Raw genomic sequence first — 55,094 nt, 5'->3', positions numbered from 1 at the left:
GAAGTGAGCAAACCTCATAGATTCTCAAAACAAAATAAACGGTTAGTATTCTATTAATGTTTAATTTTATTAACTCTTATTGTTTAAAAACGTTTTGCTACATTTAAAATCACTTTATTAATCAGCTTAATCAACTGATACTTGACAAAAAAAGTAGTAGGGCCAAAAAAATTTAACTATGTTTTACTTATAATAAAATTAAAGTTTAGGAAGGATCAATAATATCAGAGCTGTTACATACTTAGCTCTCAAAGAATTATTAAGTCTAGTTTTAAATCATGAAAAACCTAGACCAACTGAGGCTAGTCTTAATATATTTACAAAAACTCAGCTTGACTGAGGCTAGTTATAAATTTGTTGAAAATCTTGGGTTTATTTTGATATCCTTTAAAAATCTTCAACTGTTGCATTACTTGAAATTCTTTAATTTGTAATTAATTATTAATTTTTAAAAAATTCAAGATCTATAAATTTCTAATTTTCGTTGTAATTTAAATTAGTTTTTTGCTTATATATACCATTCTTTAAGGCTAGCTTGTGTTATAAGTCTAGTCTTTAGTCACTCAGGCTTATTTTCTGACTCAAAAATTGGTTAACATGTAATAGTGTCAAACTTATCGCTTAATAAAAAAATATTAAGTTAACTAAACTAAAAATCTAAATTTACGACCCAATAAAAAGTACCAAGACTACTGATTGTTAGTTGGGGTAGTGACAATGTATTAAATTAATCTAGTTAGTATTTTAGACCTGGGTGATACAAGTAAAATATTGTTGTAAAAATTAGATCATCGATATTAAAAGTTTATTGAAATTGATAGGGTAAACTGGTAAAACGTGTAAAATTAATTGGGTGTTATTGAATTATTAGTAAAAAAACGATTAAAAGTGTTTATATATTCTTAAACACTAGCGGCGCTCAAGAATGCAAGTTAGGGTGCACAGAATTATAATTTTGTGATTTAGGGTTCACGGATTCGAAGTAGCGTGCCAACCACTGTCCTAGACTATGCTTTGATACGTGTTGTGTATAGTAACCAACTGTTCACTCATTGAAATTGTTGAACATTCTACACCTCCAAATGAGTTTTCAGTTGTCATTATTGAAGGTAAATTATGTAAAAAACTCACTTGTGGGTGGATATTTTTAATGTGAGTTAAAGCTCTAAGTTTTTTGTAATGATGATTTTATGACTTTGTATTCTCAAAAAGTATTTTTTTTTCTATATTCTCAGTTGTTAACCTTCTACTACCCTGACTTTTAACATATTCTGTTTGATACAGAAATATGTTAAACAAAAATGAAGTTTTAATTAAATATTTATGACAACTTGAGCTTTTATCACAAAAAATAAAATTCAGGCTTTGGCTATAATGACCTTTGCTATTTCTTTATTATGATAAGACTTAAATATTTTTTTCATGTACTTGAAAAAATTCTAAGTAACAGGATAAAAATTTCAAAGTAACTTGAAAAGGTTCTACTTTTTGAGTGCAAATAAAACTTTAAAAGTAAAAAAAAACTTAGTTATATATAGGTATGCTAATATATACTATATTGATTTATTCCACAGTTATACTAAACAACTAACTTTACAATCAATTAATAAACTAACTATGCTAAGTTTCAAATTCTTTTAAAAATGTAACTAAACAAGCCAAGCTGTTTATAAAAAAACCTTTCACGAAAGTAGGCTTTTAATGGCATAACATTTTTGTTGTTGCTACTATCCATGTAATGATTTGTACTCAGTATCTATAAATGATTTTGAAGAAGTTTAAGCCGTTTTTTTAATAATCAACATAAAAGTTTTTAAAGTTCAATGTAAATGTTGTGTATTTGAAAACTTATTTGTTTTTCAAAAAAACTACGCAAAAGTATGTAACGTATTAATTGACTTAATGTCCTAGTGGCAGGACAATAATTAGATCACAAGGTTTCTAGTACGATGCTCAGTAGTAGAGATTATGTTAAGATATCAAATTTAAGATACAATACATGTTACTAAAAAAGTGTGTATACTATACTGCAAATTATTAATGAAAAAAACATAGAATAATCAATAGTTTACTCAGAGACAAAAATTAAGTTTGTAACTTTTTTTTTACAAAATGCTTTAAACTGCTTCTACTGATTTAGTTTCTCTATTGGCGGGCTAAAATTATTCCGCCGACTGTATTTTGCCAACCCCTGATGGAGTTCAATTGATAACATAGTTAAGTCGTTTTTAATGTTTATAAAGTTCAATAACATTTAACAAAACTTTGTTTATTTGTTTATAGGTATGCTTTTGGAATTTTCGACCACGATTCTTAACATTTCTAAACCGGTGTGATGGAGGTGAAGCTTATAATTGAAGTCACTTGAGGGAAAACCCCTAAACTGAAGCATGGGGTTTTGAAACAAAGTAACAGCTGTATTGCCTATCAATTTGAATCTAATGTTAAAAACTCTTTTGGTAAAATTGTTGAGTTAAAATAAACTTATGAAGTGCAACACTAGTTGAAGATATGAAATTTTGTAAATATGGGTTTATTTTATAATTTAAAGTGGCAAAATAAAGTCAAGCATTTTTCACTAACGTAACAAAAGTCGTTTTTGCGTGGTTGAAGTATTAATATTAAAAATATAATTGTTTTTTCAATGTCTAAGCCTACTTCTAACTGTTTTGAACAACTTATTGCTTTTAAGATTGTATAACGACAAATAAAAGGTCAAAATAACTCGTCCTAGGACCGATTAAACGAAAAAACGTTTCAGTTGTCAAGTGGTGCACACTTGGATGCAGTTAAACGTCTTGCCTAGGACAGAACTGCTGTTTGAAATTAATTATTTTTGTTACAATATTTTTAGAAAATAAATATTCGTATACTTAATACTCACACTTTCGAAGCAATTTATTATTTTTTGTTTTCTAATTAAAGAAATTACATACTAGTACTTTTACCTCATGGTTTATTTTGTTTTTATTTTATTTTAGCATATTTTTGTTAATATTTTAGGTTGTTTAAATTGTATTAGTATGTTTATCAACGAAAAAGGAATCTTTCTGATGCTACCATATTCTAACGTTTTTAACTGTATTAATTTTATTCCACCTTTGAAAACAAGTTAGATTAAATAAAAACCAAATGCTAGGTTTTTTTTTTTTTTTAAACAACAGCAATTTTTAAAGTATTTTACTTTATTAGCCAATAAAGTATGATACAAATTGTTACAGTTTAGTTTGTAGCTAAGAACTTTGTTTTATTTCATATCTTTGCCTATACTTTTCTTAATTGTTTACAATTATTTTTGTTTTATTTGGTATTCAATAATATTTACTACCAACATGTGTTGGTTTTTGGTATGTAAATTGATACTTCAGTAGATTTAAATTGTATATAAATTAAAAAATAATAGTTACTGTATTGAACAAATGGCTCGTTAAATGAAGCTTGGTTTTTTGTTTATAATTACTACAATGTAAAGCTTATATAACGAAATTCCCTGTAAAAATATACTGTTTTAATACCATGCATACAATTTTCAGATATAATAGATAAATTTTAATTTTCAATTGCAAAACCATCAAGGATGAGTGATCCAACAAGGAAGAGGAATGAGAACGAAGAGCGTTGCACCAACAACGCTTACAACCCATTGCCATTTCCAAATGCTTTCAAACGTCGCAATGCACCTAACAACAAGAACCGTCGGATGTTGTTTGACAAAAAGGAGGTTGTGATTGTTATTATGTACTAAAAAAAAATAAAACAACATTTTGGAATGTTTGTAATTAGATTATTTTGTAGTTAGAACTTGTTTAGTGTAAGTGGCTCAATGTTTAATGAAACTGTTTGTGTTGTGTAGTTTTACAAAAGATTAGCTAGTAACTATGATTTCAGTAAACAAGTAGGTAAAATTTAGATAGTTACTATAATACTATCTGCATAGTTTGTGTATTCAAAAATTACTAGATGAATTAGTTTTTAAGTTAAATAACCGTTTGTAAACTTAAATAATCTAAAAGTTAATAACTCTATTCAATTATATTTATTACAAACCTTTTGAAAACTTAATTGAACACAATTTATATGTAACGACATACTACTGCTGTTGTAAAATAAGTTAAAAAGCTTAAAATTGTTTTACATTCCCCATCAAAAACAAACTAAATAATTTTTGAATATGTGTCGAAAAAAAACTTTTTGAGCAGCGAATACTTTTTATAATGATAAGTAGTAAATAATACTGTTATCTGAAGCTTAATTTTTAATAAAAGAATAATCTATTAACAACAGTAATTTTCTACAGGATTATGAAATTTGCATTGATGAAAACGTTCAATCATCACCAAGTGCTCAGGGTCATGTTGATGAGTCAGTCGAAAGTTGTTCCCCCGACTTCTGTGCTGGCCTAAAAACACCAGGAAAACCTTTTCCTCTTTCAATGCTCGGTCTCCCTAAAGTTTCTGGTGAAAAATCGAAATTTTTCCCACCAATCAGCCCACGCAGGGAAAGTTTTAGGCTCTCTAAACTTACTAATTTGTTAAACATCGAAAGCAAAAAAGAACAAACTGAGGGCTCAAGTAACAAGAAACAGGCCGAGCAGCCGTCCAAGTTCAATAAAATATTTTCAGACAGTCCTGATAGTAATACTAGTCCTTTTGCTAAATGTCCAAAGCTTTGCACGCCGCTTGCAAAAAGAGAAATCTTTGCCAAACAGGATTCAGGCTATTTGACTTTAACTAAAAAGACAGCGGATAGGAATTTTAATTATGAAAGAAGACATGGAAAATTTCTTTTTAATTCACAAACCAATCATACAAGCAACGGCGTTCCAGTCAACGACGCTTTTGATAATTCTAATGATTATTTACCGTTTTCTCCAAAATGTTCGAATCTGAATTCAGAAAAAGAGTCAGATAGAGAAGTTGTGCCTACGAAAAATCCACTTAGAAAAACATCAAACAGGAAAGATTCAGACCCATATGACTACGATTCACCTGATCATTCATATGACAGTTCTTCTGATGGTTCGCGTGCTTTTTTATCGGGTTCTCCAATAAAGTTTAATCTTGACGTTGAACTCATTGATACAAGCCTGACTACAGAAAGTCCTGACAAAACTACAACAAACAAAAAGGAACCAGATTCTTGTGATTCGTCTGAATTTGCACAAAAGTCAACATCCTTTCACTTTTCTGAAGTTAGTAAAGAGGAAGCAGAAATACTTCTCCTTCCTTCAAACTACCACACCCAAACAACAACCGCAAACCTGCAAAGTTTGTCCGTGTCCGTTAAAAGCATAGCAGAATCTTTGTCACACGAAAAAGTTTGTCCTCAGGTGCCGAGAGCGAAAAATGTCAACAAGTTCAACAAGGGCAAGGTGGTGCAGGTATCTCGTTGCAAAGAAAAAAACAACAGGCTTCTTCAACACAACAAGTCGAAGAACACTCAGTTTTCTTACTTCAAATCGTTCAACCCTAAAGCGATCGGGAACGGGCACTTTGCTACCACCTTCCGGGCGGAGAGCCGAGAGCTTGGAAAGCACGCTATCAAGAGAATTGTCAGACAAGAATCCCAGTTGCGCATCAAAAAGGACGTGCACAACCACGAAGAGCTGGGAAGGCATCCGAACGTCGCAGAGTTCTACCGGGCTTTCACCGAAGACGGAGCGCTGTTCATTCAGATGGAGCTGGGCGTGGCCTCGTGCAAGAGCTTGGAAGTTTACTTTTCCGCCTGCAACGCAAACTGCAACTCGCAGTGGGTCTTGTTGTCCGACTGCTGCAAAGGGCTGCTGCACATGCACTCTTTAAAAATCGTGCATTTGGACGTGAAGCCGGACAACCTTATCCTCGGCAGCGACTGGAAGTTTAAGCTGTGTGATTTCGGTTGCTCAGCTAAAAACAGCGATGAATTTATTGAAAACGAACATGTACACGGTTCATATAAGGCTCCGGAATTAGGTTGGCCAGTAGCGGTCAACAAAGCCGACGTGTATTCTCTCGGGGAGTGTGTCAGGCACCTTTCCTGCGCAGAAGCCTTGTCTAAAGACGCGGATCTGATGAAGGTTTTGGATTTAATGAAAAAAATCTGTTACGAATATAGACCTAACGCGAGTGACGTCATAAAGAGTGACGTAGTTAGAAGAAAGAACGTTGAGCAGTTCAGGGTTGACATGCAAGCTACGTTGGAGCCAGAATTTATAAATAATAAAATAATTTATTAGTAGAGATTAGTTTTTGTACTAGTGCGATTCGAACAAATTAAAAGTTCACGACAATTATTTTTTATAACAATATTAGGGAGATATTTTAAGTTTGTAATCTTAATAACTAGAAGTTTAAGCTCTAATCATTGTTTCTATTGAAAACTTTAGAATTTTGGGTTCAAGGTATTTATTAGATAGACTCATGTTTTTAAAGCCTTTAAAGTTTTGAAACATGGTTCGGTTTTACTTTTTTTGATGGTTATTTAGACTAGTTTTTCATAAACTCCCAACTGCTGTTTTGAATAACTTAAATACATAGATATTTTTAAAGATTTCGACTCTATCTTAAAGAGTTTATAAACTGTTCTTTAGTATTGCAATAATAGAAACAACAGCTTTCCCTATTTTGTAATATTGTCTGGTTTAAATTTATATATTTTCTATTCTGGTACTCTTTTATGATCGATTTTGTAAGCAAACATGTTTAAAGATTGTTTTTAAAAACACTGCATTAGTCTCTTACAAATATTATGTAGTTATCGTAAACATTCCTTATCGTTACCTATATATATTTTTAAAAGGAACATGCATAGCACATTTTCTTTTATTAATAAAATTAACAACTTTTAGAAATTAATTTTCATATTAGATATCTTAGCACTTTAAATGCTAATTATAATATTTACTTATTTTCTTCTGGACCAGACGTTAAAAGGCATACAAATGGTGTGCGATTTGATAACCAAAATATTTTTTTCATGAGGACCAATTATTTTGAGCGTTTTTTTGTCGTTTAATAAATAGCATATATGAAAAAAAGCTTATCAAGATTAACAAAAAATGCTGTATTTAAAATGACTTGACCAAGTAGGGCAAAAAATATTAAATGTATTTATCTCAACCTATAGTAAATTACCGTGCGTATTCTTTATATTGTTAATAGTTCTTTTTAACCCTAACATATTCTTCACTTAAAAAATTAACATATTTTGTATTAATTAGATTGTTCTTGTTTCGATATTTTATAAATTTTAACAGGGTTAAATTTTTAATTTAAATAGGTTGGGCAACACACTTTTATTGATTTTAATTTTTATCACTTATTTTATATGCTGCTCGAAAATTTAAGCTAACATTTAAAATTTTCAACTATGCATAAAAAATGTGTAATAAATAGTATTACATTTAAAAGCATCTATACAATACAGATAATAATTCTGCCAAAAAACAGGACTAGCCAAGTACTAACCATGCTGGCAGTCTTAAACAAGTCGCCCATCAATTAAGACCAGTGGAGCAATGGTACGGCCTGCCAACTCGCCCCGAATTACGTATAGCTAATTTACACTCTTATTTAATCTCGCTGAGAGTAAGGCTAACGACGCCTAGTCCCTAATGAGAGAGCAAAACAGGGACTCGAACTCGGGACGCATCGACTAAACAGCGGCTAAGCAAACCACTTGGGTAGGCGAACGCCCGTTCGTAGATTTTTTTTACCACGTATGAAACCGCTCATGTGATTTTCTTAACAAGTATTTTGTTGATCTTACTGCGTTTTGAAAAAGAGTACTTTTGCCGGGTTTCGAACTCTCCACCAGTCGGTCATAAAGCATCGCCTCATATCATAAGGGTACAAAGAAACATAGTTAGTATGTAAAATAGCAGTATATAAATGATATATAATGTTTCTTTTGAATTCAACGCAAACTCATTTTTGTACGACTTTTCATCTTTAAAATTAATAAAATGTTTCGTTGGAACTTTTTATATAGTTTACTAAAATCTACTGACTGGATACTAAATAAAAAGTTTAAAGTCGGTCCTGGGCAAGACGTTATCCGTGATATCAAAGGTATCCGTGGTGTGCGACTCGATAAACGAAAGATTTTTTCTTGCACCAGGACCAAAAAATTTAAACGTACTTTTTTGTCGTTCAATAAACAGTAAAGAACACGTTTTGCGGTATTTTATAAATTTACGGTATTTGATAAATAAGTTACCAGTTGAAACTGTTTTACACAAGTTCTTTAAGCTATAAAACACGTCACGAAAATCTAGTATTAAATTTAAGTCTCCCGTAAATTGTAGATACATCATAGAAAAAATAATTAAATAACTAGAGCAGTTTTTTCTAGCATTTTAATCTTAGCATTATGTTTTACTGTACAATTGGTATGAATTACAAGCAGTTTTTTATTGAGAAGACCTCAAAGTTATCTTCAAATTTAACTAACTCAAGCAACAAGTTAATTAGCTAAACACTATTTGTTCTACCTCTTTGACTTAGTTTTTAAGTAAGATTCTTTACAATTAGTTTTTACAATTTTTGGTCAAATAAGCGTCCGTTAGATGTCTTACGCACACCGCACATTTTTTATTACAGTTAATATGCAAAAACAATCTTCTATAACCATAGAAAAGAAAATCTTTAAAGTGATTTTAAGAAGATTACCTTGAGTTAAGTGTTTTAAATTCATTTGAAATATTCATTTGTAAGTTATTTTTAATTACATTGCAAACAAACTTCAAATTACACTAAAATGAGTAAATACGTGCTAATAGCTTAAATGTCGCCACACAAAACACACTAGATTTAGCGAAAGTAAAAACAGTTAGCAAAACCAACACACATTGAGTTAAACAAACAATCAGTATTAAAATTCATAGGATAAAGAAAACAGTTCAGATTTTTCTTCAGCACACACTTTTAGTAAGCACTTTTGTGCTAAAATATTAAAAACGCAAACTTTTTTTATTTCACCAAACATCTGCAGCATCAAAAAAATTTAAATACTATTCACTATTTTTGGAAATAAAAATTGGCACCTGTTGAACGTTTTATTTTATATAAATACTTTTTAAACGTTTTGTTTAACGAAACCCTTATTTCAAAGAATAAATGAAAGTACACTTAATAACTGTGCTTTTATTTTGAAATTACACCGGCTTAAAATCATCAAAAAGAAACTATTTATTTTTAATAAGACTTAAATTTAATTCTTTGTTAAAAAAACAGCAATTATAATGGTTTATTCACGAAAAAATTAAGCAAGCATCTAGTTTTAATCACAACAAACGAAAATGCACATTAAAAATGTTTTATCATTTATTTATTTTAACTTTTTTTTACGTTTTGCAATTCAAATTTGTCCGAATTAAGTTCGAAAAAAAAAGTATACACACTTTAAAATCAATAAAACAGATGCTAACTTTTTTTTTTTTTTGAAATATAATGGTTTTAAATTCTTTGTACTTTTTTTATGTTATCACGTGTTTTGCTTTAACGTTCAATTGTAAAAACTAACAGTATCCAAAGTTTTGTTATGTTAAATCAACGCGGTAAAGTAACTAGCTTATTCAACTATGATACGTTGTACACTTTTATCTCATACACATTGAAATAAGTTGACATTAAATTTTTGATTTAGAATGACTTGATAGTGTTTCATTTATTTGAAGAAAGAAAAAACAAAGTTTTTAAATTGTATATTCGAGTAAACATTTTCTAAACAAAGATTAAGTTTAAATAATTATAACTTAACTCAATATATTGTTTAACAAAGGCTACTTTTAAAACTTGGATATATATTCCTATGTTTTTTTTGCTTTCCATGTATTTGCCTGTTTGTTTTTTAAACTTTGCTTATTTATTTAAGCTAAAACACTTTTTTAATTTCGTTTTAACGTTTCTGTAGTTAGAAATAAAACGGCAAATATACTTATAATTTTCTTAATCAACTAACTTCTTTCATTTTAAGCGATGCGTTAGTAGAAAAAATATGTTTTTCAACTAAAACTTAAGGTTTTTATCTACAAATTTATCTAACATTTTCTAGTAACTTGCTTTTATTTAAAATAATTAACAAGAAAATGTTATTCACGCTTTAAGAAACTTTTGATGAACTTTATAAGGTATTTATGCTCATCAACATCATACAATGGTTGTGTTTTAAATTGAAACTAGTTAAAACAACTTATTCGTTTTTAAAAACATTTCAAATTTTATAAAAAAAAACACCATTTTCATGTGAACATGTTTATTGAAAGAAATCAGAAATACAAGTTTAATATAAAGAAAAAGTACACAGAGACCAGATACTCAATAATTATTATAATAGTAATAAAACAATTAGTTAAGCTGCCTAAAACTTTAAAAATAATATTTCAATGTGAACGTATTTGTTGTAAGAAATCAGAAATAAAAATTTAATGTAAACAGATACAACACAGAGACCAGATACTCAATAAAATTTCAACTCAACAAAGTTCACAGCATAAAAACACAAAATGAACGGATTCTCAACGGAGGGAAATTACCTAAAACATAATTTGTTGAAAGAAAAACCACACAGGGAAAAAATTCACTAGACGTCGATATTTGCTTCACAATGGGCGCAGATAGTTCACAGTTGGGGGGAATCACCCACTTCGATGCTTTTCTTCAAGAACTCGGACAGGGGATCCCCCATCAGGTCGTCGTCGTCCAGTTCCTCGGTGTCGGGGGCGATGCGCGTCACTTTAGGGGATTTCCTGAAGACCAAAGGTCCCTTGGCCCGCCGCTTGCGGTCGCGCTCTGAGTTTTTGGCGAAAGTGGACGGTGTGGTCAGGATTCGCCTGGAAAAAATGCTTTTATTTATAATTAAATTATGATATATATATATATATATACATATTTATTTATTAAATGTATATATATATATTTTTCAACTATATGTTCTGATATTAAAACTTAACATTTTAGTTTTCAGCTTTTAATATTGTATTTTAATTCGAGCAATTTCATTTTAAAAGGTTGATTGTGTACGTGTGAAACTGAATCATTTTATATGCTAAGTATTTTAAAAAGAGCCTAATAATTTTAACGCCACATGTGTTTTTAATGCACCTTCTCTATAACTTTTGTAAATTCAACTCAAAACATAAAAAAATTATATTTTTAAAATTTACAACTACCAACCTGGCAACCCGCAGCGTCATCTTGTGGTCGCCCCTCAAAACCTTGATGGGGTTGCTGTGCAGCTGCACGGGCACCACGTGGTCGTCGTTGTCATGGGAATGGATGCGGCGGCGCACGATCGGGGTCATCTTGACCAGGTGGCCCAGGTAGATGTGGTAGTTGGTGTACGAAACCTCGGCCTCCAGCTTCAACCTGATATGTTAATTTAATTATATAAAATAAATAATGTTTAACTTCATACAAAAGAAAAATATATGTAGTTAAACTTTAAATATACCTTTGATTATTAGGTAATTTTATATTTTTAAAAGTTTCAACGTTCTGACTAATTTTATTTTAGTTTTAATTCGGTTTAATTTGATAAGGTACATTTTTCGATAAGTCTCACTCAAAAGTACTTAAATAAATAATAATTAAATTTGCTTTGATATAGTTTTTGAACTAATTAAAAGATTGAACAAATATAAATATTATTGATCAATACAGAAGCAATAAGAATTTTAAAAATTAAATCTATTCTAAAAACCAAACAAATAAAAAATATGTTTTACTGATGTGACGGCTTCAAAATAGCACTCACGTATTTCTGATTTAACAAAATAAAACCTACACCCACTTTTTTCTAATAACTAAACATACATTTTCTAAGGTATCTAATATTTAATTCATTCTCTGATTTGAATGTATTAATCAGAATATAAAAAAACATAAGAAGTCATAACAATCTAAGGCAATGAGTAAAATCCCGTAGTAAAAAATTTTAAATACACTGTCTATAATACATATTTGGTATGTGATTTTTTTTATAACTAATGATAATAAAAAGTAGCTATCAAAAGCAAGTACTGTTTCTAATAGTAAAAACTTTATAAACTGTGCATTTTTAAACATTTTTAATAAAGTGTTTTAACTTAATGTTAGCAATATAACAAAACTTTGAAAACTTTAAATATTATTAAACAGAATAGTAAAACATGTTTTTTGTTTAAGTTCATACTAATTAACTGGATATCTAAAAAAAAAATTATTCTATCTATGATTATGGTGAAAGTCTTGATTAAAAGTTTTAATAATTAAAAATAAATCTTAGTTGTAGAAATTAATGAGTCTAACAATCAATTTTAAAAGCTAAAATCTTTAACAAACAAATTTTATATCAAAAAGTCAAACGAACAATTTCATGGCGAGCAGAAGCCTGTCAATCATTTCTTTCAAGTAACCTCGGGTTTCCTTCAAGTTGTTCTCCTTGCAAAACTGCATGAAAGTGTAGTTGGACGGAATTCTGTATCAAAATTTATTTAATTCATGTTTGATTAATTCGTACTGAATTAAAATAACCCTGTAGTATTTTTAGTCAGTTAAAAAATATTTTAATAGCTTCATTACCTTGAAATAAATTCATATTTAGAAGTTTAAAGTTTATTTAAATCGACTTGCACGTTAATAAACTATAAAATTTAAATACGACCAATTACATACACTAGAAAAGCTTGAGGGAATTATTTTTTGGTTTTTAGAAGAATTAAAATTGAACACCACGTCAATAAAACTCAAAAAAAAGTTGGAAGGAAATCTGTGGATATTTTAAACTTATTACCTAAAGTGTCAATTAAGTTGAAATCTTTTAAATATTATCGATAACGTATAAAAGATGATTTTTGTTGAGCTTTGTTATAAAAATTAAATTGCATACTACTAAAAAAGAAATTATTAAATTCCAGGCAACGCAGAGTAAGATGTAACATGTTACCTACGAACATTTTTTCAAACATACAAACGTTTCAATGGTACTTACAAACAAATAATTATTTTTTTAATATAACAAACGTTCCAATAGAAGACAGGCAGGCCATGTAAGCGACGTGTATAGCAGCTATTTCCCGGTCTTTTCCGTCCAAATACTGGCAAACATCCAACAATTCTATCAATCCGTCGATCTTCTTACTGTGCAGCTCACTGGTTGAATATTTTAATTTTTTTTTGGGTTTTTACGACTAAATAGTTTCTAATAATATTGATTCTTATGATTGTTATAAAATTATTTTAATCTTAAATGAGCCTTTTCATTAAAGAAATATTGTAGATGGTATTTTATAAACTAATTTGCTTATTGAAACTCTTTGCATACCAAATAAAGTGTTTACACTGATTAAGTGAGGTTTCGTAGACGTTTCAAAGTAGCAAATTTTACTTCAAAATGTTATATAATACAAAGCTTTTAAAATTAATAATCTAACGTTTAATTTATACCAAATAAGAAAACTGGATTTAATTAGGAATCAGCTAGTTTCAAATTAATTTTTTTTAATCATCATGAATATGATATATAAAATTAAGAGTTTGTTATATGCGTATTTTAACAATTTTTTTATTCGGAATACTCATTTTAATAAACAAATTCTATGCAAGTTATGTTTATCCCCTCCCCCCAACTTATTTTTTTTAATTTAGTTTTATTTTTTACATACTCAGATAAGCTATTTGTTAAAATTTTAAGTAACTTTTGAGATATAAGCGATCAAAATTGGAGTGTTTAAAAGGTTTTTTTATGGGAGGCGCAAACTAAAAGGGCAAAAGTAGACTACTTCACTAAAAACATGTCTCCTGCATAAGTTTTTGAGCAATTGTTTTAAAACTTTCTCAGAGTAGTCTTTAATAAATTTCAATCGAATTCTAAAAAACAGACTTTTTATTTTTTGTAAAATAAAAGTTATAAAACAATAACTTTTTTTATTTTATTTTAGTCATAAATTTTATTTTCTATTTTTTCAAAAATTCGCTTCCTACAAATTGTTTGTAATACTCTAAAGTACATTTCCTAAAAATTTGAATTAATTGTTTTAAAAATAAAGGAAGAAATATATTTTTAACTGTTCAAAATTTAGGTTTAATTGTTTGCTAACAAAAGATCCTAGTGAAGTAACTTCACTGGAATATAAATAAAACAAATTATACAGTAATCTTCCTTTATTCTACCAACATATGTTTCTGTGTGTCAACGAATCAACACACTTCAATTACACCTCATTACAGTAATTATTTTTTTACAGAACCCAGTTGAAGTGCGTTGATTCGTTGACACACAGAAATATATGTTGGTAGAATAAAGGAAGATTACTGTATAATTTGTTTTGAAATATATTTTTAGTAATTTTTTTCAAAATTCAGAGTAAATTGGCATTGATTTTTTTTTCATATAGCTTTATCGGATTTTTTTTTACAAAACTTGCTACATATCGAAAATTAATTGAACTTTTTTTGTTCTACTAAAAGTATATTATAGTGTTTACTCTAAGCTTTGATATGAGAGTCAATGTTAATTTTTGTAAAAAAATGTTGGAAGCCCTCTATGCCCTTAAATACAAGCTTTTAACAATATAAAATTTATGTTATTTCTAAACCTTTAAAATTAGACCAATTTAAAATTAACTTAAAAACTGGATATAAATGTTCAATTTAGAATTATTAACCTTAATTTGACACCTAAATATCTAAATATACTTATATATAAGTCTTATAGTGTTTATGTATGGAGCAAAAATACAACTTACATTTTATTTGGTTTAAAAAATAACTCTTGTTCTAAGTTTATAGTTTTTCATTATTCTCAGTTATAAACAACCGAAAAAAAACCATATGAAATAGATGTTTTAAATAAAAAATAACGAAAAATTATGACTATTGATTAATACTACCTTTATATTTATTTTTTTCAATAGAAAGTTTTCAAAAAGCAGTTTTCGACCAATTTATTGCACACTTGTTGAACTTTTAATACACAAAATGAATTACCTGTTTCTAATGGCATTTACTTTGTGAGCAATCCTTGATATTGTTTGTTTCAAAGTAACTCTCATCTTCGTCATTTCATACTTTTTCTTTACCTAAACATTTTGTTTTCACACTATTTATAAGGTAAAGTTTGATAAGAAACTAGAAAATGTGTTAATATTACCAATAAAAAAAAAGACAACTGTACTGTAGTTACCAATTGAACAATTTATTTAAATCAAAAAAATTGATGATCAACATTTTATAAATTTCTTGATTTGTGAACTTATTTGTAAAACAACGGTTCACTTAATTAATAAATAAAAATAAAATAAATTTTAAACGTTTATCTTAAATATAATAAGGCCATAGGAGGGGTCCAACATTTTTTTACAAAAATTAACTTTGGCTTTCATATGAAAGCTTTAAGTTACAAACTACAAGCCAGTTTTTATAGAATTCAAAAATATTGTTTAACTTTTGAGATATTTAATTTTTTGTAAAAATTTTCCGATATACAAGTATGGACCGCAAATGTTTTGGGGTCAATTTTCTTAGAAATTTGAAAATTCACTATAAATCTATCTCCTCCTTCATTTTTCAAGCAATCTTCTTCAAATTTTCAGGAAAAGTTTCTTATAATAAAAGGAAAAAACGTTACTTTACAATTTTAGTAATTTAAAACAATATAAATTTTATCACAAAAATTAAAAAAAAGTGTTTTTTTTTAAATATATGTTTTAACAATTTTTTTTTTATTCCAAAGTAAAGTTTTTTTGTTATTGTATAAAGATTAGACTGTGAAAGTTTGAAGAAGATTGCTTGAAAAATGTAGGAGGAGATAGATTTTAAATGATATAGTCTTTTTTCACTGTTTTAGTTTTCCCTTCTTATAGGGAACCTATTATGCGTCCCGACTTTGACTGGTCATATCTCAAAAAATAATTCGAATTTTTTTAAACTTTAAAAAGCATCTTGAAGCTTAGAAAAAACTCCATAAAATAAGATCAACTTGTAAAAAACATGGTTTACCCCCCACCCCTATGGTCATAATATTTGTTATAACTACCTTGGTCACAATTCCCTGCAAACCTTTCACTTTGACGTCCATGGCCTCCGCCACTTTGGACAGGATGACCGGAATGTTCTTCTTTTGAAGCACTACTGTCGTGCAGCAAACTGAAACAAACAAGTGTTTAAAATATATTTTTTTTTAGGAACTCATTGACTTTTTTACAAGTTCTTTGTATAATAACTTAAGATAAAAGGATGTTTTAAACTAGAGAGCACAAAAAAAAACTAGTGCGCAGAAATATAAACTGTTACCAAATATAATAAATATAGCTAAGAAATTTTCGGTAACGTTTACAAGAGGTGAAGGCAATTTTCAAAATTAACTGTTCTTTGTATTGATGTTTATACAAGATGTAACAAATAAAAACTTATATTAAAATTTCTGTACACAATAAAAAAACCCACCGAGGTACTGCAGCTTGGTTTTTTCCTGCTTGCCGTGGAGTTCACCGAACACGAGCGGCTCGAATATTTTCATGATGCTGTCGTGCGCAGTGTCGTCTTCGGTGTAGTTTTGCAAGACCGCCTGCAAGTACGTTCGGTATTTCGTCAGCATCCCGTCCCTGTACAGCCTGTTAAGTTAATGAACATTGTGTTCAGTTGTAGAATTTAAAATATTTAGAGATTCTGGGTTAAGCTGTTGTATTGTTTGTACTTGCTTACTAAATAGACAAAGTCGAGTAAAATGTATAAACGTAGTTTTTTAGACATAATTTATTGATAACTATAAACTTTCAAAGTTTTTAACTTCTTTCATTGCTTTACTCATTGTAATTTTAGTAGTTTTAAAATTTGCTTCAACTAAAGTAACAAATAGGTTTAATTAACATTTACAAATAAAATGAATTAGTAAAACAACAAAATAAAAATCCTTAAACTCTAACGTTATACATAAAAACTTAAAAACATACTTTAAACAATTTTTTAGGGTAACATCTTTAACTTAAAAGAAATTTTTTTAATTTTAATTAAACTTTAGTCTGAGTTAAAAATGTACAATTTAAAGAATAAATTTTGTGAGCTAAATAAACTTCATTTCAAGTTTACATAAATATCAATTTTTGTAGAAAAAAAATTATTAGATCAAGAAAAATAATTTTCATATCAAAAGGATTTTAAGCTCAAAATATAATAAATTTAAGCTTACTAAACAAATAAAGTCAAATTTATAGTTTAAATAACAAAAGTAAAATGAAAATTTTGATCATTCAACCAAAAAAAAATTAAATGTTCTTACTTTTTTCTTTCACCCGCATAAAGTAACTGATTGCCCAATCTTATGAAATTGTTGCCTTCTTTATCAACTTTTCTGATACCTTCCGATTGGAAAGCTGCTACTAAATTGAAGTTTCCGATAACAATTCCGCAGTTAGAGCATACCTAGGCATTTAAAACTTATAATGGTTTTCAGTGGTACAATTGTTTACAATACTATTCTTATAGGATAAAAAATGTGCTAGTTTATGTAATTAGTAAAAAAGTGTTTTTATTTTATTTAAAAAAAAAATTTGGTATAACAAGTTTATGGAGAGATATTTAAAGAAATTAAATAAAAAAAACTATCATAATATACTGAAAAAATATAGATTCAATTTTTTTTTAATGTTGTTGTTAAACTTCAACTTTATATTTTTATTACATTTTATGATTTTTTAAATCATAACTGATTTGGTTAATGACAGGGTTTGTGCGCAAGTTTTTTTTTTATTTATCCTGATAGAGACCAATTTTGTCTATATTTTTTAAAGTAGGGAAAATCCCCTTTAAAAGTCATTTTGGGTATTGGGGGGTATTGATTAGTACTATTGTAGTCTCCAACTTCAACGGCTTTATCTCAAAAATTATTTCAAGCTTTGAAAATCTACTAAAAGCAACTTAAAGCTTAGTTACAACTCAAAAAAACAAGACTAAATTATGAAAAGGGCGGAACTACTAAATTCAAACTAAAATCCAATGGATTTTTTTTAAATCAAAGGCAAAGGAGCGTTCTCTAGAATAATAAAAAATCTAAGTTAGCTTAAAGGTATGGAAAACAATTGGATCTAAAGTTTAGACTTTTTTTTTAACTACAAAAAAAAGCTTTTTGAGCCAAAGTAACCCTCATCTAAATGTGTCTATAAATGATCAGAAAGTTAAAAATTTTACATAGATGTTTTGAACTTTTCTAAACTTTAAAACTAGTCAAAGTAAAACATTATATCAAAAATATAACAGCTGAATAATATAATCACTACTACTAATAACAAAATTACATAATTTATATTAGGGCTAGCATGTTTTTAAAAGAATTTTTATCACATATAAAAAAACTTACACTTGAACCGTCGTCTGTTTCAATAACTTCTAAACTTTCTTTACATTCTGGGCACTCATCATTAGACATTTTAATAAACAAAATTTTAGTGCATGTCAATTTATCTGTAGAAAAATTTAGGATAACTACTTTTATTTTTTAATTGTTACATAAATACCCAAAACAACTATACATTTTCTAATCTTAAGTTAACTTAAAACTTATTAATATTCTACTTGGTGGTAATCAGAAATAATAAGAAGAAAAGTACGAATGTTCCAAACATCAATGAACCTGGTGTGGTGAAGTATTTACTACTATCAATCTTTACATTGGCATTTTTAAGCCTCTTCTATAATTAACAAAAAAAATTAACAACTTTTCAACATTTAAAGCTATTGTTCAAGTCAAAAGTAATATCAACTTTAAACAATACCTTAAACTAAATTAAGAAATGTTAATACCGTGGTAGCAATAAAAAAGCTCAAATTCAGTGTCACAGTAAACTGTAAAGGGTTGATACTTGTTGAGGCAAAAAGCCAGCTTGAGTTGACAGAGCTACCAAATGTTTTTGGAAAATTTTATCCAGGTTTTCAAAATTTCCTGCAGGTTTTTTCAGTTTTTTTTTTCAAATTTTCTCAATGTCAAGGTTTTTTAGCCTAAATTGTCAAATACCAGGTTTTTCCAGGTTTCAAAGTTTTTTGGCAAACCTGAGTTACCACAAACTGCTTGAATTAATGAAAAAATTAGTAAAAGCAATATTATGAGCAAAATCTACCTAAAGTACTTGGTATACTTAATAACAGCACAATAATGTAAAAACTCAATAAAAACACAGTTTCAAATAATAATAAAATTTCAATTTTCAAGTTAAAAAAAACTAGACTGAGATTTGCAAACATTAACCGGAATTTTTTTTTAATAGTTTTACAAAGTTTTACTAAAATTCTAAAATAGGCTGAAAGTGTGGCAACCCGTTAGTGATATACTTGAAATATATTAAATTCATTGAATTACATAAAACATAAAATTTATACAAAACTAATAAAAAAAAAGACAGATTCATATCAAAAAATATGAGTCAGATTGTAAGAATTATAAAATATAAGATTACATTTCAATAAGAATTATACTAACTCCAACAAGCGTTTTTTATAATTAACTCAAAAAATATTTGATAAAATATATGTAGAGTCATGGGCCTTAAATTATATAAAAACATTAAGTAAACAATAGCTGGTCTTTAAATATATTTATACAATACTATTGCTTAAATTTATCTAAAATAAAAGCCCAAAATACATTTGATATAATTATAAGAATAAAATAAAAACTATAATAAATTGAACTGATGTTTTTTAAATTAACATCTAATTTTTCTAGCAACTATAAACTACATTCTAATTCCTCTTAATCAGATTTACTTAAAACACTTTGGCTTGAATGTTAATGTTCTCATGCAATACAAAAAAAGCATTTGTTATGATTTAATTAAAATGATCACACTTTTTGATTGTAAGTGTTTTAATAGAAGATTTTTTAGTGAAATTCTATTTAATTTATATCCTATTCCATGGCTAATTGTATTTTATAGTTATTTTGATTTTAACATGAACATTAATATTTTACATGTAAATATTGTCCAAATTCCAATTTTTTTTTTCTTTATCAAACTTCATGCTTTTTCTGCCTAATATTTTAAATTCAAGGTTAAATGGCCACTCATAGAAAGAGCAAACTTTAATGAACAATAAGGCGTAACCAATCAGTCATTCCTGTTTTAATTTTGTGCAGCACTGTGACTTTCTCAGAGGATTTGACTGAGAATACTCAATCATTGTCTGCCATTTAAAAGATTATACCAACAGGGTTGCCAAAGGTTTTTTGTAATTCTATCCAGGTTAAAAAAAATTAAGTTTTTTGGTTCATTTTAAGTGTAAAATTTAACTTAAGTTAAAAAAACTATTGTATTAGTTTAACAACATTGAAAAGATACTGTAGATTTTAATGAATTTTTTAATGAAAAAAAAATATTAAATGCAAATTTTCTTTAATTTTTATGATATATGTTAAACATCTTTTAAAATTTTGTTACTTTACATGTAAAACTAATAAGAAATAACAGATTTTTCAATGATTTCATTTGAAACACTTGGATTTTTTGTGTTTTTGTTTATTAAGCGTGTAAAATTCCATGATTCAAGGTTTTTTAGCAACCCTTTAACCAACTATTTTGAGTTTGTGAGAAGGTATCAAGAGAAGGGTTGCAATATGTTAAAAAATATCAGGGTTTTAGGAAAATTTTCCTGATTTTTCAGATTTTTTTTAGGTTAATTAGAGGTAGGGAGTACAGCACATTTTTTTGGTCATATTATTAAATTCATATGAGGAGATATGATTTGGATGTGTTCTGGCTTCATTAAGAAGAATCAGAAAAAAAAATTCCAAAAAAAAATTACTCTGCTCAAAAAAAAAATTTCAACCCCACAAGTCACAAATTTTTTGACTTAAACAGTAATAAAATTACTTATACATGTCCTAGACTTATATTTTATATCTTAAATGAAAGCTTATAATTGTAGGCATATATTAAAGACATTTCAAATGCTTTTGATGTGTTATTATGTCATTATTACACAAATTAATATGCAAATTTTGTTTGTAAAATAGTACTTTTTTCCTCATATAAAAAGCAAATTCTTCTGTTGTTTTTACTTTTTTTTGATATATTTGAATTTTTTTTTGGGAAGAGTTTTTTTTTCTTTTGCAATTTTTTTTTCTTTCTAATTCTTATTTATTAAGCCAAAACACAACCAAATCATATCTCCTCAAAAGTCCAGCAAACATCACCTAAGTACTTCCTACCCCTAGTTTTACAAGTATATATTTTTTAACCAACTCAGTAGTAAGTTAATTTTTTGAAATGAATTTTTTAATACATTTAAACTACTTTAATAAAAAATCTAAAAATTTATTGTAAATTTAAATTTTGTTTTATTCTCTTGCAACTTGTAAAAATGTTCTTTAATAATAATAAAACTATTAAGAAAACACACAATATTCAAATAAAAAGATATAAAGTAAAAATTTTTTAAATATAGTGAGAAATAACTAGCTTGAGATTTGCAAACAGTAACCAGATTATGTTTTAAATCAGTTAGAGTTTTATTCAAATTTTAAAGTTGCCTGAGTGCCTGGAAACCCTGTTACTGATATATTTGAAATGGGGACAGGCTAGATTTGCACACAGGACCACTTATGCATGAGGGTTCACTATTACACAAAGGGTCCCTTTTGCACAAAGAGTCATTTATAAAGTTAAAAAAAAATAAACCTAATAGATTTTGTTTTTTGAGTATTTATTAGTAGGTTTACAGACCTGTATGTAAAATACAAGTGAATTTTCTACCTGGTTTTACAAATTCTATTTTAAGGTATTCTAATTTTTCTTTTGTTTATTATCTCAAATGTATTATTTTATATGTAATGTAAAACTACATAACACTGATAAAATCAAAAAATTATAGCTATCTTATTTATTTAGTACTTTTACACTAAACAGAAAATCAACAAAAAAATACTATTAAAATATTTATGTTGTCAATAAATATGAGAATATTTATAAATACACTTATTTTCATTCATGGAATTATAAAAATTACTATAACAAAATTGTTATAAATTGTGATTCCAACAAAACATACTAGATTTTTTCATAACTTTTATAAAAAATCCTGATATTTTTTAAAACCTTAAGTTTTTGCAGTTTTTTCCCAAACAATTAAATTCTGGGTTTTTTGGAAAACCTGTAAGAACCAAAAACTGAAGAAAATTACTAATAATATAGCTTGAATACTTAAAAACATTGTAAGTTTAACAAAACTTTCTTTTAATATTTTTTTTTTTAATATCCAATATTTATTTCAACAGTTTATTACAATCAAAACAATGTTTCACTCCTATACTTGCATATAGGAGATCCTCAGTTGTTGTAAATAGGTCTTATTCAAATAGAATAAGATTAGAGATTAGATTAGAATAGATTCTATTTGAATAAGACCTATTTACAACAACTGAGGATCTCCTATATGCAAGTATAGGAGTGAAACATTGTTTTGATTGTAATAAACTGTTGAAATAAATATTGGATATAAATCTCCTTAAAGACATTTAAGTCGAGAACTTTAAATTGTTTGATTTAAAACAAGTTATATTATTTTTTTTTTTAATGGTAAAACAAAAATCAGTCTCAAACCCTTGCAACAATAAACTTTACAAAATTCAATGTTCTTCAAGACAAAAAATCAGTTTGGAGTCAGCATGATTAGGATTTATTATACTTGCTTGTAAAACTTAAAAATACATATATTCAAAGTTTAAAAAATGGCCAAGATCTAAAGTAAAATAATTTAGCTATTTTAACAACCAATGAGTCAAAATTTAGAAGGCACAGAATTTTATAATTTGAAAAGGAGTGTTTTCAATAAATTTGACTTTCCCCAAATATAAAACTTAGTATTTCAGGTGTCAGCTGCAGTTCTGAGGTCGCTTCTGATTGGGTTATATATATAATTTTTTTTTTTAAGTTTTAATTAATAAAACTTGTTTTTCTCGATTAGTTTTCTATATATTTGGGTTAAATGGGTTAAGTTTGAGCATATAGATTGAAAATTTCGGGAAAGGTAATTTAAGGATAAGGGTTTAGATGTTCTGTTTAGTATTTAGTATTTTAGTTTAATAATTATCCAGCAAGGCTTTAACTTTATATTAAGTTACAAAAAACAAAAACACTAAAAACAGATATAATGTAGAAAAAATGTTAATTATTTGATCGCTGTTTTTCAATTCACATTTTTATCTCAACTACTGTTATTTATTTAAGTTGTTCTTTAGTTTTTCTTAAACTATCTTTTCATTAACTTAAAGTATTGCTTTTTTAGCTCTGCGTGTTTACAAATTCTTGTTAACTTTTCTTGTTACACATATTAATATTTTTAGTATGTTACTTATTCGTTTCAAAACTATTTTGTTAATTATTTAAAAAAAACTAAAACAATAAAATGATAAATAGTAATTGTCATTTATCATTTTATTGATTCGAGGGAATTTTTAGTAAGCTTAAAACATATATTAGTAATTTTAAACACAATAGATTTATATAACTTACTTAATTTAAGTTAGTCTTAATCCTAGACAAACTTAGTCTATAAACTGTATAGATTATGTTTACTTAAAGGTTTTTTGTACACCAGCTCCTAGGAACTCTTTTATTGTCATTTAATAAATATACTTTGCAACAATAAACAATATTATTATGAAATAACACTAATCGTAACAATAGCGATTTTTTACATAGTACACTACAAAACTAAATCCAACTACATAAATAAAAGTACATAAAATTTTATGCGCTCAAATAATTTTACGAAAATTTTTTATGAAGTATTTTGTGCTGTAAAGGTTATTTTTATTTAATTTAATATTTAAACTTGAACAGTGGAAATAATTTTAGATTTTAATAGTTAAATAAACTATTGTTAAGTTTTATAAGAGTTTTTGAAGAAGTGATACTTACTATAACTGAACTTAACTTTTAAAATTTAAAATATAAAGATAAGTACTGTAAAATTTATGTATTTAATAAAATAAGAAAAAAAAAAAACAATTATAAATTTAACAAAAATGATATCAACAATAACAAATTTCCTTCTATTTTGAATACTTGAATCGAGATATTTTTCAAAAAGCTCTTCCTTGCTTAATATACTAGATACAAATTAGTTACTGACAAATCAAAAATTACTGTGGTAATCTGTTGGTTAAACTTTCAACATTTATATATATATATATATATATATAGAATTAAGTTATCTAACTTGATAATTCAAACCTTTCACACTGAGCCCACCTTAAGGGCTTTATTAATAAAAAGGTCAAAGACGGCAATAGTAAAATATGTAGGCTGTGTCTAAAAGAACCAACAGCCGTTGTATATGCACTGAAAGACAAGAGATGCCTAAATAAAAGATGCGTGTTTTAGTCTTGTAGACATATAAAAATCGCTTTTAAAATTTAACAAGTTTTGATTTCATCTTCAAACAATCTAAATTTCAATTTTTATTTAGCTTTTTATCTTAATTTTATCTTTATCTTTTTCAATTATCTGTCCTAAAATATAGTTACTCACTGAACTTATATGAATTTTTTCCAGTTTATTGTCGATTGGTAATTTAATTTTTGCACAAGCCGTTTTGCATGATTTATGATAGTTTTAAAATTACGTCTTAATCTACTTATGCTAAATTTTCTAACTTTCATTTGTGTGTTTTGTTTTGTGCTTTATTTTGAACTTACTTGTTTTGAAGCTGATGAGTGCATAGGCGCGAAACTCGAGTCCTTTAAGTTTTATATCTTGAAATAAACGTTTAAATATATATATATATATATATATATATAAAGGTTTATTTAAAGATGCAAAACTCAAAGGACTCGAGTTTTGTGCCTATGCCTTTATCAGCTTCAAAACAAGAGAACATCGTTTACAAGGCCACAGTTAACTCTGGCGTTGAAACGAGGTTCTATGTCGGCTTGTGCTCGACTCAGTTTAGATTCAGGTATGCCAATCATAAAAAAAACTTTTAAAGGCGGCATATATGAAAATGACACTGAACTTTCGAAGTATGTTCGTGGCTTAAAGCGCAGCTGCATTGACTTTGAAATATCCTGGGAAGTTATAAAAAGAGCACAGCCTATAGCTAACGGCAATAGCCCAATATGTAGGCTGTGTCTCAAAGAAGCAACAGCCGTTGTAAATGCACTGAAAGACAAGAGATGCCTAAATAAAAGAAGCGAGTTTGTATCGTCTTGTAGACATATAAAAAATCACTTTTAAAATTTAACAAGTTTTAATTTTATCTTAAAATAATCTAAATTTCAATTCGTATTTTAAATTTATCTTTATTTCTTTCAATTATCTGTCCTAATGTATAGTTACTCACTGAAGTTTTATGAATTTTTGCCAGTTTATTGTCGATTGGTAAATTAATTTTTGCACAAGCCGTTTTGCATGATTTTTAATAGTTCCAAAATTACGTCATAATGTATTTATGCTAAAATTTTCAACTTTCATTTGTGTATTTTTTTTTGTGCTTTATTTGAAACTTGTTTTGAAGCTGATGAGTGCATAGGCACGAAACTCGAGTCTTATGAGTTTTGCATCTTTAAATAAACCTTTTTATTAATAACGCCCTTAAGGTGGGCTCGTTATGAAAGATTTAATTTATCAAGTTAAATATCTTAATTCTATATATATATATATATATATAGTTGTTTTTGTGGTCATGAACATGTTAAATATCGAAAAATCACACAAGGTACAGCTTTGTACGTTTATTTTGAGACACAGTTTTATTAAATAACGGTGCGCTAATACCATTAGTACTAGCAAACTCGGCTTGGTGTTTACTTCAATAAATTAATCGCTTACACTAATAGTAGCATTTTAAAAATTCAAATAGTTTAAAATAAAAACTAAAACTATCTAAATTACTTGACATTTTTATATATGGAAGTGTTTTAATTTTCCAAAAATAATTAAACTTATAATAACAAATATGCTAAAAAACTATCTTCTGCTTCTTTGTCATAGCTAAACCTCTTATAATTCGTTTTATAATGTATTGTCAAGTAGTTTAAATTATTTTGGTTCAGTCAGAAATTTAGTCGTAAAATTTTTAGTCTAATTATTTTTATTACATAAGAACTTTATGGAACAGTTTGTAAGCAAGTGTGCTTTTTAAATAGTTAAATTTAAATAATTAAGCTTTAAAAACAGGTATCATTAAAGTTAAGTAACTACTTGTGAACAAAATAATTTTAGCTCATAATAATAATTCTAGCGAAAAAACGTTGTTTTTTTTTAATACTTTTAGTTTTTAAAACTATATTTTTAAATAATTTTCACGATTTTACCGTTTAATTTGTTGATCTTTTACTTGTTTTACACTTAACTTTATACAAATTGTGTAGATGTACAGTTATCATTCTCTTCTAACATTTACAATTAAATAATATTTTAACTATATATGTGTTTTACTCTAGACTAGGGTTTCCAAAACCTTTTTTGAAAAGGCCTTCATTAAAGATTTGAAAAAAACTATGGCCACCTATAACAAAATTACTCAAAAAGTACCATTAAAACCTCCTATAAACGTTTTTCTTTTTGCTTTTTATCTGCAACTCCAGCATGCCTAGTGTAAGTTTCAAATTATGACTTCATGTCCTCCCTAAGGTTCTTTACTGCTAATGGTCCCTTAAATTTTTGTCATTGCCAACTTTTGGAAACTTTGCTCTAAATTGAGTTACAAACTATTTGTTACTTTCAGTTCAGTTAACTTTTTGTAACATGCTGATATTGTTACCCGGACTATTAGCCTCACTGATTTCCTTCGAAATTGCCTCGGTCTCAGGATCGACAATCTCATCAGATTCCAGGTTAGCAGTAATCTCGGAACAACTCATTTCGGTGCGTGGCACTTTCAAGACTAATGCCTTTTTTAGGGATTTTAAGGACATAACTATATAATTTATACAACTAAATATATTGAAACTAAGTAATGTTGTTTTATTATGTACAAATAAACGCAATGACAGCTCACAATAAGTCTAAACACTTAAAGTTAACAATTAGAAGGAAAATGTGCTCTGGATTCCCTCCTTGACGTGTCACTGGTCTCCGGTCGCTCAGTTTCTGGCACTCGACGTTGGTCCGTCTCGTTTACAGAATCTTGATGAATGTTGCTTGATCTTCTTTCGTTTCCTTTCCGTAACCGGAGCGTGGCGATAAAATACAATATAAAACAGGCACGATGATATAAATATGTATAAATATTACAATACAAGTACAATAGTAAGTAGATACGATAATATAAATATGTATAAATATTACGACAGAATTATTTAAAAGTACGAAAACAACTTGTTCGTAGAAGTGTAGCTAAGGTTGACACCACAGTCTGTGTGGGCTTACTCGATAAGATGAATGTTCAAGTTTGTTTCCTTGAACGCTGTGGACTCAATCGTGAAATTCAGTGTTCAAATTGATCCAAAGAAGTTGTCTGCTACAGTATGCGTAGGCTTATGAGTATGTCACGTTAACAACTCAAATCGAGTTGTTCGCCCCGTCGACGTTGTTGAATAAGAAGGTTTTCTCGGGTGTCATCTAGCTTTTCCAAGATGGCGACTTATGTTCAGAGCGCCAAGAGAAGGTTTTCCCAAAGATTAGCTAGCTTTCCCAAGATGGCGGCTAACGCTCAAATTTGCGAGCAGCAGAGTGTCGCTTCATGCTTGTTTCGAGGTAAATGACCTGCTTCACGCTCTGATTGGGCGTATTTATAGTTTTTCGATTCTTTTTCTAGAATTTCCGATGGACTTTGGACTGTAGATCACGCGCTCTCTCATTTGATTTTCTCATTTTCCCTTAGCCAACAAGTTATTTCCAGTTCAATCAAGAAATCAGAAACACACTCATTATAAATTAACACTTATTTTGTTTGTGAAAAGTAGTTTTTTTAGGAATTAGTTTACTATATTTATTTGTTGAATTTCAAAGGAAAAATATAATATCAAGTGAAAAACATTAATTTCTTTAAATTATCAAAATTTGGACACATAAGGGAAAATAAAATTTTGCATAAGTGTCCAACACTGATAACAGAATAGATACTAAGAAAGATAACTATAAAAATGTAAAAGCTGAAAGTTTACCTTGATTTTTATACAAGGAAATTGTATTGTTTTAAACGTTAAATTCTTAAAAACTAATACTAGGAAAGTATTTGGTTATTTAAGATGTAACTAGTTCGGTTAGATTTCATACAAACCTAAAATATTAATTAACGATTAAACAAATACTACTTTAGGTAAAAATGATTAAGGTTTTATATTTTCAGACAAGATGCTTATTCTGTAATTAGAATTTTTAATAATATTGCAGTTTTCAAACAAAAAATAGTTTTACTACTTTTCATTCACAGTTATTCGTAAAAAAAATTAAGTACCCACTGATAATTTTACTCTTCTGTAATTTATTAAAATTTCATTGATGTAAAATCTTAAATTTCATAGATTTTCAAAATAAAACCAATTTCTTTAATCAAAATTTATTTACATTATAAGATTTCAAAAAAAATGTTTGACTTTGAAATAAGGAGTACATGACTTTAGTTGTTAACATTAAATTTCACAAACCGTTTTGTACTGTACAAGGGTTTTGAAAATCAAAATTATTACTTTTGTTTTTGCGATTTACATCAATGACAAGTATTTTTTAAGTAAAAAGTTTCCAATTGTTTACAGTTTTTTGACCATAAATAGATGAAAGACATTATGTAACGCACATAAAAAATACTTTTTCATCGCGAAAATTATATGTTATTTTCAAACGTAAACATGCAACGTAGTACTAAAGAAAACTAATCCCTGCTAACATGGAATATTTATAATAATAATTACTAGAACTAAAAATTTTGATGCTTTTTTTATAAATCTTCCATAAAGTAGATTTATTTATCCCATCATAGTAACTTATCTTTCGAAAACACAAAACAGAATATTTTAGTTAAAAATAATGATTTAGTTTTGCCGAACTGCTAATATAAGTTGTTTAAGGAGATCGTTGTCTTTTTTATATGGACTAAAATGATCAAATAAGCTATATCTTCATGGCATGCTTTATACAGTAAAGACCATTTTTTAAAGTTTCGATTTTGAAGCAATTTAAATTGTTAATAAACATTATCAGAATATTTTACATAATTTATAATGTTTTTATAGTATTTTGAATTTAGATCAAAACATTCATAGTACAACTCAAAACTTTTTAATTTTTTAAATCGTTATTCGTATTACTATCTTTCAATGTTAGTTTTGGTTCAAGTTTTGTATTGTTATTTTTAAGTCAATAAAATAAACAATAAAAAATTTGTTAGCAATCGGTTATTTTAAACAAAAATTTCAAAACTTTTTTAAAAAGCGGTGTAATAAAATAACATTGCATTATGTATTTTTGAGTTTATTTACGAAGTTTCAGAAAAATAATTTGCTTGAAATTCATCTTGTGAGATAAAGATTGACAAGATCTTCATTAGCTTTCATTATTGTTCCATCTAAATAAATTAGAAAAAAATTATATGTGTGTTTAAAAAATATTTAAAAATGATGTAAATCCCCGAAATTTAGTGTACATAAAAACTTTACTGTTAAACTAGAAACTTTATTATTTTTTTTGTTTTGATTAGTATTATTAGCTTTAGTTAGTTATTTGTAAATAGAATTAGGTATATATGTACATATTTTATTGAAAATTAATCTCATTTAATAAGTAATTTTTTCAATAAAGGCATAAATATTTTTTGTAGAAATATATATATATATATATATATATATATATAGATAATTTATTGAAATGACGGTTTTAAAAATGCTGGAACATATGTTTCATAAAGACAAAATAGATTGTCTCCAATCTTCAGCCAGTTCAAATTTAAAATAAAAAGCACTTTTGTAAACAAAGATGCATAAGTTTACAAAAAAACAAAAACAATATGACGTAAAAATTGAACATTGTACATTACAAATATTCAGTACAAAAATCAATCTACCATCTAACTAATCAAACAACTAAAATTAACGAAAACAACAGTTAATTGACTATAAAATACTTCAAAATTTGTTGTATTTTAAGAGGAGCTTTTTCATATGTCGACAAGACGATATAAACTCGCTCCTCTTATTTAAACTTATTTGAAGTATTTTATAGTCAATTAACTATTGTTTTCGTTAATTTTAGTTGTTTGAATAGTTAGATGGTAGATCGATTCTTGTACTGAATATTTGTAATGTACAATGTTCAATTCTTACGTCATACTGTTTTTGTTTTTTTGTAAACTTTTGCATCTTTGTTTACCAAAGTGCTTTTTATTTTAAATTTGAACTGGCTTAAGATTAGAGACAATCTTTTTTGTCTTTATAAAACATATGTTCCAGCATTTTTTAAATCGTTATTTCAATAAATAAATTAAAAGCCCTTCAAGTGGGCTCAGTAGAAGGTGTTCAAGTTTGAATATTAAACTTATTATATATATATATATACATATAAAGGTTTAATCAAGATGTAAAACTTAAAGAACTCGAGTTTCGTGCTTGAAAAGCCCTTAAGGTGGGCTCCGTGTAAAAGATTTAATTTTCTAAATTAATAACTAATTTCTATGTATATATATATACATATAAATGTAATAATATGATTATCTGAATTTAATCACTTTCCACAGAGCCCACCTGAAGGGCTTTAAAATAATTTATTAGGAAAATCTGTTAATTAATTGTAGTTTTGTGATTTATAGTTGTTTTTCTAAATGGAAGATAGTTTTTTGCACTAATACTTGTACTGTGCAATATTTAATAGTTACGTCATAGTGTTTTTCATTTTTTTGTATAACTTTTGTACAGTTGTTTAGCAAAGTGCAATTCATTTTAAATTAAAATTAAAGACAATTGTTTTGTTTTTATAAAATTTTTAAAATCGACTTTTCCTAATAAATTATATACATATATATATATATTTCTTTAAAAAATATTTATGCGTTTATTGTAAAAAAGTATTTATTAAATGAGCTTAATTTTCAAAAAAACATTTAATTTAATAGACCTAACAATTATTTTACCCATATGAGAATTTCGAGCTTTAAGCATCAAATTTGATAAAAACTAAAGTAATAAACTGATAATAAAGTAAGATTTAATGAAAAATATAATTTAACATACAACTAGTTTTGAAGTTGTTCCGAACTTGCGACTTCTCCTTCTAAATTCGGAGACCTGAAACTCTTGTTGTTCACAATCATATCGAAAAAAATGGTGAAAATAAGTCCATACACTAAGAAATAAAATTTTGTTTGGAATACAACCTCGTTAGCAAAATTTTTGAATGCTTTGAACATGGTGTTATATGAAATTAAATAAAAACCTGTTAAAAAAGTATTTAGTAAAGCAGTAAGATTGTAGTAGATATTTCTACAAAAGTAACCATGACCTAAGTTATAAAATTAGTTCATGAATAGAGAGATAAATGTACACTTTTACAAACTGATCTAGTTTTAACTAAACAAGTAGTTTAATTTATTTTTTTTTAAGTAAAACAATTTTTTGGTTTTATAAAAGTATTCAATCTGAAAATTCAACAGTTACTTACAGCCAGGGAAAAATGTAAAACTTGCAAAAAAATACTTTTTTTCTCCGACATCTTCTAAAAATTACTCTTTAACGCAGTATAATCTTACTTCAATAGCATCACCATTATTATAGTTGGATATATAATTTTAAAAACATCTTGGTTCGTGGAAAATTTATTTTTACTAATTAATTATACTAAATGATTATTTGTGTTTTAAATCACACCAAGACTTATTTCCAGAAACAGGTAAAATTTGGTTATAGTATAATTAATTTAGGGGGCCATGAGAGATACTCAGTGGGCCATGAGCAGAAAAGGGGTGGAAATTAAGGAGCCACAGGGGGTCATGAGGTCATAATTTAAAACTTACACTACATATTAAAAAAAAGATCCTAGGAGTTTGTAATGGTAGTTTTGAAACTTACTCTAGATATTTTTAAGTTGTAAGTAAAGAGCAAAAAAAGGTCTTAAGTGCTTTTAATGGTAGTGTTTTGATTAATGTTGTTGATGGGGCCACAACTTTTTTAATTTCTTTATAGGAGCCATTTGAAAGAACTTTCAGAAACCCTGGTCTACTGTAACTTTTAAAACTAAATTTAAAGAAGCCTAAGATTTTTTTGCTCTTTATTATAAACTCAGGTATAGCTATTGTAAGTTTCAAAACTCCCCTAAATCATGCAAATTACTTTTTTTCAAGCAGCCTGAGCAGACCACTAGAAGAAGATAAATCAGTAGAATAAATTTAGTCATCTACCAGATCCACATTATTAGAACTCGGGGTTTTGTTTTTAAATTAGTATCAGGCCGGATTCAGATAATATTTTTATTTTAGCATCTAAATACTTGAATGATGTAGTTCGCTAGTTAATAGTTTTTAGTTAATTGCTTTAAAAAATATAAAATGGTTTTTTTATACGCATAAACAAGTATTAGATATTTTCTAAATATTTATAAAACTATTGATCATTAAAACTTGCATTAAGTTGAATTTTTCATTCATTCTATTTTTATTTTAACATCTAAAATACTAAAAATAAAGCATAAATGTTTTTTTTACCTCAACAAGAGGTTTTTAAAACTGAATTCAACAACTCTGCCCTCTTGGCAGCAAATAAAAAACTAACTGCCCCCCAAGACCATTTAGTGTAAGTTTCAAATCGTCCTTTTACTTTCATTTAGAACTTATTTTTACTCTTCATTACACCCCAAGAATATCTAGTGGAAGTTTTATTAGCATTCAAGAGTTTTATTATATGATATATATATATATTATAATATTTCTAATATATATAAAACTTGAAAAACCACCCCTCCTCCAATTTTGCCCTCTTACTAGTTTTTGGCTCGACTTATTAAAGTAGCATTTTCATTTGCTTACTGTATAAAGGTTTTACTTCATAAACAGTTATAATATTAAATGTGCTACTTTTTGCGTGATACTTAAAATAAGTAAATTTAACTGCATACAATAGATTATTAAATAAAGGAATTAAATAACTAAATTAAAACAGGTATACAAAAACCTTTAAAAGTTAACTTAAAAAATTAACTTTAACTATTGCAATCATTCCACATGTAAAATTCGGGGTTGCCAAATGTTTTTGGAAAATTTTGTCAAGGTTTTCAAAATTTCATCTAGGTTTTAAAAATACATGCTTAAGGTTTATCTCTAGTTTATATTAATTTTGAGGAAAAAATTGTGTCACGTAGTATTGCGACATTAAAAATATATCTTAAATCTTCTTTTAATATGTTTTTTAATAAAAAAATTCTGATCATGTTCAAAATTTTTTCTATACGATAAATTTTTGTGTCAAATTGAAATTTAATTACTTAACATGTAAAATTTGTTTAAAATTCCAGGTTTTTCCAGGTTTTTTAGTGTTTTTGTTAAAATTTAGAGATTTTTTAGTGGTTTTTTTTCAAAAGTTCAAGATTTTTTTTTTAATTTTCAAAATAATAAATTTTCTTAGCCTAAATTGTCAAACTCGAGGATAGTTCTTTATATGTCTTTTTCAGGATTCTAGGTTTTTTGGCAATCCTGATAAATAATAAATAGATGAAATATCTCAATGTTAAACAGGGAAAATACAAAGTCACCACATCAAAGTTATACTTTTCTATGAAATTTTTAAAACAAAAGATAAATGTGAAATAATAAGGAATTAAATAATCTAGAAAATAATCAATACCTTTTTGTAGCATCATCAAAGTTATACTATTATATGCGATTTTTAAAACAAAAGATAAATGTGAAATATTAAGAAATTAAATAATCTAGAAAATAATTACTACCACTAAGTAGCATTATAGTAGTCTTTAATCTTTTTAAAAACTGTGCATAGTAAAAAACTTATAGTTTTTTTTGCTAACTACGAAATCAAAATTAATACTTAAAATTACTCCTTTAAAATTATTACAATTTTTTTTAGTCAAACTTTTCATATTATAATATACAACGAGCAATAAGTTAATTTTATAGGCAAATTTATTAATTTTTCAAAAAACATAAAACTTTAATGTAAATTATTTTCCTTATCTTAAAAGCTATCTAAAATTTTTTATTTTATTTTAGAAAACGCACCTTTGTCTTTAATTAAAAAAAAAATTTGTTTGGGGCTTGAATTATTTCATGGGGGCCCTCCAAAAATAAAGGTTTTTTTTTCTCATTATTATTGTTTTAGAACCAAAATTAAATATTCTTTTTTAATTCCTATAGTTTGCATGTTATTTAAACTCTTAAATGGTTTTTTTATAAATAATATTAATATATTTTACGATTTATCCCCAAAGCAAAATGATGTATATTACACTATCATTTGCCTTGGCCATTTCCTAGATAAAAAATTAATAAAAGAAAAAAAAATTAATAAGAATATGAATTACAACAATTTTCATCAAACTAAAATACATTAATTAAATTTGTTGTAATTTACATTCTTAATATTTTTTTTTTCTTTTTTCAATTTTTTATTTAAGAAATGGCCAAGGCAAACGATAGTGTAATATACATCATTTTGCTTTGGGGCTAAATCGTAAAATATATTAACATTATTTATAAAAAACCATTTAAGAGTTTAAATAACATGCAAACTAAGGAAAAATAAAAATAAGATAATTTATTTTTGGTTCTAAAACAATAATGAAAAAAAAAAAACCTTTATTTTTGGAGGGACCCCATGAAATAATTCAAACTCCAAACCAATTTTTTTTAATTAAAGACAAAGGTGCGTTCTTTAAAATAAAAATAATTTTTTTAAATAGCTTTTAAGATAAGGAAAATAATTGACATTAAAGTTTTATGTTTTTTGAAAAATTAATAAATTTGCCTATAAAATTAACTTTATGCTCTTAATATACAAAGTATAAACCTTAGAATATTTTGTGCAAAGTAATTTATATTTTATGCAAGTCACTTTCTACAAGTGCACACTATGAAGACCACTGCTGCAAATGTCTTTAAAAAAACACAATAAGTACATTAAACTTTGCAAATATATCAAACTAACTTTACGTTTGGTTAACAATAGATAAAACAAATGGTTAAGTGTCTGTGTGTATTAAATTTTTTAAAGAGCAAAAAGCTTCCATGAGAGATACTCAGCGGGCCATGAGCAGCAAATGGGTAGAAATTAAGGAGCAACAGGGGGTCATGAGGTCATAATTTAAAACTTACACTACATATTAAAAAAAATGATCCTAGGAGTTTGTAATGGTAGTTTTGAAACTTACACTAGATATTCTTGAGTTGTAAGTGAAGAGCAAAAAAAAGGTTTTAAGTGCTTTTAATGGTAGTGTCTTTTAAGGGCCACATCTTTTTTAATTTCTTTATAGGAGCCATTTGAAAAAAATTTCGGAAACCCTGGTCTACTGTAACTTTTAAAACTCAATTTAAATACGCCTAAGATTTTTTTTTTCTGCTCTTTGTTATAAACTCAGGCATAGCTATTGCAAGTTTCAAAATTCCCCACAATCACGCCTAAAGCATTTTTTTAAGCAGCCCGAGTAGACCACTAGAAGAAGATAAATCAGTAGAATAGATTTAGTCATCTACCAGATCCATAACATTAGAACTCGGGTTTTGTTTTTAAATTAGTATCAGGCCGGATTCAGATAATATTTTTATTTTAGCATCTAAATACTTGGATGATGTAGTTCGCTAGTTAATAGTTTTTAGTTAATTGCTAAAAAAGATATAAAATGTTTTTTTGTAGGCATAAACAAGTATTAGATATATCTAAAATGTTAATAAAACTATTGATCATTAAAACTTGCATTAAGTTGAATTTTTATTCATTTTTTTTATCCTCTAAAATACTAAAATAAATCAAGTATAAATGTTTTTTACCTCAACAAGAGGTTCTTAAAACTGAATTCAACAACTCTACCCTCTTGGCAGCAAATAAAAAACTAACTGCTCCCCCAAGATCATTTAGTGTAAGTTTCAAATCTCCCTTTTATTATCATTTATAACTTGTTGTTACTCTTCATTACACCCCTAAGATTATTTGGTGTAAGTTTTATTATATATAAAATAAAACTTGAAAAACCACCCCTCTCGAATTTTGCCATCCTACTAGTTTTTGGCCCGACTTACTAAAGTAGCATTTTCATTTGCTAAATGTAGAAAGGTTTTACTTCATAAACAGTTATAATTTAAATGTGCTACTTTTTGCGGGATACTTAAAATAAGTAAACTTAATTGCATACAATAGATTATTTAATAAAGGAATTAAATAACTAAATTAAAACTGGTATATAAAATGTTTAAAAAAATAATTTAATTTTTAATATTTAATTTTTATTAAGTATAGTAATAATTCCACATGTATACTTCAGGGTTGCCAAATGTTTTTGGCAAGTTTTCTCAAGGTTTTCAAAATTTCATCAAGGTTATAAAAATACACGTGTACGGTCTATCTCTAGTTTAAAATAGTTTTAGGAAAAAACTGTGTCAAGTAGTATAGCGACACTGAAAATATATCTTAAATCTCCTTTTAATGTGCTTGTTAATAAAAAAATTCTGATCATTATTAAATAATTTTTAAATACGATAAATTTTTGTGCCAAATCGAAATTTATTTACTTGAAATGTAGAATTCGTTTAAAATTTCAGGTTGTTCCAGATTTTATAGTGATATTTGTTCAAATTTACAGATTTTTTTGTGATTTTTCTTAAAAATTTCAGACTTTTTTATTTTATTTTCAAAATACCAGAATTTTTAGCCTAAATTGTCAAACTCGAGGTTATTCTAGTCTTTTCCAGGATTATAGATTTTTTGGCAACCCTGATAAGTATTAAACAGATGAAATATCTCAATATTAAATAAAGAAAATATAAAGTCACCTCATCAAAATTAATAATTTACTATTCTATGCAATTTTTAAAACAAAAGATAAATGTGAAATATTAGGAATTTAACTAATCTAGAAAATAATTACTTCCACTAAGTAGAATTCTAGTAGTCTTTAATTGTTTTAAAAACTGTGCATAGTAAAAAACTTGGAATTTATTTTGCTAACTAGAAAAACAAAATTAGTATTAATAAACACTTTTGTTTTATCAGACACTACTTTGAAATTATTACAATTTTTTTAGTATAACTTTTTACACTATAATGTTAAAAAATATAAACCTTAGAATTTTCGTGCATAGTAAAATATCTTTTATGCAAGCTACTTTTTACAAGCGCACACAGAATGTTGCAAATGTCTGTAAAAAAACACAATAAATACATTAAATTTTGCAAATATGTCAAACTAACTTTACGCCTGGTAAACAATAGATAAATCAAATTGTTAAGTTTCTATTAGCAGTAACAAGCACAACTTGATACTAACCTTCTGTCAACTTTTCATAAACTTTTATGTACTTTGATGCATTTGGCTTTATCATTTTATCATGGTTGATATTCAGTATTGTAAAGTACATGAAATATTTTATTCAGAAAGAACCAAAACAACTAGTTGTGCACGATGTTTTATATAAAAAAAAACTAACAAACGCTTATTTAGTATTCAGAGCTCTCTATTTTTCGACCAATGGAAACTTTGTCTACTTTAATTATAATGGTTTCCTATTTTGTTTCTTAATACTTATTTTTTAACATTACTAAACGTAGGTTATTTTAAATATTTTGTTCACAAGTAGTTACTTCACTTTAATGATACCTGTTTTTAAAGCTTAATTATCTAAATTTAATTATTTAAAAACACACTTGCTTATAAACTGTTTCATTAATTTTTTATGTTACAGAAAATAATTAGACTAAAAATTGTACGACTAAATTTCTGACTGAACTAAAATAATTTATACTACTTGACAATACATTAAAAAACGAATTATAAGAGGCTTAGCAATGACAAAGAAGCAGAAGATAGTTTTTTAGCATATTTGTTATTATCAATTTGTTTATTTGTATTGAATATTAAAACACTTCAATCCATAAAAATATCAATTAATTTGGATAGTATTAATTTTTCTTTAAAGTATTTGGATAAATGTTTTATTAATATAAGTGACTAATGTGTTGAAAAAACACCAAGTTATATCTGCTAGTACTAATGGTATTAATGCACATTTATTGAATTAAACCGAATATAAAAAGAATTAAACAGAAAGTTGTTATTGTTTTTAATACAAAAATTTTATAAAGATAAAACATCTTAGTATATATACACTAAATACTTTATTGAAATTGATCAAATCTAAGTTGTACAAAAGGCTTAATAAAGTTATGTTGTGACAATTAAAAAATAAATTGTTTAATTTCAAGTTTTATATTATTTTTCTTAAATATAGGTATTTAAAGATTCAACCATCCTTTTAAATTAAGAAAATTTATTTATAATACAGTATCTAATTGAAAAAAATATTTTTAAAACTAAAAATATATAGTTTTAGCACTTTAATTATTAATTAAATATGTTAAGTTTAGTTTTTGTATAAAATCTAATTCTTGATTTAAATTCAAATAATAAGTTCAATAAAGTTTGTTTAATATAACAAAATTAGCTTATTATTAATGACTGAAGAAAATTAACCTTAGAAGTAAAATATATCTTGCAAGGAAATATAATAGGTAATTATAATTTCATACTCATATTATCAAAACATTTTTGTAAAATTTCTATAAGTTGTTAAAAATTTAGTGAAGTTTATTAAAAAATTATATCGAATTTAACATGTTTAAGTGACTTAAATTTGTAATATAAGTATAGTTTAACTTCTAGTGATTAATGATTAAGAATTTTTATACTTGTTAGATATATACATAGATATGATATAAAATTTACTTAAAAATAGAAAACTTATAGCATTAACAAACTCATAAGATGCAGTAAATCATAAAAATAGAATAATTTTAATTTTCAAAACGCTGGTACGATCCAAAACTTGGTGTGAATTTAATAGTTAACAGTCTACGTCTTGTACTCCTTTTTTTAAGGCTAACAGTTTGTGAAATCTTAAGACTTTAATAAATTTTGATTAATGAAATTGGTTTTATTTTAAAAATCTAAAAAATCTATAGATTTTACCACAAAGACTTTTTTATAGATAACAGAAAGGGAAAATTCAGTGTGTACTTCATTTTATACAAATAACTACAGAAAATGTTAAGTAAAGGTAAACATCGTTTAAAAGTTTTAATACTATCGAAAAGCCTAGTTACAGAACAAGAACCTTGTTTAAAAAACAAACCTTAACGATTTTTATTTAAAGTTATATTTGTTTAATCGTTAACTAATACTTTAACATTTTTATAAAATCTAACCAAACCAATTACATCGTAAATATCCAAATACCTTTATTTTCATACATTAATTTTGCAAATACTAAACAAGAATTAAAAACTTATCTAGAATTCCAAAACTTTTTTAATCTATAAAAATATTAAGTAATTTGGGTAATTTTAGTGTTTTCTTTTAAAGTATTTGAACTTTTTAAAATGCTTTTATTAGTGTAAGGTAGGCGATTAATTTATTGAAGTAAACACCAAGACAAATCTGTTAGTACTTATGGTATTAATGCAACGTTATTAAATAAAACTGAATAAAAAACAAACAAAGCTGTTTCTTGTGTAATTTTTTGATATTTAAAATGTTCATGACTACAACAAACAACTATACGCATATGTTAAAAGTTTAACCGACACACTACTACAATAACTTTGATTTTGTTACTAACTAGTTTGTATCTAGTAAATAAGGCAAGGAAGAGCTGTTATAGAATATATAAATACATAAAAAATTAAAATAGTAACTAGTCGCACAATTTTATAAAATATAAGTGTTATAGGAACTGAAATAACTACCTGTAATCTACATTTAATTTCATCTCAAATAATTTATTTGTAGCTGTTTAGTTTTTCTTGTTCAAATGTTGTAAATGTGTTTTTTATTTAAGCTTACAAATTAAGTTTTTGTTTGTATATAATACAAACTAAGATAATAAAAACATCAATTAATCGTAATTTTCTTAACATATAATTAAAAAATACTCGAATGTTAACTATAAATTTTATATCATATCTACGTATATTTCTAACTAGTATAACAATTCTCGATCTTTTATCACCAGAATTTAACATATACTTACAAATTTAAGTCACTTAAACACGTTAAATTCGATTCAAATTTTCAATGAAATTTTACTAAAACTTTAACTACTTATAGTAATTTTACACAAATGTTTTGATAATATGATTATAAAATAAGCATTACATATTATATTTCCTTGCAAAAAATTTTTTTCTTTCTTAAGTTAATTTTGTTCAGTAATTAGAAACAACTTAATATTGTAGTATTAAACAAACTATATTGAACTTATTATTTGAATTAAAAAAAAAAGACTTCATACAAAAACTAGTTTTCAAATATTTAGTTAATAAATATAGTACTTAAACTATTTATTTTTAGTTTAAAAGAATACTTTTTTGAAATTAAAACTGTATTACAAATTGCTTTTGTTAATTTAAAAGGATAGTTAAGTCTTTAAATACCTATGTTTAAGAAATAATAATACAGAACTTGAAATTAATTAAGTATATATTTCATTTAAATAGTCACTACATAAGTAATTTTTGTTAAATTTTGTTTTATACTCAAACCTATTAAGCCTTTTGTGCAACTTAATTTTGAATCGATTTCAATAAAATATGTAGTGTATATTTACTAAGATGTTTTATCATTATAAAATGTTCGTTATTCACGCCAATAACATCAGCTTTTTGGTATTTAAAACTATCGTAAAAAGTTAGTTTTGTTATACTTCTACATTTAATCAGTTATAAACTATACATAAATTTAACAACTGTTTTTTATAAAGGTTTATATTTTTATAATAACCATTCTTCACAAAAAATTCAATATTAAAAAAGAACTTATTTCAGGTATTTTTTGATTTTTTTTTAAAACTTGAAGATGTTTGCTTATCAAACAACGTCAGTGTTTGAACTGTATAACTACTGTATATACTATTAGTTAAGTAGTATTTATCAGACATAATTTATTTTGATCAGTTAAAAATTAAACTATGATTATTAGGCAAGTTATTTTTTATAACATAATCAAGTGCTGAAATTGCGTGAAAGCAAGTGTACTTTTGAATAATCTAATTAAAATTTAAATAATTAAGCTCTAAAGAAAGGTATCATTAACATTAAGTAAATACTTGTGAATAAAATATTTAAAGCTTGTACATTTAATTCCTGCATAAACCATCTGCTGTTTTTCATAATAATAAACAGCATGAAAATTATAAAACAAAAACATTTACTTGTATAAACAGGTTTTGGGTTTATTTCAAGGTTTTACTTTTAAACTTGTTGATCTTTTTACTGTTTTAAACTTAACTTGTTAACTAAAAGTTAAATATAAGTGAATAAAGCTATTAATTTGTATATTAAACGATAATAAAAGCGCTCAAAAAGTTTGGTTTAAGGACCTGGTGTACTAAGGAACCTTCTGGTTATCGAGTCATACACCACATGCTTATAAAGTTTTCTACTAGCCTTTACACATAGTTTTTTATTTAAATCTTAAGTATTAAAACAAGCAGTTAAACGAAATGCAAATGAAAGAAAATAAAACTGAACGAAAATTAACTGAATTTTGTGTTAACTAATGTACCACGAGTCTTTTTTAGTAACATAAGAACTAAAAAACTTAAAAACACACATATTCAAAGTTTAAAAAATTGTCAAGATCGAAAATAAAATAACTTAGTTTTTAACAACCAATGGATAAAAATTTAGAAGATACAAAAATTTTATAATTTGAAAAGGAGTGTTTTCATTAAATTTGACTTTCCCTAAATATAAAGCTTAGTATTTTAGGCGTCAGCTGCAGTTCTGAGGTCGCTTCTGATTGGATTATATTTTATTATTTTTATTTTAAGTTTTAATTAATGAAACTTGTTTTTCTCGATTAGTTTTCTATACATTTAGGTAAAATGTGTTAAGTTTGAGGGTATAGATTGGAATTTTTGTAAGGTAATTTATGGATCAGGGTTTAGAATTTTAGATGTTCTGTTAAGTATTTAGTATTTTAGTTTAATAATTATCCAGCAAGGCTTTAACTTTAAATTAAAGTGCAAAAACCAAAATCACTAAAAACAGATATGATGTAGAAAAAATGTTAATTATTTAATCGCAGTAAAACATTTTTTTTCAGTTCAAACTTTTATCCCAACTACTGTTATTTATATAAGTTACTCTTTAGTTTTTATGTTTACAAGTTCTTGTTAGTATTTATCTTTACACATATTAATATTTTTAGAATGTTACTTATTCGTTACAAAATTTAAATCGTTTCTTAAACTATTTATTACTTATAAACTATGTAATGTAAAATCCTAGCACACATTATCAAATTAAAACAAACTCTAACACAAACTATTAAACATAAACTTGTCCTTTTTAGTAAATAGTAAAAATATATAAAAAACCGTGTTATAACTTAATTCAAAAAATTTTCACTTTTTTAAAGTAGTTGAAAATTATAAATAGCTTTTTACTGTACTTTAAACAGAGATAATACGATAGATGATAGCAAATTTGAATAAAAATAAATTATATTAAGATTAATTTTAAATAGCATTTTTCACATTTTAACCAAACTACAAATAAAATATTTAATTATGAAATTAAATTTAAATTACAGGCTGCTATTTTTTAAGTCCATTTCAATTCCTAAAAAAAATTTTTATTAAAATGGTGCAACTAATTACTTATCAAGATTTTTAAATGATCAAGATACTTTTTAAAAAGCTCTTCCTTGCATATTTTACTAGATACAAATTAGTTAATGACAAAATCAAAATTACTAAAGTAGTGTGTTGATTAGCAAATATATATATATATATATAGTATGTTGTTTGTTTTGGTCATGATTATGTTCAATATTAAGTAATCACACAAGGGTCAACTTTGTTTGTTTTCTATTTGTTTTATTCATAACGATGCTATAATACCATTAGTATTAACTACTGTAGATATAACTTGGTGTTTTTTTGATAAACTATTCACTAACACTAATAAAACGTTAAACCAAGTTCAAATATTTTAAAGGGAAACACTAAAAATACCTAAATCACTTAATATTTTTAAAGATTGAAAATGTGTTCACATTCAACAAAAGTAAACAAATTATTAAGAACAAATATGCTAAAATTAATATTCTGCTTAGCTTCTTTCTCATAGCTGCGTTTCTTATATCTCGTTCAATGTATTGTCAGTAGTATTAATCAGATATAAATGGTTTTTTAGAGCTAGAAACTTAACTGTACAACTTTTAGTTTAGTGTTTTTTATATAACATATTCACTTAATGCAACTGTAAGCAAATTTTTTTTTAAACAATTAACTATAAATTTAAATAATAAAGCAATTGTAAAAGGTATCATCAAAATTAAATTAGTACTTGTGAACATAAATTCTTTTAGTTTGCATTTTTAATTTCTGCAATATACATTTGTTTTTTTTTTAATTTTTTTGTTTTAAAACCAGTTTTTTGGTGTAATTAAAAAAATTACAATAAGATTTGTAAATCTTTTTCCTGTTTCAAACTTAACTTTAATCAAAAGTTAATGATGTACAGTTATTATTTTTGTTTTAACACTTCTAGTTGTATAAGTTTCTAGCCATATATGTTTATAACTTCAGACTGAGTTATGAAAAACTTTTGTTAGCAATAAAAGGTTTAGTTTTTATTTTGCAGTAAATTGATAACAGGTTACCTTCTAAGAAAGATAACTATGTAAGTATATAAGCTTGAAAATCGTTCTGTTTTAAAAACAAGAAAAATATATTATTTTAAGCGCTATATTACTAAAAAGTATTACTATTAAAGATAATGTATAGAAACTAAGGTATTTGAATGTTTAAGATGTAATTGATTAGGTTAGATTTCATACAATTCTTGAAGTACTAGTTAAAAACTAAACAAACTAAACTTTAAATAAAATCAAAAAGGTCTAAATCTATACATAAAAATGCTTTTTTAGTAACCAGATTTGCTTTATGTTATTGCAATTTTCAGATATTAGTTTTTCTTATTAATTGTTATCACTAAATAGTTTGTACAACACGTATACAATCATGATTATCTACTTCCTTCCAATAGTGGTGTTTGGTGGATTGTTATGGGAACATAAATTGATTATGATGTCATTGTCGTTGGCTTACGGCTGCCTCGTGCTTCAAATTTTTGCCGAAAGCGTCTCAACTGATAAGCTTATGACGTATTACCAGGGTAGAAAGATAGCTGAATATCTTGAAGCAAAAAGAGGAATCTCTGCAGTTCAAGCTCAACAAGAAACAAAAGAAGCTGTTTTTAAAGGTATTCGCTGGATTCTCTGTGTGAGTGTGTTCACACTTTTGTGTGCTTTACATCAGTTGTACTAATCATTATGAAATTTGCTTATTGTTTTTGTAAAAAAGTACATTAAATATGCCTCATTTTGATATTAAAAACATTTTTTTGTTTAATTTTTTTCTTATAAACTGTGTTCAGACCCCTTATTTATGTTTAAGTTCAATGCTTTACTTCTCTTTTTCAAATCTCTGCTGAATTCAATAAATTAATGCATTCACAAAAAATACTGCTAGCCTTATTTACAGTAATCTAAGTAATTTAATTTTGAACAAGTCAGCAACAGAAAGTTTTGTTAACTAAAAGTTAAATATAAGTGAATAAAGCTATTAATTTGTATATTAAACGATAATAAAAGCGCTCAAAAAGTTTGGTTAAGGACCTGGTGTACTAAGGAACCTTCTGGTTATCGAGTCATACACCACATGCTTATAAAGTTTTCTACTAGCCTTTACACATAGTTTTTTATTTAAATCTTAAGTATTAAAACAAACAGTTAAACGAAATGCAAATGAAAGAAAATAAAACTGAACGAAAATTAACTGAATTTTGTGTTAACTAATTTACCACGAGTCTTTTTTAGTAACATAAGAACTAAAAAACTTAAAAACACACATATTCAAAGTTTAAAAAATTGTCAAGATCGAAAATAAAATAACTTAGTTTTTAACAACCAATGAATCAAAATTTAGAAGATACAAAAATTTTATAATTTGAAAAGGAGTGTTTTCAATAAATTTGACTTTCCCTAAATATAAAGCTTAGTATTTTAGGCGTCAGCTGCAGTTCTGAGGTCGCTTCTGATTGGATTATATTTTATTATTTTTATTTTAAGTTTTAATTAATGAAACTTGTTTTTCTCGATTAGTTTTCTATACATTTTGGTAGAATGGGTTAAGTTTGAGGGTATAGATTGGAATTTTTGTAAGGTAATTTATGGATCAGGGTTTAGAATTTTAGATGTTCTGTTAAGTATTTAGTATTTTAATTTAATAATTATCCAGCAAGGCTTTAACTTTAAATTAAAGTACAAAAACCAAAATCACTAAAAACAGATATAATGTAGAAAAAATGTTAATTATTTAATCGCAGTAAAACATTTTTTTTTCAGTTCAAACTTTTATCCCAACTACTGTTATTTATATAAGTTACTCTTTAGTTTTTATGGTTACAAGTTCTTGTTAGTATTTATCTTTACACATATTAATATTTTTTAGAATGTTACTTATTCGTTACAAAACTATTTGTTATTTATTCAAAAAAACTAAAATAACGAAATAACGAATAGTAATTGTTTTTCTTTTATTTAAGGGAATTTTTATTAAGTATAAAACAATATATAAGTAATTTTAAACACATTAGATTTATATGACTTACTTAATTTAACTAAGTCTTAATCCTAGACAAACTTAGTCTATAAACTGTATAAATTATTTTTACTTAAAGGTTTTTTGTACACCACACCAGCTCTTAGGAACCCTTTTATTGTTATTCATTAAATATACTCTGTAACGATAAACAATGTTAATATAAAATAACACTATATATGTATAGCAGAATGTAAAATGCAAACTGTAATTACTTATAACATTTTTTATTATCTTGTTTAAGTAGTAACAGTCATTTATCCAATTGATTTACTTGGTACAAAAGTATAAAAACTGTATGTCAACATCAAATAATAAAACTTTTGGTGTACAATACTTTTCATTTATATTAATCTAAATCGTTTCTTAAACTATTTATTACTTATAAACCTATGTAATGTAAAATCCTAGCACACATTATCAAATTAAAACAAACTCTAACACAAACTATTAAACATAAACTTGTCCTTTTTAGTAAATAGTAAAAATATATAAAAAACCGTGTTATAACTTAATTCAAAAAATTTTCACTTTTTTACATATAACTATAAAGTAGTTGAAAATTATAAAAAGCCTTTTAGTGTACTTTAAACAGAGATGATACGATAGATGATAGCAAATTTGAATAAAAATAAATTATATTAAGATTAATTTTAAATAGCATTTTTCACATTTTAACCAAAACAATTAAGAAACTACAAATAAAATATTTAATTATGAAATTAAATCTAAATTACAGGCTGCTATTTTTTTAGTCCATTTCAATTCCTAAAAAAAAATATTATTAATGCAACTTATTACTTATTAAGATTTTTAAATGATCAAGATACTTTTTAAAAAGCTCTTCCTTGCATATTTTACTAGATACAAATTAGTTAATGACAAAATCAAAATTACTAAAGTAGTGTGTTGATTAGCAAATATATATATATATATATATAGTATGTTGTTTGTTTTGGTCATGATTATGTTCAATATTAAGTAATCACACAAGGGTCAACTTTGTTTGTTTTCTATTTGTTTTATTCATAACGATGCTATAATACCATTAGTATTAACTACTGTAGATATAACTTGGTGTTTTTTTTATAAACTATTCACTAACACTAATAAAACGTTAAACCAAGTTCAAATATTTTAAAGGGAAACACTAAAAATACCTAAACCACTTAATATTTTTAAAGATTGAAAATGTGTTCACATTTAACAAAAATAAACAAATTATTAAGAACAAATATGCTAAAATTAATATTCTGCTTAGCTTCTTTCTCATAGCTGCGTTTCTTATATCTCGTTCAATGTATTGTCAGTAGTATTAATCAGATATAAATGGTTTTTTAGAGCTAGAAACTTAACTGTACAACTTTTAGTTTAGTGTTTTTTATATAACATATTCACTTAATGCAACTGTAAGCAAATTTTTTTTTAAACAATTAACTATAAATTTAAATAATAAAGCAATTGTAAAAGGTATCATCAAAATTAAATTAGTACTTGTGAACAAAAATTCTTTTAGTTTGCATTTTTAATTTCTGCAATATACATTTGTTTTTTTTTTAATTTTTTGTTTTAAAACCAGTTTTTTGGTGTAATTAGAAAATTTATAATTAGATTTGTAGATCTTTTTCCTGTTTCAAACTTAACTTTAATCAAAAGTTAATGATGTACAGTTATTATTTTTGTTTTAACACTTCTAGTTGTATAAGTTTCTAGCCATATATGTTTATAACTTCAGACTGAGTTATGAAAAATTTTTGTTAGCAATAAAAGGTTTAGTTTTTATTTTGCAGTAAATTGATAACAGGTTACCTTCTAAGAAAGATAACTATGTAAGTATATAAGCTTGAAAATCATTCTGTTTTAAAAACAAGAAAAATATATTATTTTAAACGCTATATTACTAAAAAGTATTACTATTAAAGATAATGTATAGAAACTAAGGTATTTGAATATTTAAGATGTAATTGATTAGGTTAGATTTCATACAATTCTTGAAGTACTAGTTAAAAACTTAACAAACTATACTTTAAATAAAATCAAAAAGGTCTAAATCTATACATAAAAATGCTTTTTCAGTAACCAGATTTGCTTTATATTATTGCAATTTTCAGATATTAGTTTTTCTTATTAATTGTTATCACTAAATAGTTTGTACAGCACGTATACAATCATGATTATCTACTTCCTTCCAATAGTGGTGTTTGGTGGATTGTTATGGGAACATAAATTGATTATGATGTCATTGTCGTTGGCTTACGGCTGCCTCGTGCTTCAAGTTTTTGCCGAAAGCGTCTCAACTGATAAGCTTATGACGTATTACCAGGGTAGAAAGATAGCTGAATATCTTGAAGCAAAAAGAGGAATCTCTGCAGTTCAAGCTCAACAAGAAACAAAAGAAGCTATTTTTAAAGGTATTCGCTGGATTCTCTGTGTGAGTGTGTTCACACTTTTGTGTGCTTTACATCAGTTGTACTAATCATTATGAAATTTGCTTACTGTTTTTGTAAAAAAGTACATTAAATATGCCTCATTTTGATATTAAAAACATTTTTTTGTCTAAATTTTTTCTTATAAACTGTGTTCAGACCCCTTATTTGTGTTTAAGTTCAATGCTTTACTTCTCTTCTTCAAATCTCTGCTAAATACAATAAATTAATGCATTCACCATAAATACTGCTAGTCTTTATTTTAAATGAGTCAGCGACATACATTTTTGTTAACTAAAAGTTAAATATAAGTGAATAAAGCTATTAATTTGTATATTAAACGATAATAAAAGCGCTCAAAAAGTTTGGTTTAAGGACCTGGTGTACTAAGGAACCTTCTGGTTATCGAGTCATACACCACATGCTTATAAAGTTTTCCACTAGCTTTTACACATAGTTATTTAAATCTTTAGGAATAAAACAAGCAGTTAGAAGAAATGCAAATGAAAGAAAATAAAACTGAACGAAAATTAACTGAATTTTGTGTTAACTAATGTACTACGAGTCTTGTTTAGTAATATAAGAACTAAAAAACTTATAACTTTAAATTAACTTTTAAACAGAGATAAACAACACTAATTACAAACGTGTGGATACTATAATTATAGTTTACAATCTCTCTAAAGAAAATAAAATTTTATGCGCTCAAATAGTTTTACGAAAAATTTTTATGAAGTATTTTGTGCTGAAAAAGTTTATTTTTATTTTATTTAATAATTAAACTTGAACAGTAGAAATTATTTTAGATTTTAATAGTTAAATAAACTATCGTTAAGTTTATAAGAATTTTAAAGAAGTGATATTTACAATAACTGAACTTAACTTTTAAAATTTAAAATATAAAGATAAGTACTGTAAAATTTATGTATTTAATAAAATAAGAAAAAAAAACAATTATAATTTTAACAAAAATGATATCAACAATAACAAATTTCCTTCTATTTTAAAATATTTCTTTTTTGAATACTTGAATCGAGATATTTTTTAAAAAGCTCTTCCTTGCTTAATATACTAGATACAAATTAGTTACTGACAAAAATAAAAATTACTGTGGTAATCTGTTGGTTAAACTTTTAACATTTATATATATATATATATATATATAGAATTAAGTTATCTAACTTGATAAATCAAATCTTTCACACTGAGCCCACCTTAAGGGCTTTATTAATAAAAAGGTCAAAGACGGCAATAGTAAAATATGTAGGCTGTGTCTCAAAGAACCAACAGCCGTAGTATATGCACTGAAAGACAAGAGATGCCTAAATAAAAGATGCTTTAACCAAATAGGTTTATTACTTACAAGTAGCTCAATATAGTTACAAACTTATTCCTAAGTTAGGAATAAAACAAACTTTGAATAAATGTAATCTACTTTATTTTCAATAATAATGCTTAGTTCTGAAGAAAGAAACTATTAAATCACGACACAAATAAAATCTATAAAAAGTATTAACAATCGTAAAGTTGTATAAATACTAACATCAACTCCGCGATGTAGACGTTTGCTTTATTCTCGAAATTTGTGAATAAAACATTGAACTAAATCGAAACTTGATCGTAACGCGGAATAACTAAGCAACTAACTTTAACGCGTATTTGAAAGACAAACGCCGATATATACGCGTCGGAATGAAATTAACTCCTTAAAATAAAATAATTGTTTGTTTTTAATACTGGAAGCACGTCACAAAACTGCGTAAAACAGTTTACAACATCCGCTTTAAAATACGAAAATGAGATGTTAATATCATTACATTATTTCTTTGTAAATTTTTAATTTAGTGTTTAAAGCTAGGTTTTAAATAATTTAAATCCTTAAAATCCTACTTAACCTTAACTTTTTTATAATTGTTAAAAGGGCGGGTCAAAAAAAAGTAAGAAAAAGAAACTGTATTACTTGTTATCTTAAAAATTACATAATTTACAAAAATTAAGATAAAACAAAACATAAGGACAAAGTAAAAATGATAGTCATTAGTTGTCTTCCGGCTTCTTGTTCTTGGGCTTCTTGGACTCGAGCTTTTTCTATTCCGGCATTTCTCTTCCGGTTTCTTCTTCTACGGTGATTTATTTAGCAGCAACGAATTGTCTTAATTTGCTTGTTCTTCTCTAAACTTCAAATTGAAAAATACATCGAAGTCACTTGTTGGCGTAGAAAAAACTCATCTTTTCATTGTCCATCATTGTAGTATTAATTCATTATACAAAAATAAGCAGCTCAAAAAAATCTTTTGAGATATTCTTTCAAGAAAGTTCAGTAAAAGCTATTATGTTACTTTGCCAAAAGACGATAACGAAACTGTCAGTATATACTTTTAAACCCACAATTTTATACAAAACAAAAAAAAAATTAAGCATTTAAAGATGCATTGAATAGAGAATTAATAGTTTAAAACACATGAAACATTTTAATTTTGTTTTTAACGTAAAAAAACATATTTTCTTAATATTTAACTCGCAAATTTTAAAAAACAAAATAAATAACATTTTCTTAAAGTGTTTTACAAAACAATAAGTAGTATTTTCATGCACAAACTTTTATAGGGTTCAAGTATAAAGTATTTCTTTTTAAAGTGACACAAAACTGAAGCATTATAGAAATTTATAAAGAGAAAAATTTAGCGAGTGCTTTTTTTCGATCGTTAACAGTCAAAACTTAATGGGAGTTGAAAGTACTTTTAAATTCAAAATTTATAGAAAAATTTTATCACGAGTCGAATTTGAAAGCTTTAAACTTGAACTTGATTATTTTACGAGCAAAAATCTGATAAATCAGTTTTGTTTTAAAGTTAGTATAAAATGTAGTTACTAAAATTTTAAAATAAAAATAGGCTTATTAAACTTTTTATTGTATAATTGTTATGTCTTAGCTTTTAATTAATAGTTCAATTACCAAACTGTAATTTATAATATAAAAAACTTTATAAGACATCAATAAAAGTAAAAAAGCTATAAACTTTACAACTCAGAAATTTTATCAGAAAAGAATACAAATTAAATACACTTAATAGTTTCTTTCAGTTTAAATTCTTAAAAATATTACCTGAGTTTTAAAAAAAATTTAAATAGATTTTCATGTTAATAAAAAGTTACAACTTTTTACCTTTATTAAAGTCTGTTTCGTTAGTTTTGTGAAAATATTTATATTTTATCTTCAAAATGCTTTGTGATAAATGTTAAAAGTTTTAGACCTGCTATTAGTAATTCTGACTCTTTTCTATTCTGTGTTACAATTTCTTATTTATTAAAGGAATCAAATACTGCAAAATTGTTTTTCTCTTTAGCTAATATGTTGCTTGATACACTAGTTTCTGATTTTGTTTTTGAAGAATCGCAATAGCCTGAGTCTTGTTTATAACTTTTAAGCTGCAATGTTTGTACTTTATGTTTTGGTTCGCTATCATATTTTTTATTGTAACTGCTATTTTTCTGCTGTTGGTTTCGATGTTTTTCTTTCATTAGTTTACCTTGTTTTGCTGTAAAAGCAAAAGCTTGCTTATAAGCTCTACTAGCTTTTCTTTTCTGCTGTTGGGGGTTACTCGAACAACAGTTTTCGTTGAATCTTTTTTGTTAAAATTTTTGGTTGTAGTTTGATTTCTTATCTACAGCATACTTGGACCCTTGAACTGTTTTACCATTAGGACTTGTCACGTTTGCGGATTCTGACATATCATTTTTACCTACAACAAAATCAAACTGGACTTTTTCTCCTTGTGCAAGAGACCTTAAGAATTTGTTAGGGTTGTTTTTGATGATAGCTGTACAATGAACAAAAATATCGCTGTTCCGATCATCACGTTGAATAAAACCGTAACCCTTGCGAACATTAAACTATACTACTTGACCAGTCACTCCAAATGCTATAGTGTTTTTGGTTACCTGAGCTTTTTCTTTGGCTGTTTGAAACTCTTTGGTTGTATTAGATGTTTTTGTAGGTAAGTGTTGATGACATGACAAACACTGTGCTATGTTAATAGCATTACTACTATTCCCATTGTATGATTTTTTTGGTTTAAGATTATCTCTATCTTGATTATGTTGACGATAATTGTAATTATGATTAATACCATTATCTCGTAAATGAAAATTTTGTTGATTTTTAGGACGAACTCGCCTATGGTAACTTATTTTAGACTTATAATGATTTTGCTTATACTGCTGTAGTCTATCGTAATTAACTTGCTTAGGTATTAATGCGTTTTATTTATAAGCATTCCATATGGCTTGTCCTTTTCTTTTAAAAACTTTTAAGCTTTCATCAAAATATTTTCTAATCTTATCTTTGATCGAAAAAGCGTTAAGTATGCAAGAAAAAACTTAATTCTGTCCTGCTCTGGACATTTGGCCCAACTTACGGCTGTAGCAAATATTTTATTAAAGTTTGTACACTCATTCCAAATTGGGATTTATCTAAAATTTCAGCTAAGTGATTGTCCCTATTGATAAAAAAGTTTTTTAAAGAACTGTAATTTCTTTCACCTCGTTCTGTCATTTTATAATAGCCTGACAACTCTTCTCTCGGCCAAAACCCAGTTAAAAATTTATACATTTCTGTATTACTAGAAATTACTTCATTCAAGATTTCCTCCTCGAAAAATCTAATAATATCACGAGGGTTTCTTACTAAGTCTAATCTTTTAAACATTTTACTTAGTCTTTGCGCCTTAAATGTGTCGCTAAAATTATTAAAACTATTTTGATTACTAGTTTCGTAATCATCGTAAAAATGTTCGCGTTTTTCTAGCATCTCACGTTCGTAATGTGTTGATCTAGTATGCTTTAACTTATTATTTAACTTTTTTATTTGCTTTTGCAAAATTTTGAACTCTACTTCATTTGTAAGCTGCTTAATTTCGCTTAATTTTCTTAATTGTTGTTTAATGCTGCTTAATGGATAAAATTCAGCATTATATTTCATCATCTCTGCTTGACGAGAATTATGATTGATATCGTCATTGTTGTTTGTGTGCATTTATTCTGTTGACTGCTTAAAGATTCCTAATCAGAAGATTCAAGGTTCTTAATAGACACTGCGTGTTTCCACTTTAACCAAATAGGTTATTTTAATGATGTTTATGTTTATGTCTTAACTACGTAGTCTCCAGTAACTTACTAACTGACAGCTTTAGTTACAAGTAGCTACAATTATAAGTTACAAAACTATTTCCTAAGTTATGAATAAAACAAACTTTGAATAAATGCAATCTACTTTATTTTCAATAATAATGCTTAGTTCTGAAGAAAGAAACTATTAAATCACGACACAAATAAAATCTATAAAAAGTATTAAGAATCGTAAAGTTATATAAATACTAACATCAACTCCGCGATGTAGACGTTTTCTTTATTCTCGAAATTTGTGAATAAAACATTGAACTAAATCGAAACTTGCTCGTAACGCAGAATAACTAAGCAACTAACTTTAACGCGTATTTGAAAGACAAACGCCGATATATACGCGTCGGAATGATAACAACTTTAAAGTTTAACAAGTTTTAATTTCATCTTAAAATAATCTAAATTTCAATTTGTATCTAAATTTTATCTTTATCTCTTTCAATTATCTGTCCTAATATATAGTTACTCATTGAAGTTTTATGAGTTTTTGCCAGTTTATTGTCGATTGGTAAATTAATTTTTGCACAAGCCGTTTTGCATGATTTTTAATAGTTCCAAAATTACGTCATAATGTATTTATGCTAAAATTTTTAACTTTTATTTGTGTTTTTTGTTTTGTGCTTTATTTTAAACTTGTTTTGAAGCTGATGAGTGCATGGGCACGAAACTAGAGTCCTCTGAGTTTTGCATCTTTAAATAATCCTTTTTATTAATAAAGCCCTTAAGGTGGGCTCGTTATGAAAGATTTAATTTATCAAGTTAAATATCTTAATTCTATAAATATATATATAGTTGTTTTTGTGGTCATGAACATGTTAAATATCGAAAAATCACACAAGGTACAGCTTTGTACGTTTATTTTGAGACACAGTTTTATTAAATAACAGTGCGCTAATACCATTAGTACTAGCAAACTCGGCTTGGTGTTTACTTCAATAAATTAATCGCTTACACTAATAATAGCGTTTTAAAAATTCAAATACTTTAAAATAAAAACTAAAACTATCCAAATTCTTTGATATTTTTACATATGGAACTTCCATAATGGAAGTGTTTTAATTTTCCATAAAAATAACTAAAATTATAATAACAAATATGCTAAAAAACTATCTTCTGCTTCTTTGTCATAGCTAAACCTCTTATAATTCGTTTTATAATGTATTGTCAAGTAGTTTAAATTGTTTTAGTTCAGTCAGAAATTTAGTCAAAAAATTTTTAGTGTAATTATTTTTTATAACATAAGAACTTTATGGAACAGTTTGTAAGCAAGTGTGCTTTTTAAATAGTTAACTTTAAATAATTAGGCTTTAAAAACAGGTATCATTAAAGTTAAGTAATTACTTGTAAACAAAATAATTTTAGCTCATTATAATAATTCTAGCAAAAAAACGTTGTTTTTTTTAATACTTTTAGTTTTTAAAACTATATTTTTAAATAATTTTCACGATTTTACCGTTTAATTTGTTGATTTTTTACTTGTTTTACACTTAACTTTATACAAATTGTGTAGATGTACAGTTATCATTCTATTCTAACACTTACAATTAAATAATACTTTAACTATATATGTGTTTTACTCTAGACTAGAGTTTCCAAAACCTTTTTTTGAAAAAGCCTTCATTAAAGATTTGAAAAAAACTATGGCCACCTATAACAAAATTACTCAAAAAGTACCATTAAAACCTCCTATAAACGTTTTTCTTTTTGCTTTTTATCTGCAACTCCA

General features: G+C 26.1%; 1 protein-coding gene across 1 annotated transcript; it reads right to left on the bottom strand.

The window, feature by feature from the left end:
* Positions 1 to 10,222: 10,222 nt before the first annotated feature.
* On the bottom strand, positions 10,223 to 18,412 carry LOC145846002 (uncharacterized). The gene is made up of 9 exons (XM_082952968.1): positions 18,313 to 18,412; positions 17,236 to 17,378; positions 16,404 to 16,570; positions 15,994 to 16,103; positions 14,946 to 15,037; positions 12,981 to 13,109; positions 12,328 to 12,435; positions 11,154 to 11,345; positions 10,223 to 10,810 (listed from the first exon to the last, which is right to left on the bottom strand). The coding sequence occupies exons 1-9, from the start codon at positions 18,379 to 18,381 to the stop codon at positions 10,600 to 10,602; spliced, it is 1,221 nt and encodes a 406-aa protein (XP_082809094.1). The 5' UTR covers positions 18,382 to 18,412; the 3' UTR covers positions 10,223 to 10,599.
* Positions 18,413 to 55,094: the final 36,682 nt, after the last annotated feature.

This window comes from Thalia democratica, unplaced genomic scaffold (assembly GCF_965202585.1).
Source record: "Thalia democratica unplaced genomic scaffold, ktThaDemo2.hap1.1 HAP1_SCAFFOLD_243, whole genome shotgun sequence".
Lineage (NCBI taxonomy): Eukaryota > Metazoa > Chordata > Thaliacea > Salpida > Salpidae > Thalia > Thalia democratica.
This window is presented reverse-complemented; position numbering and strand designations above follow the sequence as displayed.

What these genes read in the sequence shown, in the direction of transcription:
- LOC145846002 (XM_082952968.1), bottom strand. Translation starts at nt 18,381, where the DNA reads ATGTCTAATGATGAGTGCCCAGAATGTAAAGAAAGTTTAGAAGTTATT. An exon ending in AAACAGACGACGGTTCAAGT is followed by an intron (nt 17,379 to 18,312) that starts GTAAGTTTTTTT and finishes TTAAATGCCTAG; the next exon opens with GTATGCTCTAACTGCGGAAT. An exon ending in CTTCTGCTCGCCATGAAATT is followed by an intron (nt 11,346 to 12,327) that starts GTTCGTTTGACT and finishes TTAACATATCAG; the next exon opens with GTTGAAGCTGGAGGCCGAGG.